The sequence below is a fragment of the Nicotiana tabacum genome, chromosome 9, assembly GCF_000715075.1.
Source record: "Nicotiana tabacum cultivar K326 chromosome 9, ASM71507v2, whole genome shotgun sequence".
Lineage (NCBI taxonomy): Eukaryota > Viridiplantae > Streptophyta > Magnoliopsida > Solanales > Solanaceae > Nicotiana > Nicotiana tabacum.
The window spans coordinates 81,301,079-81,373,167 of record NC_134088.1 but is presented as its reverse complement, the minus strand read 5'-3'; the positions used below and the strand labels follow the sequence as shown (position 1 = coordinate 81,373,167).

The following is a 72,089-nucleotide window of genomic DNA, read 5'->3' as shown; positions in this document are numbered from 1 at the left end:
GAACCACCGACAACCATTGAAGATGCAGTGCCCCCGGCAAAAGGGACGTTAGTACATAGGAATAGTACTAGTATGAATGACAAAACACCCTCTCAATAGAATCATAAATAATACAAGGAATAACAATCATAATATCACTGGAAGCCACAAACAACATCAAACCTCAAATTAGGATCAAGATAGTGTTCAAATTAATTTCCATATCTTAAGTTGGAAGTCTTTAATAACAATATGTCATCGTTCTCTATACTAATATTCACAATATCAATACCACCGTACTTTTATCACGGATTCCGATCACGACCCGATCGGATAGGCCATCTCATTAGAGACATCAATCACAACCACAATTTCAACTTATAATTTCCAGAACAATCACCACCATGTGTGCGGCATGGCGTCCGATCATGACCCGATCAGCTAGGCTGTCTCATTCGAGACATCATCCTTTTTATACCAAACATCTCATTTCATACTTCTTTCACATCTTTTCATTTCATTGGCACTAGTGGCCACAATTATAAAATCATTCTTGGCACGTCGGTCGTATTTAGTATTTCATGATGACCTTTTTCACTTTCAAACATCATCACCATCATCCACAACAATTAATTTCAAATCAACATTTTTAGTACACATGTGAGAACTTAAGAGTCTTAGGCACATAGAGATTTTTCACAAGATTTGTCATAATAGCCTTCGTTTGGACTTGGCTTGAAGTCGAAACATTTTTAATGCACAACTCATACTTTGAACACATTCTCAAATGATTACATAACATGATAAAAGCATTTGGTATACATATTGAACATATATATTTCAACACAAATCATTCGGATGAGGCTGGAAGTGCTTAAAAATGAGGCTGGGGCACTCTCACCTCTGCTTCTCGGATGGCCTCTAGTTGGCTGGCCTCCACCTCTAACAGCTTGACCTCCACCTCTAATGGCCTGATCTCCACCTCTAGCAGCCTGAGCGGGCGGTGAAGCAACCGGTGCCGTAACCATGGCACAAAAACTATGATGTGGCATGCCTCCCTGTGACCTAGGGCAAAATCTAGCAACGTGCCTCAGATCTCCACAAGTATAACTGTAAGGACCCGTAAAAATTTTAACCAAAAACTCGAGGTTTCGTGGTGCCAAGATAGATTCCTGCGTTACTATAGTAGAAATTCTTGGTTTGGACGTTTTTGATTGAACAGTACCCTACGAACTTAGAAGAAAATGTTTCGCAGAAGAACGCATTTCTACGGCCCATTATGCGGCCGCATAATCACTCTGCGGACCGCATAATGGCCATAGAGTGAATCAGAAAGTTTGGCCAATTTAAGGTTAGTTTTGCGGTCGATTATGCGACCGTATAATCACTATGCGGACCGTATATTGGTCGTATAATTCCTCTTGAGTTTCTGCGGAGGGAGTTCTGCAGTGCATTATGCGACCGCAGAACAAGTATATGGACCGCATACTGGTCGCATATCTGGGCCGAAAGTTTAGGCCCCTGAGGGCCATTTTTGCGGTCACTTTGAGGACCGCATAACGATTATGCGGTCACATATGCGACCGCAGACCTGTGTCGGGGCACCCTTTTTCTTACTTTAAAACCCGACTCCCATTCCGTTAAAACACCCCTTTAGTCTTTTTTAAAGCTCATTTTTTATATTTCTAGAGTGAGAGAGAGGGTTCTAGAGGGAGGGCCTAATTTTTCATCAAATTGATCTTCAACCATCACTCAAAGCTTTGGAAATATTCAAGTAGAGCGTCAAATTCTTCATCCTAAAAGGTAAGGCTTCATCACCCCAGCTCTTAATTTCAAACATAGCTATAATGGGGTACTAGGGTGATACTTAATAGGTATGATGGTGGTTTATCTTGCATGCATGTGTGATAAAGAGTGTGGGAAAAAGTGAGCTAGAACCATGAACGCTTTCCTAATTCTGGGTTCAATTTATATATTGCTAAAATAGATTGAGGTTGCTAAGGGTTTCAGATAATTGTAGAGTCTAAAGAAGCGCAATTGAGGTATGTATGGCTAACTCTCTTCTTCTTAGAATCGAACTCCTGGTGTCCGAATAATTGGTGTAAGTTCCAACTTGATCATACTAGAATTGTTTGCCTTAGTGTGTTGGATTGAATGATTTATGTTCCCTAATTATTTTAGATGGTTACCATGTCATCATGTTATTTGTGAACATAATTATAATTTTTCAAGCTCCTTCCCTTATGTGTGCAATGTCTTATGTGATGGTACTTATCGATATGAATTATGATGTTATTTGAACGAATAAAAAGGGAAAGACTTTAATTGTAAAATGTTCCCAAGTGCCAAGGACTACTTAATAAATGAGGCTGTTTGTGCTATGTAATGAAAGATGGGAAAGAAATGTGAATTGAGTGAACAATTGGAAGAGGTTATGTCTCAAGTGAGATGGCTTAGCCGATCGGGCCGAGATCGGACGCCATGATGTACACATGGTGACATTCGTGTTGGAATTATTGATTTACATTGTGGATATGGATATGTCTCACTTGAGATGGCTTAGCCGGTCGGGCCGAGACCAGACTCCATGTAAGAACACGGTGGCATTGTGAGTTGTGGCTTTGGAACTAAAGATTATTAATCTAAAAAGATGGAAAGATTGAATTGGAAACTATGTGATCCTTACTTGGTGTTTATTTGTATTTCTATGAAGTACTTATTAATTATTATGACTGTCTTCTCTTTGTTTCACTGTTCATTCAACTAAGATTGGTGTTTGCCTTACATACTAGTACTATTTGACAGTACTAACGTTCCTTTTGCCGAGGGCGCTACATCTTTGAATGGATGTAGGTGGTTTCATCGCAGATAGTGCCGATCGCAGATAGTGGTGCTCTCTTTCTCTCCTCACTTCAGTCTTGGTGAGCTCCATTTCTCCCAGGGGTCATGTAGTCCTTCTTTTGTATAAGTTTTCATATTTTTAGGTATAGCCGGGGCCTTGTTGCCCGCATTGTCATGTTGCTCGTTTGTACCCTTAGAGGCTCCGTAGACGTTTATGTGGGTCATGTATGAATGTTGGGGTGGTCGTTGGATCGAATTGTATTTTGGAAACTCAACTATGGCATAATGTATATAAGGAAAAATAAACTAGCAACATTTATATATTTATATAACTGATCTCTCCCCTGTTTTACAAATGGTGATGCGATCCCTTTTTGGATTATGAATGAGTCAGGTAGGAAAGTTTTAATAGGCTTGCTCGACCGGGTTAACTCGGTTGAGCGTCGGTCGCGCTCCCCGAGGTTGGGGTGTGACAATAACAAACCCGCAGCGGCTGTGACTGTTGACCCTGGAACTGGCCATGTCGACCTAGATAACCACCCTAATAACTCTAGATAGGAGGTTCACCAATAGAAGTTTATGGTGCGCTATACGCTAGCTACCCAGGATGAGACCCATGAGAACCATGACTACCCAAAGCACTATGGGATGCCTGAAACACTGACTGAAATGGCCTGGGAGGATAGCCTCTACAAAATGAACCCCTGCCTCCAGATGAGCCACCACTGAAACTACCAAAATGACGAGGCCTCTTCTCAGATACTGCCTCCCTACTCTGACCACAAATCATCTCAATCTGCCTAACAATCTCTACGGCCCTTTGAAAAAGAAATATCATCTCAGATCTCCTTGGCCATCTGTATCCTAATACCGAAAGTAAGACCATCAATAAACCTCCTCACCCTCTCCCTCTCAGTAGAGAGTAAAATAACTGCATGGTGAGCTAGGTCCACAAATCGGGTCTCATACTGGGTAAAACTCATGCTACCCTGCTGAAGGCGCTCAAACTGCCTACGGTACTCCTCTCTCTAAGTGAAAGGAATGAACTTCTCCAGAAAAAGCTACGAGAGTTGATCCCAAGTGTGTGGCGGTGAACCAGCTGGTCTGCTCCGCACATGATCCTGCCACCATCTCTTGGCCAAACCGGTCATCTGAAATACTTCAAAGGCTACTCCATTCGACTCAACAATACCCATGTTGCGCGACACCTCGTGGAAATGGTCTAAGTAATCCTTTGGGTCCTTAGAGGGTGCACCGCTATAATGAGCAGGAAAGAGCTTGGAGACATCGCAGGCCTCTTCCCGGGCTGTGTAGCAACAACTAGCTGAACTACCCCAACTGTTGGAGATGCCGGAGTCTGGTATAGGGGATCCATCTGCTCCAGAGTGTGAGTGGTGCGAGTTTGTGCTCCTCCCCCAGCCTGAGATACGGCGGTGCCATAGGAAATACTCCAGTCTGAGCCACATTCTCCATGAATCCAACTAAGTGAACTAGAGTGTCCTGAAGTACTGGAGTGGCAATTAATCCCTCCGGGACCTGAGCGAGTCCGACTGGTGCAGTCTGAGCTGGGACCTCCTCTTCATGATCAATATGAGGCTCCACCATGGGTGATGCTGCTCATGATATAGGATGTGATCTACCTCTGCCTCAGCCCCTACCCCTGGTAGTGGCTGCAACAGGGGGCTTTGGCTCCTGCCCGACAGTAGACGTTGTGCGAGTTCTCACCATCTGCGAGAGAACAAGAGTAAAATGGTTCAAACTTCAATAGTGGAAATAAATCACACAATAGAAAAGGAAAGAAGTGAAATTTTCCTAAAGTCTTATAGCCTTTGAAAGATAAGTACTAACGTCTCCGTACCGATCCTCCAGATTCTACCAAGCTTGCCCATGACTCGTGATACCTAGGCAACCTAGTGCTTTGATACAAACTTAGCACCACCCGGAATTCCCAACCTCGAGACCGTGATGGCGCCTAATATCCACTTGCTAGGCAAGCCGACGTTAATAAAGAAATTAACCAATTTTTAACAAATATTTCTAAGTAATGACATTAAACAAGAGATAAACTCCAAACTTAACATAGTGCGAACATAAGCAATGTGATACTAACTACTCCTAGAAATTCGAAGTCACAAGTACATGAGCAACTAGAAGTCTACAAGCATAGTCTAAAATAATACAACTATTCGAAAGAGATAAACAGTAAAGATAGGGAATGGAAGGGGACTTCAAAGCCTGCAAAGTTCTACCTCAAGTTTTCGAAGCTAAGTGATCCGAGCTGAAGTACCTCTAAGCACCACTGGAACTAATACGAATATCTACACAAGAAGTGCACAAGTATAGTATGAGTATAACGGACCCAATATACTCCGTAAGTGCGGAACCTAACCTTGACGAGGTAGTGACGAGGCTATGACAAGACACCTACATAAAAACTTTATACAAATATATATATATATATATATATATATATATATATATATATATATACGAAGCAGCAAAATAACAAGTAGAACAATAAAATATTAACTGGGAGGGAACATGAGAAGGGGGAGATATCATAGAAACTACACGTATGAAATCACAAAATATCATCTTCCGAAATAAGCAACCACGTAACCAAGGAAAATCACTAAAATCGGAAATCAAACAAGGAAATGAAATGATAAATGGCACGGCATCACCCTTCGTGCTTTTACTCTTAAATCTCTCAATATATGATAATGAATGCAAATAGGGAACAGCAACACCCTTCGTGCTTTTCTCTCATCCTCACCAAACAACAATACATTTTCGAATAATAAATCATGGTGAGAAACAATTTCACTTCAATTGTGGTGTCATGATATCAAACTCAACTTTCAAAATATTTGACATCTTTGAAATAAACAATAAATAGAAAATGAATAATTAAAATATGTAACATTCTAACCTAAATATGGAAAACATATTAAATGAAACAATATAATACAAAGAAACAACTTCCACCTGCATGCTTTAACCCAGTGACAACACATAGATACTCGTCACCTTATAAATACATTGCCCCCACACATAAAACACATAGCAAATAGGCCAACAAGTCCCAATCCCTCAAGTCAAGGTGAACCACGATACTTACCTCGCTCTGCAATCAAAGAAATCAATCAACCACGGCTTTGCCTTTTGAACAAGCCTCCAAACCAACCAAATATAACAAATTATCGATCAAACAGTTCAAAATAAGCTTTAGAAACTACCCATCAAAGAAAAAGGTTCAATTTTTATCATTTTTGAAAAAGTCAACAAAAGTCAACCCTAGGCTCGCTTGGTCAAAACCCGAGGTTAGGACCAAAACTCGATTACCCGTTCATGCCTGAGCCCGGTTATGTGATTTGTTTTGAAATATGACCACAATTTGAGGTCTAAATCTCAATTTTACAAAATTCCCAATTCTACCTGAATCACTAATTTCTACCATGGAAATCCTAGATTTGATGTTGAAAACACATAAAGAAAGTAATGGGGAATTGAAAAGAAATGAAATAAAGTTACTTACCAATGAATTTGGGAAGAAAACACTCTTGGAAAATCGCCTATAGAGTGTTTAGGGTTGAGAAATGATGTAAATTAAGCTAAGTCCTGATTTTCCCCTCTTTTACCCAGCTGCGGATGTCGAAATTGCAAAGTCATGTTCGCAATTGCGAATATCGCAAATGCTAGACAAGGGTCACAAATGTGAACCCTGCCTCAGAAGTTCAGAAGTTGCAATTGCGATAAAATATTTGCAATTGCGAACAGACCTACCTTCGCAATTGCGGACATTTCCTTCGCAATTGCGAAGACCACCAGAAAGCACACTGAGTCACAAATGCGACTCTAAGATCGCAATTGCGACCCCTGATAGTTCGCAAATGCGAACAAGCTCCTCGCAATTGTGAGATTAACCCAGCCCATCCCAGCCCAGCCCATGCTTGCAAATGCAATCTATTGTTCGCAAAAGAGAGGCTTGCAATTGCGATCCATACATTACAAATGCTAGATCTACAATAGAGCTGGAAAGATACTAGCTGACTTCAAACTATCCAAACTCATCTGAAATGCGTCAGAAACTCACCCTAACCCCTCGGGCTCTAAACTAAACATGCACACAAGTGTAATAACATCATACGAATTCGCTTGTGCAATCAAAACACCAAAATAATACCTAGAACTACGAATCGGACATCAAAATGCATGAAATTTTCAAAGAAGCTCAAGAATTTCTAAAATCACATTTAAGCGTCCAAATCATATCAAATCAATTCCGAATTGCACCAAAGTTTGCAGACACAAATTGTAAAACGGACCTGTACCAAGTCCCAAAATTGAAATCTGAACCCATTAACCACAATGTCAACCAATGGTCAAACCTAGCAAATTTTCAAACCTTTAAATTACTAGCTTTCGGCAAAATGAGTCAAATCAAGTTAGGGACTTATGAATTCAATTTCGGGAATACTCCCAAGTCCAAAATCACGATACAGACCTTCCAGGATCGTTAAAATACCAATCTGGGGTCGTTTATCCAAAATATTGACCATAGTCAACTCAAGTTGGTGTTAAAACCAAAAATCTTATTTTCTTCAAATTTTTGCATAAAAGCTTTTCAAAAAGCGACATGGACCACGCACGCAAACTAAGAAACATCAAACGAATCTAACATAGATATCAAAACACGAAAATAAGGGTTAGTGCTCAAAATGACCTATCGGGTCATCATAAATCGACGTGTACATGAGGTGACGAGTGTGTGCACAGTCATATGTATGAATTATGACCGGATTTGCCTCGATGTTGTTATTATTACCTTGATTTGCTTGATAATTCCTTGCTCTTCATGTATTCACTTTGGATAATTACTTTAGTTTATGTTCCATGCTAGAGATCATGTTTCAAGATTTGTATTTCCTAAATTGGCCAAGTTGGGTGTTTGTGAGATTGTTGCTAAAATGTGTTAGTTGAATTCATGTTATTATGTTAAACACTCATCCGCATTCCCTTATTTGGTTTGTCCTTGTGCATTGTGTTGGCAAATTATGAGTTTATATCTTGATGACAATTGTTGGCATGATGTGTAGTTATGATTATGGAACGTGTGGACTTGTTGGGCAGATTATTCGGGTGTTTGCACGAGGTTCCTACGGTGCCATTGTTACTATTGATATTACACATGTGACGAGATAAGGCGGGTTATATATATCGGATTTGCACATGTGGCGAGGTGAAATATTATTAATAAGCATGTGGCGAGACAAGGCAGGCATTTACTTTATTATTGTGCACGCGCTAAGATAAGGGTGGCTATGTGGGGATGATATATGATGGCTTGGGGGCATATTGTTGATGAAAAAAGGGTATTCTTGCTTGTGCTTATGACTTCCTTGTCTGTGTCATGCATATTACGTGATTTATTATTGTTCCCAATGTGCTACTTTGTGTCTCAGTTATGACTTGATGATTTTGGATGTCAAGATAGATTTACCAACGTGGAATTATTAACTCATATTCGCTTGAGTTATTGGTAACCTAACGGATTGAAATAAAAAGAAGTTGCTATTATGCATTACTTTATTTTTGATTCTTGATAAATTTCTCTTGAGCATATTATTGGTACCCGACACAGGTATGATTTATATGGTAGCACGAGGTCTTTGCCGTACGGTTATGGTATATGTTGTGGCACGAGGTATTTGTCGTGCGAGTGTGACTTATATTGTGGCACGCGGTCTTTGTCGCATGAGTGAGACTTATATTTTGACATGAGGTCTTTGCCGTGCGGGGTATGGCCTATGATTTGGAATGAGGTCTTTGCCATATGATGATGATTAATAATGTGAGCACGAGGTGCCGTGTGTGTGTGATTCTATTTAATGACTTATTGCCAGAACGGGACCTTCATTTGTTCTAAATGGTTATCGCTTAATTTGATGAGATTACAGTTATTGATCCTTTTTTTATTCCTTTATGCCGGTTTTTGATATTTTGCACATGTTATTTGAGTTTAGTGAGTGTCTCGACTTGAGTCTCGTCACTACTTCACCATGGTTAGTCTTGATACTTACTAGGTACTAATAAGCGTGGATTTGGACCACTTATTAGCACCTTTTTTTCTTTTGTTTTAGTCCGAAAGTACTGATTTATGTTCCCAACACTAATAAAAGTGTGTAAATTGCAGGAATGTTGGAATTTGGGCTCTCGTGAAGAAATCCGACTCAAAAAGGAGTGTTCCAACTCACAAGGTAAGAAGGGACGCAGTACACAAGAAGTGCGGTCCGCAGAGGTATTTATGCGGCCGCAGAAGAAAGTGCGGACCGCAGAATTCCCTCTGCAGCTGCAGAATTGGTGAAGAAGCCCATCAGACTTTAAGCTGAAGTGTGGGCCGCACATGAATTGAGCGTCCCCAGAACAAGGTCCGCACTAACAAGAATTCAAATGTTCAGAGAGTGTGCAAATGATCAAGACTTGAAGCCTTGCCCGAAGTGTGGGCCACACAAAAATTGTGAGGCCGTAGAAGCTGACTTGCTGCCACAGACCAAATCGTGTGGCTGTATATTCCAAATCCCTACAAGACAAAGCAATGTGCGGACTGCACATGAAATCGTGCGGTCGCAGAACCTCCCGAGGGGCATATTTGGCAGCGAATTTTGGGCCCCTATAAATAGACATGAATTATAGTTTTAGGTCAAGTTTTGAAGTTCAAGCAACTATAGCCATTTTGATTTTTCATTTTAGGAATTTATGATCATTTTTGGATTTAAACATCATAGTTTATCATTTTAATCTTATATTATGAGTTTAATTAGTATTTCTTCTTTGTTTTTTTCATTTTCTACTATGCGTAGCTAGACTTTTACTAGGGTTGTGACCCAACCCTAGTGTATAAACCTTATGTGTATTTAATTTAATGCTTTCTTATGATTGGGTGTTGATTATTTAGCCTTGTTTATGCTTTAATTTTAGAATTAATGGTTGCAAACATTGATTCATATCTTTTTAACTTGGTCTTTACTTGAGAAAGAAGGACCTAGTTTAGGAAAGCTTGTCTAACAAGAAATTGGGCTAATTAAGGATTTAATTAGCCTAATTAAAGGGTTGTAACTAGAGATAGGAAAACCCCGACTTAAGCTCTTATCAACCATTTAGCTTGATACCCATTTGGGCTTGAGAAAGCCAAATTTGGTAAAATCACTCTATGACCGAGAGGTATTGAGTGGGTAACGTAGAGTTGAGAGAAATAATTGATGGTAGGTTATAATCTCGTATTTTAGTCTCTTATTGCACTATAATTTACTGCATTTTACTTATTTTGAGCTTTAATTGCTAGTGTTTTGCACTTATTGTGTGTTTTATGCCTTGTAGGAGTGATTCTGAGTTATGTAGATGTTATGAAATTAATTCGATCTATTGGAGATTTGAAGTCTGAGTAAAAGACAAAGGGATTAAGTCGGGATCGTGTTCGGGGGTTGAGGATCACTTCTGGACGTCAAAAATCAAGAAAGAAGCAACAGCTGAAGAAATGCACTAGAGCGACGCACTAGCGATGCATTGGGTGACGCATCAGTGTAATTTTATGTCAGGAATTGACAAAGTTCAAAGTATGGGTTTCTGAGGTCTGGCAATAAAAAGCACTAATGCTACGCACTGGGCGACGCACTGGGCGACGCATGAAAAGCAATAAGTTTGCAAGTTTTCCTATTTCGACTAAGAAAGGGTGATTTCATTTGGGCCCGACCCTACTTAGTATAAATACATGGAAAAATGTTATTTTCTGGACTTTTGACATACTTTAGACCTAAGGAAGCTAAGGAGGAGTTGGAGGAGCAAAAGCACAAGGATTTCATCATTCCATCCTCACTCAAGACCCGAGTTTGGATCGAATTTATATTTTTCTATACTTTAATTATATTTGTGATGAATTGCTCCATGTCTATGGAGTAGTTCACTTTAGGGTTTGATGGATTTGGTGTATTGATGATTTCTTGTGGATTATAACTCTAGTTTTATGTATTGAAGTATTTTTTGGATGATTTAATTGTTGCATCTATATTCACTCGTTCATATAATCGAGAGAGGCATAACTTGTGATATCTTTGCAATATTTTGTTGGTTGAGTTCATATATTCATCTTAGTAATCGAAAGAGGCTAGTTGAATCATTAATTAAACCTAGTTAGGAGAATAATCGGAAGAGGTTTTGCTAAAGACCAATCCACTACGCATTCTTGCATATCATCACGTGCTAAAATTATTAGCTCATCTTGTGAGGTTGAAATTTAATCGAGAGAGGAGTTTTTGCTGAACGATTGAACTGATAATTGAGTGAATTCGAGAGACTCACTTAAATATTAGAAGTGAATTATCTAGAGTTAGATCCCAAATAATTATCTTACACCTATCCTATCAACCCATATTTCCTCCCATTGATAACTTCCTTGTTTTGATTTTCATTAGTCAATAGTTTTAGATCTTCGTTAATTTTAGTTAGAAATCATATAAATCTCCATTGTTGATCATATTTCATAGTGATTAAGCTAGAAACTATGAGAATACTATTTAAATCAAATCCTTGTGGATACGATATTATACTATACTATATTTGATTAGCGAGCATAATTTAAGTGTGTGTTTCAAGCTCGTCAATAATACACCCCAAAATAAAACAAGTGTTAACATACTTAAACCATTAGGCGAACGCCTAGGTGAAGGTCGCATCCCTAGGCTTTTTAACCATTTGGTAAAAACAACAAAAACAATCATTCGCTTTCTATTTTCTTCTCATTAGTTTATAATTGTTAGTGATAATTTAGAAGTAGAAAACAAAATCCTTTGTTTGGAAGCGCAATTTAGTTATTTCATTTGCTCTCATCAAGTGTATACCCTAACACCCATATTAAAGTTCCTGTAAAAATCGACCCCGACTCTTGTTGGGTACTACTCTTCCAGTAACTGTTTCCACTCACTATTGAGTGCGGATTGGACATGGATCAGGTACCGACCGTGGTATACTCACACTATACTTCTGCATATTTTTGTGCAGATCCAGGTATTGGAGATAGTAGATCCAGGCCGTGAGAGTTTTCTTTGATCGTGAGGATTTAAGGTAGAGCTGCTTTGATCGTCACAGTCCCTTAGAGTCCTTTCCTTACCCTTGTACTGTCAATTCTCTATCCGGACAGTTTGTATTTGAGTTATTTCTATATAGTTAGTTAGAGTTCGTGACTCTATACTCTCTAGTCTTAGGGATTTATTGTGATTTTGTCGTGTTGGTTTGTATCGCCTTTATTTCCGTATTTATATTAAACTATGCTTCATAATATCGTGTTTTTATTAGTTTTACTGTTGTAAGTGATCAGCTTACCTAGTTTTAGAGACTAGGTGCTATCACGATCCTTAAGGTGGGATTTTAGGTCGTGACAAAACCAATCATTCCCCCAAGTCACATAACCACCAGTACACACACGAAAATCCTTCAAACGGAAAATGGGGGCTCAACTACAGAAAATGACCGGTCGGGTTGTTACAAAAATGATTTGTTTTCCTTCGAATGTCGTCATTGATGATTTGTTTTCCTTTTTTCTTGCTTATATGTATTGGTAAAAGGTTATTCACATTTTCAAGAGGCACAATTAAAAATATTTTTCTTTCATTCAATTTATCAGTAAAAATTTTATGAGGTGCCATATTTGGTCAACCACATTTTAACTTATAATCACGTTTTAGAAAAGGTTTAACTGATACTCAATTTTTGAGAAATTTTAGTTCTACTTCTTCGTTGTTGTTTTTTTCTTCTTTGTATTCGTGTCACATGTATTCAGGAGCTTTTCTGTATTCATGTCCCATGTATTCGACTTCTTTTTTTCTTCCGTTTTTCCTTGTCGTCTTTCGTCTTCCGCTTCTTTCTTTCTTCTTCCTCTTTCTTCTTCTTCTTTTTCTTCTTCTTCTTCTTCTTCTTCTTCTTCTTCTTCTTCTTTTTCTTCTTCCCTTTTCACCATTTTTCACTTAGACTATTAGACACTTCAACTTCATCTAATGTGTGCCAACTAAACACTAATTTGACAGTCCCAATTAAAGTAAAGAGCTCGAAGTTCTGACATGCCTAATGTGGCAAATAAGCGCTTAAGTAAATGACACGTAGCAAACAACAGGAAACAAAAAGAAGGAAAGACTCATTCTGGACAAAATCCCCACCCCTTTTCATTTTTCTCTTTCCTTTTCTCTTTTCATCTGAATGTGTTATTCTTCTCTATCCATTAGAAAAAACTTGGACATGTATTGTGCATAAATATAGATAAATATAACTTTCACTAGCGGACTTCAACTTTGGCAGTGGTTATACTCCTCCTTAAATGAGTGCTCCTTCAAGCCATTCAGAAGCTGACACAGTTGAAGATGACGATTGAATTGGAGAAACATTCCAATAAGAGAAAAATCAATAATTACCCAATTGAAAAAAAATCTTTAAATAGAAAGATATCAATATTGACCCAGTTAAAAATGACAAATTTAGTTCTAATTTTAGAGGACAATTAGAGAGTTTATTTATGAGAAGCTGATTTGCTCTTTGATGGAAAGATTAAGCCCTTTAAACTCCACAGTTTCATTGTAAAGCAAAACACATTGATTCTCCAAAATTACCAAAGTCCCCAAAGAAATTGTTCAAGCAAGCATTCTCTCCCTGACCCAAGAAGAAAGATTTTGACCCTTTTGCCATTGCTACTTTTGAAAATTGATCAGAGAACCTACAATTGAAAATTTCTTCAAGTTTAAAAAATTAAAAAAAAGATATATTCGTAGGTGATAAGCTTTTCAATGATATTCCTGAATATTGTTTGATCTATCAGTTCTTAGTTACCTTTTGTTTACTAGTAATGTTTATTACTAGTTTCGTATCTGAATGGAAAATGAGAAGGATCACAATTAAAAGAAATGAAAAATGGGAAGAGTTGTATGATATTGTGTGGAAGAACTAAAGAAGGAATCTGGAATCACCTAGCCTTTCACGCTCTTAAAAGATGTGTAAAACACACATTTTATGCCATGTCATCAACCTGTGTTTAATTGGCACACATTAGATGAGGTTAAAGTTTCTAATAGGTAAATATCTTAGTTAAAGTGTCCTAGTGGAAATAGGTGACAACTTTAAGGGGTTGTCTATGTATTTGGCCTAGTTGCAAAATGGATTTGTTAGATTTTCGTTGTTTTGACAATTTGATGATTGAGGTGTGTTCTTTATGATATTTGAAAGTTATATTTTAAATTTGAATGCATTTGGAGTAGATTTGAGCATTGATCGTGTGTTGGATTATTGCAATTCAAAGAACAAGTTTATATTTAACAATTTATGATCTGATTCCTGAAATTGCATTGAAAAGATAAAACTACTTAATATCTGATTTTTATGAAGTTGCATAAAAATGATAGAACTTAAGATTCGATTCCTGAAGTTGCATTAAAAAAATAGAAGAATTTAAGATCTGATTTCTGAAATTGCACTGAAGAGATAAAACTACCTAAGATTCGATTTTCTGAAGTTGCATTGAAAAGATAGGAGAACTTTAGATCCGATTTTGAAGTTGTATTGTAGAGATAGAACTACTTACGATCCGATTTTCTGAAGTTGTATTGGAAAGATAGAACAACTTCAAATCAAACTCTGAAATTGCATTGAAGAGATATAAGTACTTCATATTTCAGTGGATAAATTGTATAATTTTTTATATAATATAGTATGACTTCAATAACTGCCCCAAAAGTGGGTATCTTTAAACTTCCCCTCATTTATCGTAATACTAAAGTGCAAGAAATAAGATAGATTCAACTTCGGATAAGGGTCTGATTTGCCCCTCTACTATCATAAATAAGCTTTATTTACCCTCCGTTTATGTTTTTTTATCAAAAATATCCCTACAGTTATACAATAGGTTCATATTTACCCTTACGCGTTAAAATGGATTACATTTGTCCTTCGTTATACTTTAAGATCATATTTACCCTTTTACTCTTCAAAAAGGGTTACATTTGCCCTTCGTTATACTTTCTTGACATATTTATCCTTACAATTATACCCTACATTTATCCTCATCCGGTAGATCGACATGTCCCACCTTTGTTTCCCTACATGGGGCCTATGTGGATTTCTTATTCTTCCAATTTAAATATGGTCACCTATTTAAGATAATTTAACCCGCCCACCCAATTTAAATAAGATTTCATTAACTTCCTTGTTGTGCAACTTCTTGTAATTTACTTTGGTTACTGCAATAATTATGAGTTGTATTAGATTAGTGATTTTGAGTTCAAAGTTATTGTTTGTCAATATGTTGCCGCTGCTATAACTATTGTATTTCGCACAATATTCATAAATGTCGTATCAGAAAATTGCTTTTCGTGAATCAATCATGGTCAATTGACCTAGTTTAGACTTTACAGAGTTGTATCTCTACAAACACTTCAAAATATCACTGAGTGATTCATGTCTCCTAACTCCTAAGTATTAAAGGGAAACAAATTAACATAGACAAAGGTGAAATAATTAAATAAATCAATTAGAGATAACATTATAGTTTCGTTCACTCACTGGCCAAATTTTTCTTACTCTCCGAAAAACATGGAGCTGACACGGATAAGAGAGATGGACGAGTAGGAGTGTGGGGTGGGTGGGTGGGTGGGTGGGTGACAAGCTGACACGGATAATTGTAAGGATAAATATGTCAAGAAAGTATAACGAAGGGCAAATGTAACCATTTTCGAAGAGTAGAGGGGTAAATATGATCCTAAAGTATAATGAAGGGCAAATGTAACTCTTTTAAACGTTTAAGGGGTAAATATGAACCTAATGTATAACGGTAAGGATATTTTTGATAGAAAAATTAAATTAAGGGTAAATAAGGCATATTTATAATAGCAGTGAGGCAAATTAGACCCTTATCCGATTCAAACTTTAACACGTGCTCATATCTCATCTAAATATAAGTACCATTGTAAATCTGAACCATCTGCTTTCGCTTCAACCTATATCCACTATACTTAAATTATCCGAATCAACGCCATATTTTTATAGATTGCGCAAAATAAAAAAGGCACTAATATAGAATTTAAAAGTGCGGTATAGATGTGGAAGCTCAATATAACCACAGATGTTGTGAGACCTTATCATTAATTTTACTGTATTTCCTTTCATATTAGGGTAACGAAAAGAACCTCATCAAAACAGGTACAAGTACGTTTACAAAACAGAAAAAGACAAAACTGAAAGTACAAAAATCTAAGTAGTTAGCACACTAGTCACGATTTAAACTATACGATATTAGCAGACTAACGGACAAGATAAAAAATTAAAAAAAATCATGAATTAAAGTTTCAATCAATAAAAAAGGTCTTGACTTTTGAATTTAATACATCTCAATTTCTTTTTAAAACTTTTGAGAATTTGGGTATTATATGATGGACTTATTCAACAAATGTTATTTTAATTTGAAAAAGTCTCTAGGGCTTACGCCTCACTAAAAAAATATATCCCGAACACCCGAGCGTATGCCCCGAATTGCTGGGCGTACGCCTCTTGAGACGTTCGCCCCACACAATCGCCTCGGGGAGTTTTTTGTGCGCCTTACCCCAGGGCTTGCCCCGAAAACGCCTTTAAAACACTGATCTTGTTAACTATATAAAATTACTTTTGAAATGAAACAATAAAAGAAGAATAACAATATTGCAGAGAAACGTAGAGAGAGAGAGAATTCTTATTGATTTGGGATGAATTACAATGGAATAGAACCCCTCTATTTATAGAGGAAAAGTAACTTAGCCACAAAGTAACAAACCCTAAAATCTCTCTAAAATATAGACATTCACCTTAAATACAATTATATTTATAACACTGCCCCTTGAATGTCTATTCAACAGATAATGTGTCTCGTTAAAACCTTAACTAAAATAAAAACTCAGTGGGAAAAAAATTCTAGAGAAGGAAAAAGACTACTCATATCTAACAATACGCCTTTTGGTTGCCTCGTTAAAAACCTTGCAAGAAAAACCCGGTGGAAGAAAAACTTGTAAGGAAAAAAGAGTAGAACGAGTATTTACTCCCCTTGATGAGAACATCAATTCAGATATTTGAGTCCTTGCATTCTAATCTTGCGCACCATCTTCAAAAAATGTGGGGTGTTGATGATAGGCTATAATCTTGTGTTTTAGTCGCTTATTACATTCTAATTTACTGCACTTTAATTGAGTTTGAGCGTTAATTTCTAGTGTTTTGCACTAATTATGTATTTTATGCCTTGTAGGAGTGATTCCGAGTTATGTAGATGTTATGGAATGAATTCAAGCTATTCTGGAGCTTTGAAGTCGGAGTAAATGCCCCAGGATTAAGTTGGGATCGTGTTCGGGGATCAACGGACAATAGTGCACTTAACGAGAGAAACGAAGAATTGAGCAGGAGGTCACCCAAGTGTGCGATCATGCACTGGGCGTGCAAATAGAGCAGTACACTGGCCAAGGTGCGTGGCCATATACGCGAGGACACCTCGAGGTGTGCGGTCGAGCACGTCCTATTCCGGAAATTGTCCTATTTCGCGTAGGAAAGGGTGTTTTCATTTAGGCCCGACCTTACTTGGTATATATATATGAACAAATATTATTTCCAGGACTTTTGGCACATATAAGACCTAAGGAAGAGTGGGAGAAGAGGAAGCACAAGTAATTTATCATTCAATCCTCACTCAAGACACAAGTTTGGACCGTTTTATGTTTTTCTTTACTATAAGCATATTTGTGATGAATTGCTTCATATATATGGAGTAGTTCTTTTTAGGTTTGAATGGATTTGGTGTATTGATACTGGTTTGTGGATATTAACTCTAGGCTTATGTATTGAATCGTTGTGGATTATTTAATTGTTGCATCTATATTCAACTGCTCATGTAATGGAGAGAGTCTTGTGATATCCTTGCATTATATTTTATTGGGTGAATGCAGTAATTCTTTTAGTAATCGGAAGAAGCTAGTTGAATTGTTGATTAAACCTAGTTAGGAGGATAATCGAAAGAGATTCTCCTAAAGACCATTCCACTACGAATTCTTGCATATCTTCGCTGAACTTAATTTAGTTCATCTCGTGAGGTTGAGACTTAATCGAGAGAGGAGTTTCTACTAAACGTTTGAACTAATAATTGAGTAAATTCGAGAGACTCACTTGAACATTAGAAGTGAATTATCTACAGGTAAATCCCAAACAATTATCTTACACCTATCCTATCAAAACTCTATTTTCTCCCACTGATAACCGTCTTTGCTTGATTTTTGTTCGTTTGTCATAAGTCAATAACCGTAGATTCTTAGTTAATTGTAGTTTTTAATCACATAATTCTCAATTGTTGATCATCTTGGATAGAAACCAAGCTATTAACTACGAAAATTTTATTTAACTCCAATCCATGTGGATACGATATTCTATTATACTATATTCGACTAGCGAGCATATTTAAGTGTGTGCTTCGAGCTCGTCATATAGATTTGTTAAACAAACCAATCATATCAACTTGAACGAATTTGTTTCACCTTAAAATCATCATTCCTGATAGAGATGTATTGTCTTCATATGATCTTGTTGGAATCGTCATTCAATATCTTCACATAGGGATAAAGACTCTTGCTATCGTATTATCATGCTTATAGTTATAACAAGATACACATGTGCACAAATTGCACTTAGAATATGGTACTTCAGGATCAAGAATTATATATGCTTTAAGCGAAACTACATGTCTTTCATATGAAACCAGGTTGCGGGCTAATAATAATCGTACATGTAACCATCTCATAGATGCATCTTATGTGGTATACTTTCTAGTTCTTTAATATTTACCCATGTCAATTCTCTTTTATATTTGCACAACATGCTTAAATTAACATGGCTAAACCAATTATGCCAACTAGATAAATTGTCAATATTGATAAACTTTAGGTTTACACCATGACGTGTGCAATTATCAATAAACTCCAAGTTTATTATGATATGGGTTTTTATATCAATAAACTTCTACTTTATTGTGGCATTTTTTTATTTGTGTAGTACAAACTAGAGAATAAAGCGGGTAGCTTTTCACATACATATTACACCGCTACAAGTTGTAGTAATAAAAGATATTAAATCTTTCCTTTATTTATAGTCTCAATATAACCAATCGCTTTCGCGAATACTTTAGAAACTCAATACGTTTTTTTGAGACTTACTACGGCACCATACATTATTGATAATCAATTTTATTACTCCAAAGTGGTATAATCGGCTCTTCTAGAGCTTTCAATTAATTTTGTACTATCACATATTCATCAACATCCATATGGTGCATATCTCTTTCTAGGAGAAAGTTATACCATTATGGTCATGGTCAAAATTATTGTAGGCAAGATATGTTGCTTCTATTACTTTTGCCCTGTAATAATCACATTTCCATAATATTTTGGCATAATCACAATAGGTACGTGATCAATGACCATTCATGCCATAATAATAAAATTATTTTCTTATTTTATCTCAAATCTCTTTCTAGAGGTGAGTGTGGCATATTCACTACCACTAACACGTTCATATTCTTCCAAGAATGAATATATAGTCATAAGTCACATGTTGTCACATTCACATCATGAATGGACCATAATCATCTATATGTGATTTATAAAATCTTGTGTCAAATCGATGACAAATATTACTTTCACGGAGTGAAAGATTATTTTGAGAATATTTATTATTCTCATTACCACAATGATGATGATTATAATTTGGTCTATTGCCACGTCCATATCCATTGATACCTTCACGGTAGTAAGTTTATCTTCTTTCAGACTTATCACATACTACTATCATATTCTCTTAAGGGAAAGGGGAATGAAGCAAATTCAATGGGACGGGTTTTCACTTCTTGTGCCCATAATCACACATGAATTTGATTATGGCAAGATGTAAAAATTTTACCACTTCGGGTGGTTATAGTTTCTCACAAACTCTATTAGAGTTATAATCAAAATTTATTGTCTTTACTTCTATTTAAAATCAAATTTCAAGAATTTAAAGAGAAAAATAAGATAAAACACTTACCTTAAATCCGGAATAAAGAATTGATTCATGAAGAAAGTTTATGGAATAATTGACAATCATCAGGCTCAATATTATGTACAAGTTGAGCACCATTTGTATATCCCAAATTAAAATAATTGGTCTCTACTCGATTAAAATAACTGCCCTTTTACTCGATTGTTATTACTACTACTTCAATTAAGAAAACTAAAACTTGAAAAAGAAAACAATATTCTTTCGTAAATCTCGAGTAATAAGGAAACAATAATATTTTACTTTGAGCTATATACCGAAAATAATATTACTATATTTAAATTAAACGAACTAACACTATTTCATAAAATAAATACTACTACTTGATACTAATGGCTACTACTCATGTAATGAACTATGATTACATTATGTTTATTCACTAGCTATTACGAATAGGCAAAAATAAAAAAATCAAACTACTCAATCATCTTTAACCACGGATTTATCACCGATCAAGTGGTCTATTTTTCCATCAGGGTGCTCAAAGAAGTCTGTCATATCCAAGTGGGTGATGTCAAATTCATTGTTAGAGACAAAATTAGCTTCAGGACCTTTATTCTTTAAGGATGCTTGATAAAGCTCAACCAAATGTCTTGGTGTACGATAAATATTTGCCCAATGCCCTTTTCCACCGCAACGATAGTATTCAGCTTCTGAGCCCTTTGCCTTTGGCTTCTCATCTTTCCCTTTCCACTTTTGGTGGTTATTTTTCTTTGGTGGATGATTAAAACCAAGAAAATTTCTTCTTTGGCCACGACAACGGCCACGAACAGGGTCACGGCCTTTTCTACGCTTAGCATACCGAGAATACACTTCATCCACTTCAGGCAATGGTGTAGACCTAGTGGGTCGATTTTTATGATTTCTCATGAGCAAATCGTTATTTCGTTCAGCCATAAGGAGAAGAAAAATCAACTCAGAGTAATTCTTGAAACCTTTCTCTCGGTACTGCTGTTGTAAGACCATATTGGAGGCATGAAACGCTGTAAACGTTTTTTCAAGCATACCATAGTCAGTGATACTATCTCCACAGAGTTTCAATTTAGAAGTAATTCTGAACATCGCAAAATTATATTTAGAAACAGACTTAAAGTCTTGGAGCCTCAGATGAACCCAATCATATCGTCCTTGTGGAAGAGTGACCAACTTTAAGTTGTCAGATCTTTCAGCCATTCCACAAAATAAGTGGATCTTTGACTGTGAGATATTCTATTTTCAACCCTTCATCAAGGTGATGCCGCAAGAAAATCAAGGCCTTAGCACAGTCTTGGGTAGATGCTTTATTTTTATCTTTAATAGCGTCTCCAAGACCCATTGCATCTAAATGGATTTCAGCATCTAACACTCATGTTATATAGTTCTTGCCCGAAATTTCAAGGGCAACGAACTTTTTTTTCATAATTAAAAGAGGAGAAAAGGTATATCTTAATCTTCTCAAAGAGCTTATTGAGACGGTAGAGTCTCATACTGATAACGTGAAATGAAACAATAAAAGAAGAAAAATATTGTAGAAAAAAAATATTGTAGAAAAAAGTGGAGAAAGAGAATTCTTATTGATTTGGGATGAATTACCATGGAATAGAACTCCTCTATTTATAAGGGAACAGTAACTTAGCCACAAAGTAACAACCCTAAAATCTTACTACAGACACTCAGCTTAAATATAATTCTATTTATAACAATTTTCTTTTTCTCATAATTTAGGCCTGTATGGCTGTACCATATCTTCTAATATTATCCCTATGTTCTTTTAGTTGATTTTGAGATCACGGTATATAATTATTGATGATCAGAAGCAGCAAAAACAGTGGAAGAATAATGTTTGGAACGACGTCGTATACAGAAACAAGAGAAGATAGTTCTTATTACATTTCCAAGAACCTCTCCCCTTTCCGGTATCCAGCGTGGTGCCGTTGCTGTTGCTGCTGCGGCGGCATTTCCTATTTGCCGCCGTGAAAATTCGACGCTAATTGCCATTAATGGCCGTGTAATTAAATGATGACTGTTTAATTAACTTAATCAGGCTTTGTTTAAAAGATATAGAAAGAGGGAAAAAATGGGGATAATTTAACAAAGCACCGACGTCAGTATATAAATGAAGCTCAAGCAACGCGTAACTCGTAAACCGCGTAAAAGTCAGCGCCAAAATGACTTCTCTCTGTACTTTTATTTTGTTTGATCTCTGAATAAGTCCTCTCTGCCTTTGTGATTGTTTTTGGTGCGAATGAGTCTTTGATTAAACCAAAAACTCAAAATCGCCTACCTGCTTTATTTCCGAACTAACGGTGAAGCTTTAGATAGTCGAACAAATTTTTTTTTAAAAAAAAAATTTCTTATTTATATATGTGCTTTTTTTATAATAATTCTGTATAGATTCTGAATGTATAAATTTTATATAGAAAACAAAAATAAGAATCAATATAAATCCAAATTCATACAAAAATTTAACAGTTTCACTTTCGTATTCTGAACATCATTAGTCTTTTGAAATGGAGGAAGACTTCTTTGTCTCAAAAAGAATGAAAGGGTTCAACATAGGGAGAGTTTAATTATCCAACTTTAGAAGTAAAAGTAAATATCAATTTCTTAATTTATTTGGAAATAAAAATTTACATATACAAAAACTATACAAAAGTACTACTACTATCTAACTTTAGAACTAAAACTAATACGCCATGCAGCTACCCTCATTCTAAAAATGAAAAAGAAAAAACTTCCTCTAGCTAAACTGTTATATTGTCTTCTAGATAACAAGCCACTTAACGCAAAAATTGAGACCTCAATATAACGGTAAGTTTACAACTTTCTCAACACAAGTCGCACTTTTTTTGTGCACATATTAAGAAAAATTATTCATATGAACTGTTGAAGAACACAATGGTACTGTACCACGCTATTCAAACATAATATGAATACACGACACAAAGGACACATAAAACCTCAGGAAGTCTGTTCAAGAGCGGCATATAACTGTCAGTAACACAAAGCTCTCAGCAGTTTCAATACTCACATTGTGGAAAGGCTCAAATTACATTGTGTACACAAAATTAGAGAATGCCTAAGATGTTTTTTCTTCATCCGTGATCCATTGAGGAAAGCTCGGTCTTGATGAATCAATTCTGATAAGATGCTCATCCTCTGCGCCAGAATCATCACTCGAGTCCACTCTTGCGTGACTTTCTTCAATTGGTTCGCTTGGAAGTTGTATACGGATATTTTTATTCTCTCCTTGTGCTTGACCATTCTTTCGCAATGTGGTAGATCCTTCAGATCTCACAGAGACAAGTCTTTGTGCGCGATTCGATGGAAATTCTGGATAAGACTGACTGTGAGAGGTTTTAGCTTCACCAATTCTAGGAAAACTTCTGGCACGCCTTCTTGTGTCGCTTATCTAATAACCAAAAAGAGCAAGTTATCTTAGAGGCCAATATTGTAAAACCGGTGATTTCAACTGAATGCAACTCGAAGATGAACAAAACAAGAAGCGTCTCTGAGCCCATATTGGTGGTTACAACCCCAGGGAACAGGGGGGGGGGGGAAGAGATAGAGATGAGAAAGTAGGAGAAATCATAATCTTAACAAACAATATCCGCAGGTGTACTTCACTCCACAGTTGAATATAGTAATAGCGCAAAATGGCCAGTCCCATGTACATCCATTAGTAGATGTTTAAGGGCTTTAGACTTAACAGAGTTAGAAACCATGATTGGATTGATCAGCACCAGAGCAGATGATGTAGCATGCCAGGCAAGGGTAACTTGGGCACGATATCTTTCCAACTTAGACACCTTGCGGACAGGGAAGACATATCGTGTCCATCTAACTAATGTACAGTTCAAATAGAACTGTTCTAAAAAGACTCAAGTCCCCCATAGTGTGAAAATCACTTGCTCTCAGGTGAACAATGTGCCTCCAGGACCTCCAGTATACATCAAATATATTGACTACTGGGAAAGAGCGTAAGCATATCCAAAGAGGTAAAGTTTATTTTAAAAAATCTCATGAACACTTTGTGCAAAGAAGTTTGCTTTAATTGAGCCAGTATATATCCTACGTATGTTAAGAAACTTAAAAGTAGACAAACATCATTTTTGCATCTGTGAACTTCATATTCTATGTGCAGTCACATCCTCGGGCTCAAACCCAGATATATAGGAGTGTACATTAAGTTGATCAACAGAGAGAACATATCAACTTGTGATAAATACCTACAACATTAAGAACTTTAGGGTATGCTCTCCTAGGAAAACACCATATAGGTACTGGAATGTGGTTAAAATAGGTAGGCGCGGTTTTTCATCACATAGCCAGCTGGGAATGAGAAACAAGGTTTATTTCATCATGGATTAGTGTGGGTGAAAGTTATTGCACCACATCGACACCCAATATGGTGCTGAAGTTTAGGAATTAGTTCTGTTTTCCTGTATATATTTATTACTATAAATGCTGTAACATATTATACAACATAATACGAGTGAAAATATTCTCTTCCATTCAAATCTTCACTTTCCTTTCTATACTAGTTTCTTTATTCAAATTATTTATCAATCTCAGGCTTATTAGTATAAGGACATGGCATGCTCCATCAAACAGTACACAGTAATCTGGCGTAATTGATACGCTGTTTTGAGTAGTTGCTCCATTACCCAAAGCCTAACATTTAAGTAAACTCTGTTACGGGACCTTTGCTTCGACGCAGAGGTTTGGTGACGGACTAAGTTGCAAAATGGTCTTTAAAATCATACTCAAAGAATATCTAAAAGAATTCAGTTACTACTAACCATGCTACCATAGATGCTTAGCTGCATTGCCCGAGTAGACATATTGGTTTCATGCTGACCAGTCTGCTCCACATCCTGTCTATGTTGCATAGCCTTGTAACTATTTTCTGGCCAGCTCATTAAACCACTGTGCTCTCTACTAAAAGACCTTGAGGGATGATCAATTGAGTTTGATAATAGCGAAGACGATCTTCTCTGGAGACCCCTGCCTGTTAGAAATCCCGCAATATCAAACATAATCACCCTTGCCCTTGTCTCAACTTGATACCAAGAAGGTTGATGAGAAAAACTAGCTGTATGGACACCTAATAATGAGCCAAAAAATAGAAATTAATTAGAATTCTCTGAGATGAGGCTATGAATCAGAGGATTTGTGCAAGTAACCAAAGCTCTACGTACTATCAATTTCTGAAGCAAAATTGTTTAGTGCATATATGCAAACCATGCCAACCTTAGAGAATAAAATTGCCAAGCACCAAAAAAACCAAAGGAGAAAAAATTATTTTTAACAAACATGTATGTTTCTAATCAAAGGCCATATGGCTACATATAACCAAAATATCAGCATTCCCCTCAATACAAAGAGAGGGGTACAGCAGAAGTGCAGTTAAAGGGGTAACAAGCAACCTGATGCCTCTGTGTTGTGGAAGCTTTGTTGTTCCCAAGAGGAAGGCAGTAATGGTGCAGGGGCTGAAAGAAGCTCTTCATGTGAACCATGAGCTTTAACAAACCCCTCCAACAGAAAACCAATGGAATGGTGAGGCAATTCGAAACTTTCCCCTCTTATGTATACGCTCATAGTTGACCTTTCTGCAACCAGAGCTCTCATATCTTGCATTGTCGTCTTTTCAAACATTTGAGGAAGCAAGATTTTTGCAAGAACAAGTGCACTTTCCTGCAGACACCGAGATAACCTGTGTGATCCACTACTTCAGAAAGACCTTAATTCTAGTTACTCCCTATGTTCCATTTTATGTAGCACACTCTTTCCAGTCTGTTGCGAAAAGGATGACATCTTTCTACATTGGAAAATAATTTAACTTTAAATTTCTCATTTTATCCTTAATGACATGGTTTTATAGCCACATAAATATCATGGAAGGCTTAACACCACAAGTTTCAAAAGTCAAACACCATGCCGAGTCAAACACCGCCATAATGGAGGGAGTAATACAAACCAGTAAAGAGAGATTTCACTTGGTTGTCAAGAGCTTTCTCTTTGAAATTTCAGAATGTATCTTTTAGCCTCACTATCATATCCCATTGGTTACCTATTTTATTTTTACTTGGTGAAGCCATTAGCTTATGGTAAAGCCTTAATACAATATTCTGTAGGTTTTACGTATTTCTGGTTCTAGAAAGTGAGAACACAGTTTGTCCAAATTTTTTTCTTAAACCAATATATTATAGAGCTCATAATGTACGCGCAAATTCTCCAGATCCATGGTACATTGAACGCGAAAACTTGACAATCTTTACCTCCTGACATGGCACTATGTTCTGCAAGAAAGAAACTATAGTTCTGTATATATGGTAAGTCTTTCCGCATTGGTCTGTAGCATTAGAGATACCTATGGCTTGTCAAATACTACTTGTCTTTGTAAGACATCAAATGACCCTATCTTTATTGAGCTTTAAGGATTTATTCACAGAGAAAAGGTGACCTCTTTGGAAGTGTTTGAAAAATTAGGGTGCATATCCTCAGGCAGAATGCAACATCAGAAAGAAAGAGCCTTTGAGTATCATTGAAAATTATTCAAGGTGATATCAGTTCCTTTTCTTTGGATAGATAAGCAAAAAAAAAAAAAATGTAGGAAAAGGGCAACACAGAAAAGAGCAGTTTTTTTAAAATTTTATTTTTTTCATTTCTATCTGGTCTAAAGATGAAAAGCCTTATCTAAAATCACTATCACTCAATTGGAGCAATGCTAGACCTTAATATAATTAATCTGTGCTTGTTGAGATGTGCTTGAGTTCTTTGTTTTCTTCAGTGTAAGAAGAATAGTAGAAGAACCATGCAGTATGTGAAAAATGTTAATGTTAGGAACCAAAAATCTCTTCTTTCTCTTTTCTTTACTCAATATATTCTTTCACTAGTTGGAGAGCCCAAGTGCTATTTTCAACCATACCAATAATGGCAAGAGAAAGATGAGTTGAGCATTACACATATTAATGGAAGCTAAAATGGTTATAAATGATGATCATTCAAAATACCTGCCAAAAGAAATCTTCTATAGCGGGATCAAATCTGAGAGCAGTAAGTATCTTCTCACTATCAACAGAAAAGCAGAGAACCACCGAGTCCGTGACAATGTCACAAATGTAAGGCTTTCCCACAAGCACTTCATATAAACCTAGTGTACTCCCATGTGAGAAAGTTGGATGCAATAGATGCTTATTCCTTGCACTCTTACTTGACCACTATCAAACAGGACATCATATTTTCAGAAATGTTTCTAGCGAAAAAGTATTAGTGTAACAACGGTTACACTACTAATTACCTTCACTACTCCATTTGATATAAGCCAAATTCCAGTTGGCTTTGATCCCTCTCCATAGAGGGTCGCACCACGTAACTTCATTATCTCTTTGGTTGAACCAATTAGTCTCTCACACACTGTGGGAGGAAGGGCTCCCAACAGAGGATTAGTACTAATCAAATCGCGAATTTTTGGAATTTTGACCAGAGGTGGATTTCTTACAAGCCTTTTCAAATCAGTCTGCAACAAATTACATGTACAATCAAGTATGAAATCAGATGTAACACGAAAGCAATGAAACAGAACTAGAGGATGAGAAGATGCTCACCTGAACAGCATCGTGAAGATGTGCCATCTCTTTTTCCTCCAATATACCGATCTTCTCAAGATTATGGACATAATCAATCAAGTGATTTAACACCGCATACGTGACTTGTCTGGTTTTCACAACTCGGAGAACCTGAATACATACTCTCTTTTAGAACAGGTAAATTACTCGAGAAGTAGACTGGACATTGTCAACAGGCTAAATTTCACTTCTTCTTTTTTTTTTGATGAAGTAATTTGTTCATTGATGGCATCAAGAAGATGCAGTAGTACAAAAGATAATATAGCAAAAAGAACCAAGTCAGATCAATACAAGAAATGCTAATCTAAGACCAAGGTGCTGACAAAGTTCAGAAAGCTAACAGGCTAAATTTCACTTATATCTCGCAGAAACCAGACAACTGTATTCTTGGGTTTCAAAATTAAGTGTATGAATGACTCAAGCATGGAGTAATCTGGCAAAAGAATGCAGGTAGCATAAAATTCCTTGAACTATCAGATATGCACCGTTTAGTATTTTTATTCAACATGTTTGAATCTAACAAGAATTATTGAGCTCATCGAGAGAGATATGTCTTTGTATACCTGAGGAAATGTGACACGGACTTCTTCTAGAAACTTCTGTGCATCCTCTCCTTCTTCCTCGCTTTCCTTGATCACAAGGGAAGCAATTTCACTCTCACCTGAAGTGATAATTGCTTGCATAAGAAACTGTAACTCCAATACATATCATTCCTTTTCTTTTTCTTTTTTCCTCTTTTGGGAGGATTCCACTGCTCAGAAAGCTTCCCCATAAAAAGATATAAAAAGAATAAAGCCACGAAACTGATGCTAAAGTTAACACTTTCGTTAAGTACGCGCCAAGAAAGATTAAGCAGCTAGGTCGACCCAGCTGCTGTACTTGTGTTTGGTGTTCCATGTTCCTTCATCTACCAAATGAATTAAATTCACTGATTGCTAGTGAAAGATAATGATCAGGCACTTGGCCAAATACTTCTAATCGTAAAAAAACAAAGATCCTTCAGAAATTCACACTTACAGCTTTTTGTGAGGTACTGTTGCTCAGAAAGAGCTAGAGAATCTTTAAGAAAGACTTATGGTTTACAACTTATGCTTGTGGTTTTATGAGATCTTGTTTAAAATGACATTATGCTTCGTGGGGAATCAGTCTTCAATAACCTACCTCATTAATTGTGACTTTTAAAACTGAGAACATTCCCTTTTTCTTTTTTGTAGTTTCTTTCTCTTGGTAAAATCTTTTTCCTTTGTTCCCTTTCTTCAGGAAGAGGATACGAGGAGAAAATAATGTAACAATAGATATTTCTCCATATGTGAAAGCTTTTTGACCTAATATGTAACCATAATCACTAATTAGTATCGGCGGCATAAAAAGACAAACTTAAGGATGCCACCTGACTTTGGAACCCTTTTGATTCCACTCTTGCCAAATATCTATAGTTTTCAACATTTCTTAATATTATCTTCATCAAAATAATGCCTAATAGACCATAACTCACCTTAAAACTATAGAAGCATATGTTAATTGAATGCAATAGTTCAACTTCAACATAATTGTGGGTACTCACAGTTAGGGGCGGCAAACGGGCGTGTCGGATCGGATATGGACAGGTCAAAAACGGGTAATGTAAAAATGGATAAATTATCCGACCGGCACATATTTAATACGGATAAAAAATGGGTTAACCGGCGGATAATATGGATATCCATATTATCCATGGCTTTTTTAATATGATCACTTTTGGGAGAATTCTTAGTCTCCCAAACTTGAGGAACCCCTAATTAATTTGAGGCTTTACAAATATAAAAGTTAAACCCAATAGTTATCCATTAGCTATCCATTTTCTAAGTGGATAATATGGTTCTTATCCATATTTGACCCATTTTTAAAAAGTTCATTATCCAACCCATTTCTTATATGGGTGGATAACTGCTTTCTTTTATCCATATTGCCACCACTAGTCACAATCTACAGAAGTCAATTCTCGAGAGCAAAGTGAAAAATTGAGATATCTCATATAAAAGACCTAACCAGTAGTTTTCATCGATTAAACATAAAAGCAGAAAAGCCACCGTAAAACTCAAGGCAAACCCCGAAAGTTACGGTTCTTTTCCACAAAATCAAGGGGAAGCGAGCCTTTAAGCGAAATTATTTTAAGGGTTAATTCTTAGTAATGTAGCTTTACAAACTGAATTGATGACGTTAGACTACTCAAGATGATGGCACTCTAATCTATAAATGCAAATGGATTTTTTGGTCAACGGAAAAGGCAAAAATGCTTAGTTATGCAAAGCTAGAATGTCTCGGCATCAATCAGGCAAACCTTCGTCGTTGATGATTTGTGGGCTGAGCCGTCAATATGGGTTTGGCCCACTTGGTTGGGCCGGCTCAACCCGTGATTTAGTGGGTTGTGCTAAAATTTTCTAAGCCCATTTTGAGAATGAGGATTTCTAGCCCAGCCCAAGTAAGCCTTTGGCCCGTGAGGCTTGACCAAGGCTGGGTCGGGCCAGCCTATGAGCCTATTAAAAAATACTTAATTGGACATATAAAATGTAAAAGGGAATAGTGAACTAAAAATAACAAGAAGAGTAGCTTAAACTCAGTCTACTAAATCCATCATATTAAAAGATCAAGGTCTTAACTTTTAAATTTTAAACATAAATATAAGTTAAATAAAAGTATGAAATAAGCAAATAATAAAATCCTAAATTTCCTAAACCCTAAAGAGAAGTAGCGCTCTCTCCTCTCTTTAAATGAGCTTGATGAAGATGATGTGTTGGTGTTGGATATGCCACAAGTTCCATGAAAGTTTTTTTGAGTAGTTTGTTTTGAGTTTTGAGTTTTGACTTTTAGAGTCTGTTTGGAAAGCCATGTGTAATTACTTGGTTATATAATTACTAGGGTAGTAATTACTCAGTCTGGTAATTACACAGTATAGTAATTACAATGGCTTGTTTGTTTGTAGCGATGTAATTACAGTATAATTACCAGGGTCATGTTTGGTTGTACTAGTGTAATTACATAGTTAAATAATTTTTTTCAGATTAACATTATTGTGAAAAATACTTATGTAATAACAAATATTAAATATTATTTATTATTATGTCTTAAATACATATTTTTTGTAAGAAAATATATTAAATAATTATAAAATAGTAAATAATATCATAATAAAATAATTGGTATTCTCCATATAAATAATTTTACAATTTGAAAGAGAACAATGAAAATATAGAATAATTTAATAATAACAACGTATGTCAAATTTCAACAACAAATAAGATAAGCTCATTTGGTGGTTATTTGGTCTATTAATGAAGGTTATTGTAGCAATTATAATGAAAGGAACAAAACTTGGAGAAGCTGTATAAAGCATAGCTGGTCCATTGAAGGATTACGATCCATGGGAAGAAGCTAGAACGCGCTCACTTCTTTATAACTGACTAACAACATGGATTTAATGAATTAATATTCCAAATGAAATTAATGAATTAGCGAGCAATAAACTAATTATATGCAACAGGACAACGTCGGATTACATGATAAAAAAAAACTGTCCTATTTGTTTCCTCATATGAAAAATATATTTGAAAGGAAAAAAAGAATTTGAAAGACTGCCTTGTAATTACATCCAATTCTTTACTCCCCTTGAGAATTGGAGAGTGTAATTACTCCCTCCCAATTACACCCAATTCCCCACTAACCAAGAAATTACTTGGTCAAACAAATTGGGCAACCTATTCGAAGATGAACTAATTGCCTTTGGTTTCTTCTAATAGCAGGCATGTGCCTCCTATATTCCTGCTTTTCGGGGTACCTATTCATCTAGTATCAGACGATTCGTTAGACGATTCTATTGATTTCTTCTCGGTCACCCAATTACAGACAAATTCAATTCCCTTGTGGCTTTCCAAACATGCTCTTAATGAATGAAATATTGTCCTCCCTGCTTATTAAGTTATTAAGTTATGAAATATTGTATTTTATTGTAATCACTAATCAATTGGAAAAATGTCAAAAGTTATTAAGTTTGCAGAAGCTTTCTATCCAGCAAGATGTTTGACTTGTAAATATATTTTTTTTTGCATTTCTAGGTTAGAATTTAAATTTTAAAAAAGCGGTGTGCCGGCCCATGGGGGCACGTGGCCCACGTAGAACTGGGCTGGGCTGGCCATTCTTTAGCCCATTGAAATGGTGGGCTGGCCCAGCCCAGCCCATCAAATGCCAAGGCCCGCGTAGGTTGGGGTAGACTGGGCTGGCCAGCCCATATTAACAACTCTGGCAGAAAGAAATTGTCCAACTAAAGATGAGTAGAGAAAGCTAAACATAATAAAAAAGCATTATAACACTGAAAAGAAATGTGCCAATAAGATGCTGTATATAGAAATCTTTACTAGTTACTTACCGATGAATTCATTTAGTTGCAATCTTGCAGTTCTATGGGCCCGGAGAAATCCAGCACAGATGTAGCATGCAGACTCTAATCTCTCAACACTAAAATATGTCACAAGCTTTCGGGGGATAACATTTGTCTGAAGAAACTTGTAATAATTTGGGATATTAACATAAGATCTTAAACCCTTCCAATCACACAGGGGCTCATGAGATACTCGGTCAATTGCTTCTTCCACAGATTGCATTAGAAGATTTGCTATAGTTTGTGGGATCCTGCCCTCATTGAGCATTTCCCAGTATGCTGCTTGAACGCCTGGAAACATAACTTCTCTTTAGAAATCAAATTTGAATATGCATGATTGAGATCAGAAAACATAAATTGCCTTTGTGTATTCTTTACTATTAGTTAGATAATTTGAGTTAGACATATATGGTATATAGTAGCATACAAAAGAAGTCAGACACAAACGTTAATCTCCAAGCATTCTCTCAATCTCTTCTTCCTTTCACTTACTTCCCACTTGTTATTAAAGCAGAGCTCTCGGATTCTCTCAACCTCTTCTTCCTTTCTCTTACTTCCCTCAATGATACTCTTCAAACAAATATTTTCACGTGCTTTGTCCAAGCAAAAAATGCAATAAACCTACATAAACGAATAAATGTGTTCTCTGTGTACAATCATTGCTCAGGAGTAGAAAATACTGTTTCCCTACAAGAAAACAAAGGTGGTAAAGGTTGGAACTATCTTCTCGACCTGATATTTGCTTTTTTGGTGAGTATTTTAGGTCATTCTCTGACTTATCTGTGTGATAGTCTTTCGAATCCAAAATCTAAATTTTAATGTCTAATCATATGAAAGGACAACTCTACGAGGATAAAGTACAAGTAGATTTTCTACTACAGATGCACATTGCATAGAGTCACTTTCTGGTAGACGCTCTACTTCATATACATTGTACTGATGGGAGGTGATTTGACGTGTTAGTGGTCAAAGACTGCAAAGTGCACAAATTATCGGGGGAAATGATCCAAAAAATTTGTCCATATATTTTGTAGCTGGCAACAAAAAGTTATAGATCACAAACAAAATATACTATTCCCCAGAACTGAGAATGTAATGTTCTCACCATTTAGCAGGCGGATCCGAATATCTTTTAAATTCATATGGTCTAGATTATCATCATTTTCAGTTGAAGTATGAGGATGGACTGGTTCACCCGCCACATCATTTAGGCTAGTAATATATCTTTTAACTGTTGGCCAGTCAGCAGGTCCTAGTTCCTCATCATCTCCAAGATCACCAAATGCTTCCAGAGCTTTATTCCACATCTCATATTTTGTGTAGTTCAATATGCGCTTCTGCAACGAGATAAAACTAAGTGATGAAAAAATCTATAGATGAAGAATTAAAAAATATAAAGCTGCAAACAACATGACTTTGCTTGCTAACCTCAGCATCCATCATTTCAACATGAAAGGTAAGAGTTTTAGTTTAAAAAGTCATGACTAGTTAAATTACCTTCTTTAATTATCTGTGTAATACCATCTCTCTTTTATTCATAATACCTCCGCTGCTTTTACAAACATATAAATTTCCTTATCATGACACTTCTTTTTCGGGGAACACAAGTGACAGAGGAAGAGGTCTTCCATCTCTTTTGGATTCTATCACTCAACCATCTTTACTCATCTCGCCATCATTGAATTTGGTCTTTGAACAGTGTTGAATGTCAAGGTAATATCCGTTTTTTTTTTTTTTTGTGATAAGGATGTAAGGTAATATCCTTTTTCTCAGATTTTGCTTAATTTCAATATCCTATAGTGTTTCTGTTGGTCAGTTAGAGAAAAGCAGTTGTTCCATAAAAGAAATATTATGCTATGAAGGGCCAATTTGAATTTCTGAGAGGCTGACAAATCTGAGAGCAACCAATGACAAACCACATAAAGAAAGAATATAGGCAGCAACATGTAAACTGATTATAAATGAGCAAGCATAAATGGGGTTAGGTGAATAGTTACTCATCCCATTTGTCACCCATTTTATGTGGTTGGCAAATGGGTTGAATCTAAGAGGGTCTACCTAAACCACGCATTTACTCCATTAACACCCATTACAGAAATCAAAACCTTCTTACAATTTCACCTATAATATAAGCAAGCCATGTCAAATATTCTAACATCATTTGCTTAGAGCTATATCTTTTGCCAAATTTTCTTTCTTTTCTGCTTCTGTCTCCTATTTTGTCTACCAACCTCATGAGTCCTGTTTCATTTGATTTCTAAATATTTCCAGACCAGAAATGTTAATTGACTCGAATGAAGGAAGGAAAATCCATCTAGTAACCAAAATGAAGAACGAAACTAGAAAAAGATGTTACTATCCAACATGAAAATGTTTTCATTTTTCTCGTACACCACCCAATCTAATTACGAGCTGCATAAACAATTAAGCGCCAAACGCCATAAATTTTAATTTGGTTTCTTTTAGCCCTTAGCTCATTGTCTTTATTCTGATTATGGACTTTTTTTTGTTTCCCGTATCTAAGCTGTGGCAACTGAAATAATAAAACAGCTGGTATTAGAATAAATATGTAATCGAATTTGTCCCAAAAACGAAACTAATGAAACCCTTCTTTCCTATGAGTAGTAGCTTTTAATCACTCTCCAAAAGAGGAAATAGATACCCATTCAAATTATTAGCAGAGATGAAAACAGAAAGAGAAAACGAAAAAGGAACTTATGGCACTAATGTTACAAGGGTAAAAGTTTGCTTTGCATCTTAGAAAATGAGTTGCAGATGGAAAATTGGTTCACACAATCAAACCCATCTGGATATAGGGTGTTATTGGATCACTAATTGAGACCCATCAAAAGTTTTTTCCACCAGTCATTTTATTAAAAACATTTTGGCTAACCCACTGGTTAAAAACCCATTTCCACCTCTTAGGCTCCAACAAGAACAAAATACTACCGAGTCAAAAACAACTCTACCTTTGCTGTCGATAGCTTATCCATTCCCAGAAAATGTAAGACGAACTGTGTGGTTGAGCCGTTGATGATGAGCGTCAAAAATACAACCCCACCAGTGAAGAAAACGAACTGCAAGAGAGTGAGGCCTCCATGACTAGAATAATATAGCTGAATTATAATGAAATATAGCATATTTCCATTTTGATGGATTTCTTATTAATTCAATTCCTTTCTTCACTTACCAGAGTTCCAGTATCAGAACTGATGTATTGAGAGCCATCACTGACACGCTGAAAACAGCCAAGAAGGCATAATTATAAAACAAAGGGATTAGGTAAGAGATTTTGCAGAAATTAAAGAATGAGAAGGCACGGAGAGAAGAATCTGACATAGCTTACCTTGACCGACAATGAAAGAGACAACGCTACGGCACCTCGAAGGCCACCCCAGACAAGAATGCAAGCTTCTTTCAAGTCCAAACCATAGCCAAAGTATCGTAAAAATGGATACAGCACACCAACTACAACGGCCCGCGAGACAAGGATAAGCACATAAAGAAGGATGAGGTAACCCCACGAATAATCTGAAACACATTAAAGGCAAAGCAAAACAAAAAAAGATGTAGTTTAACTTGAATAGAACTTTAAATTTAGTGTAAAGACTGCATCAAACGAAATAGAACAGAAACTTGGCCCACATACATACATACATAGAGAGAGAGGGAGGGAGAGAGAACAATCATAACACTTGCGTAAACAGAGAAGCCAAAAGAGAAAATGCACAAACTAAGAAAATAAGGGAAAGTAAGAAAATATTCCCAATCAAGGCACTTTTTGTTTTCTGGCAAGTCCACGTCATCCTCAACATTAAGCACGGGTCACATTGAAGAGTTGCTTATGCACAGAGAAAACCACCAACTGAAGAGCACCAACAACCTCCAAGGAATTCATAGCAAGAGCGTAAAAAGTTGTGTTTCTCCAAAATATAGAATAAGCATGACATTAATGATGGACGGTGTTAACCTCTTAAACAATTGCATGCTTTTTGTATTCTTTACATTCAGATAGACTAGAAGGTTGTTTTAACTTTAAAGTGAATCTTGCACTATTCTACTTGGCTTATCTGGAAGATCATTTTTAGCATTCAGATATTGAGAGGAATAAAACACCAAATACTGATTAGTCATCTTCAATAAAAGAGATGAAGAAGGAAGTTATTTATATTCCTCTCAGTTAACTTTTAAAGCCATTGCGTCAGTTATACAATGTCCACTTTTTAAGGTGACAACTTTGAGAGAACGCAGAAAAGAATCTCCTCTGCTTAACATCTTGCCGCTAACACACCTTTTACTTCATGGTTTTGGTATCATTGGGACAATGCACTAACTATTAAAGTCAACATGTTGTCATTTAAATTACAGACCTCAAACAGTTCTCACTTTTAAATATAAAATGCAGGTCATTAAATTAAAGACCTCAATGACTCTTACTCCCAAAAGCTTATTATCTTGTATATGTTATATGCATATATTGTAACAAATACCATGGCCGGCTCTTTCACTGATTTAATGTCAGTTGACTCTTAGTTGGAAGATATCTCAAGTATCTGAGATCTGTTGAAGCCCATTAGTACCAAATTCATTTTGTAAATAACAATTGCAGGCAAAATGTACAGAAAATAAATAGAGAAGAAACATAACACAAGAAAATATGTAAATCGGATTGGTTACAGTAAGATAAATGATACTTTTGTCCTCATAAGTCAAATGTCATTTTAGCAGTAGTACCATGGGTTTTGAAAATATTGTCACCATGGAGAATTCCTTCAGCTATGACGACTCCACTGCAGAAAAAGATAACCAAAATCAGCAACTAGGTTTTCGTTTTCATGGGATAAGTTGATAAGAACAAGAATCAATTCCACTCAGATAAATAATATGAGTCCGGAACCAAAATGTGGTTCTTTTGGACTCAAAGAACTAAAATGTGTGGAAAACAAAACTGGTGACCATAATATATATAAAGCCCTTTTAAAAGGCACTATACCTTAACGGCCGTTTGCCCAGTTAAGTATAGCGCCCTTTTAAAAGGCGCTATATTTGAACCTGAAATGAGCGGGAAGGTATAGCGCCTTATATTAAGACGATATAGTATAGCGTCTTAATATAAGGCGCTATACCCACATAAAAACCCGTACACTCCCCTTCCCCACCAAACCAGAAACGCTCCCCCTTCCCCACCAAACCAGAAACGCTTCCTCCCCCTTAAACAAAACAAAACAGCGGTCCCCCCATTGTTAAGGAAAAAAAGCTCGAGTGGAGCCCACTGGTCCCACAAAAAGTATAGATTCTCGGTCCCACATCCTAGCTAAGGCGTTATCTCGTAGTGGGTTGCTCGCTTCGGCTCCAAATCACCAAATCTTCAACTGTCCAAAAATTTTAAATCGAGGTATTCCGACTTAGTTTTTGTTAAAACTCATGTATAAAAAATGCCTATTAGTTGTTTTTAATGTGCTCTATGTTATTTTGTGATTGTTTTGCGATTTAATTAATTTGTTGTTTTTTAGCCGGACTATAGTATTAATGTGCTAAAAACAATTAGTAAAATAGAGAAATTGTTGTTAGTTGTTAAAAACAAATGTTAATTAGTTACTTTTTACTGTGGTATATGTATTTTCGTGATTGTTTTGTGATTAAATTAATTTGTTATTTTTATCCGGTTTAGATTATTTATTTGCTAAAAGACTAGTAAAATAAATAAATTGTTACTTTAGTTCCTTGTAGTGGTATCTTGTGGCCTAATGTAATGCCCTTTTAGCGTAGTAAAATGTAGTGCCCTTTAGCGTAGTATCTTTGTAGTTATTGAAATTAATCATTTAAGTATCTGTTAAACCCAAAAATATGTCCAAAAAGCTGATAGTTCAAAAACAAACTCTCTCCAATTCTAGTCAACAAACGTAAGAAAATAACATGAAAAACCAACAATATTTGTCAAACTAAGTATTGATATATGAATATTTAATAATTAAATCATGTATAGTTATGAAAATTAATTATTTAATTTTATTATAGTCAAAAATAAGTGAGTAACAAACAAACATATAAAATAATAAAACTAACATATAAAATAATAAACTAACATATAAAATAACAGACCTGTTGAGTGATAAATCGGGAAAATTTTGTCATCATGAACACAAGAACATTGGATACATTGGTGCTACTAGGCCTCAAATATCGAGTCCGGAACCAAAATGTGATTCATTTGGACTCAAACTAAGTATTGTTATATGAATATTTAATAATTAAATCCTGTATAGATATGAAAATTAATTATTTAATTTTATTATAGTCAAAAATAGGTGAGTAACAAACAAACATATAAAATAATAAAACTAACATATAAAATAATAAACTAACATATAAAATAAGAAACAAACATATTAAATAATATACAAACATATAAAATAGTAAACTAACATATAAAATATAAAATTATAATATTGAAAATGTATCAACCTAATTAACAATATAGTAAAAATATCGAATAAATTTTAATATTAAAGGTATTGCAATATATTTAAAGATGTTAAGCAATGAAAAAGAAAAATACTTTAATTAATATTGTTCGATTTACAGTAGTCGTCATAGAGGTTCCGCCTATGCATCCCGGACCTGCCTCGCTAGAGCTACTGTTGCTACAGGCCGAGCATAGGTCTTTGTACATATGGGAGGGGCACTTATTGGCCCAGACGTTCCGTGCTAGAAGAGTAGACGATATGTGGGACTTTCTTAGGGCCCACCATCTCCATCCCCGTCCCGTATAGTCAGACTCCTTCAGGATACGGGTTTCTATAGGATTATTAAGATCGGCCGGTTGGAGCTGGATTGGTCGTTGATCACGGCTTTGATAGAGCGGTGGCGACCGGAGACGCACACATTCCATTTACCAATTGGCGAGGCTACTATCACGCATCAGGACGTGGAGGTTCTGTATGGGCTGCCGGTTGATGGACATCCTGTTGCTTTACCGCATGCCATCAGAGATTATACGGGATTGCAGTACCTGGAGATGTTGCAGCGGCTCACCAATTTCCAGCCAGCGGATAAGGCTGCATTGGTTGGGGCTAGTCGTCTACAGTTGACGCCCGTCCGGCTGCATCTGGAGGCGATGCATGCGGACATTACGGATGATACATCGGATCTTCATATTAACCGGTACACGAGGTTGTTGTTGCTGCTTATGTTTGGAGGGGTATTGTTCTCGAACACTTCGGGAAACCTAGTCAGCTTGAGATTTCTTCATCATCTTGAGCGACTAGATGATTTACATGATTACAGCTGGGGTGTTGCTGTTCTTGGTTACTTGTACAGGCAGATGTGCCGGGGGAGCATGGGCACCCAGCGAGACGTTGCCGGATTTTTGCCGCTGCTTCAGGTGAAAACATAGTCAATTATTTTCATGATTATAACATACATAGTAAAAATATACCTTAAATTTTACGTCCACATTGTATATTAGGTTTGGGCATGGAGCGGTTCCTGCAGTTGCAGCCACCTCTACCACCCTTCGTTGCGGATGCACTACCTCCACCGTTTCTCCCTTTAGCTAGGAGGTGGATTGATAGACGGGGATCGGACGCGAGTACGAGGCTCGACATAATCTCCCCTATTGCAGGGATTTGTTGGATTTGCTGGAGGGCGCGCAGGTAAATGTATACTTAAGTTTACTTGGCCTGGCTTTATATGTGTTGCGTATACTCACGGTTCCTATTTTTACTTAATAGTTCATTTGGAGGCCATACAACGACGAGCTAATAGTTGGTTTGCCCGATTATTGCTCGACCAGCCGAATTATGAGGAGCTCTTCCGTCCCGTTGATGTGTCTCAATATTGTCGAGCATCATGCCACCGAGCGAGTCCTTCGCCAGTTTGGTCGACCGCAGCTTGTACCTTCACCGCCCGCTTGGCATAGGACACATTACCAGCGGGATGATCGTTCCAGGGTTGACCAGACATATGTGGCATGGCAAGAGGCGCAGATCGATATTTGGGACCAGCGGCATGACCTGATTCCGCCTCCCCCCCTCCCCATCCACCTGACCGGACGGATGGTGAGCATGAGTATATGGGCTGGTACCGCAGCATTACCCGACTTTTCGTCGGGAATCCCGTTCATCGCGTTGGTGGTCGGTACGTTCCATACGCCGGGAGGCACGAGGCACCGGTATATTATTTGGTATACTTACTTATAACGTTAACCTAGCGTTCCGTAATTAATATTTTACATGTTGTGCAGGCTATTGGCCAACATCTGTTCTACCAGTTGGGACTGCAGATGCAGCAGCATATCGGCGAGTGAGCGGCCGCTTTGCACCAGTATGGCCGGCAGGTTACAGATCTGGCTTCCCGGACATTGAGGCGAGCCCGAGATTATGAGCGCTTAGGATACGAGGTTGATTATGTGGCACCAGAGTTGTACCATCGTGGGCCAGCAGTGGAACCTGAACATGGTCGACATGGTAGGCGTGCCCAGAGAGGTAGGGGTGTCCCACGAGGTCGTGGGGGTCGGCGAGGACGTGGTCCCCAGCAAGGGGGCGTTGAGGCACCTGTTGAGGATGTTGGAGTTGATCAGCCGGGTGACCACCATGAGCCAGACCATGCTCCTAGAGATATGCCGTCATTCAGCCTTCAGCTTACTCCAGGGACTTCGCAGGTGACCCCGTCAGCTCCATTGTTGATCGCGGGCACAACCATTACGCGACAGGAGTGGGATCACATTTTCCTGGTCCTCCAGAGCCATCGACAGTTGTTGATGATCGTCCGACACGAGATGTGGATAGTGGGCGCCGACTGAGTTATGGCTCATCATCGAGGGATGTTGCGGATCTTTCACATGATTTGGTTAGTTTGTATTACTATTATTTATATTTGTTTTTATCTTATTGATTAGTTATAAATATCTAAAGCGTTTTTTTTTTTGAAGGCATCATCCTCGCCCGTCAAGGAGGCCACTTTGTGCGATACTGACATGCCTGAGACGGATGATTATATTCAGGAGCCCGCCGAGACCATGGTAAGACAATTTAAATTTTTTTTAGCTAAGACGTACATTACTAATATATATTTCATATACTAAAATATCTTATTATTTTGTAGGTTACTGCTGGACCGACGGCCCCTTCTACAGAGCCTGCCAGTCTTACTGACGATCATGCTGCAGCGCATCCTTCGATAAAAAGGCGACGTGATGAGGATGATCCTGATAGTATAGTCGGGAGGGATGGGATGCGCCCCAGGCCAACCATTGCTTTAAAGCATAAAGGCTGTGGGACACATTGACTTTTTTTTTTTTGAAAAGTTAACATATTTGTATTAATTAGAAGGTGGACTACACCAAACCAGTGTAACCATCCATAATTACAAGAGGGAGTACCAGAAGAGATTCTAGTTCTCTGTAAAATCTCATAAATAATCTAAAACATCAAAAATACATTCATTCTTCTAGATACTCCTGTTTACACCAAAACTAATAGAGCACTAGATAGCTCATCTTCAATTTTTGTATAGGACTGTGGTTGTCTTCAAAACACCTTTGATTCCTTTCTTTCCAAATTGTTCCAAATTGTCCACCATATACAAGCAAAGACAATCTTCCATCTCTCTTTCTGACGGGATTGTTCACCATCTCTTTTCTAGCTTGCTAGAACTTCCCGAATTCTCCCCTCAGGTTGATTGAATATCTTCCATAATTGGTCAGTAACTCTGCAGTGCAAAAAAAGATGGTTGACTGTTTCCGCATGATCTTCACATAGATAACATCTGGAGCCCAACTGATATCCTCTCTTGATGAGATTATCTTGTGTCAAAATTGCCTCTCTAGCTAAAAGCCAAGTAAAACATGCAAATTTGTAAGGGATTTTGACTTTCCATATCGGCTTCCAAGGCCAACAACCAATCTGGTTGTTAGAGTGATTGTACTCCTTGTAAGCTGATCTAACAGAGAACTTGCCTTCTCTACCCCCTTGCCAGATCACACGATCCTCAGTGTTTGATATCCCTGTGAATTGTTCTAGAGTGTTATAGAAAGCTGTCAACCTCTGAATTTCCCAATCATTTAGTAGTCTTCTATAAGTGAGGTTCCACCCTAGGCATGTCCACACCTCTACAACAGATGATCCTTGTTGTTGGTTCAGATTGTAAATGTCCGGAAAAAGTTGCTTCAGTGTTCTTTGCCCAAGCCATTTATCTTCCCAAAAAGATGTTTTCATTCCATTTCCAACTTTGAGACTGGATTTGTTACTGAACTTTGGCCATAGCTTTCTAATAGACCTCCACAAACTTACCCCATAAGGACTATTTACAGAGTTAGTTGTCCAACTTCCTCCCATCCCATACCTTGCCCTGATTACATTCTTCCACAAAGATTGCTCTGTTGTAGCAAACCTCCATAACCACTTCATCATCAAGCCTTGGTTCTGAATTTTCAAATTCCTGATCCTCATTCCCCCTTCCTTCTTGCTGGCTGTAAGGATATCCCACCTGACCAGATGGATTTTGTTTTTTTTACTGCTGCCTTGCCACAGAAAATTTCTTCTCAGAACATCAAGTCTTTTCACTACACTTGCAGGCATTGGAAATAAGGACATCATGTAAGTAGGCATGGCATCAAGAACACTGTTAATAAGAATTAGTCTTCCTCCCAAGGATAAATATTGGCTCTTCCAGCTAACTAACTTCTTTTCACATTTCTCTACTACTCCATTCCAAATCCCTTTTGATCTGCTTTTTACCCCAAGTGGCGTTCCCAGATAAACTATCTCCATTACTTCATTAACTGGATAAATGAAACTTTTATTCCAGTTAATGTGTAATCTAGATATAGCTTCAAAAAGAATGAAGACCACCCTCAATAATAGCAGTTGATCTCTACTAGCATCACAAAACACTAATGTATCATCTGCATATTACAAATGTGTGATTTCCAGGTGATCTGATTCCCTAAAATTCACCCTGAAACCCCTGATCCTGTTGTTAGCTTTAGCAGTTCTAAACAAATTGTTTAAGCCTTCCATTGCAAGAATAAATAAGAAAGGTGAAATAGGGTCCTCCTGTCTCAATCCTCTTTGAGATTAGAAGAACCAAACAGGTGAACCATTAATCAAAATGGAGAATTTTACAATGCTAATGCAGAATTTGATCCAGCTGATCCACCTTTCAGCAAAGCCCATCTTTAATAAAATTCCCAGCAAAACTCCCAATTTAGATGATCATATGCCTTTTCTATGTCCAGCTTACACAAAATGCCAGGATTTTTGCTCTTCATTCTAGCATCTACACACTCATTAGCAATGAGAATAGCATCCATAATTTGCCTGCCTTTGATAAAAGCCATCTGCTGAGTGTCCACCAGTTTGCACATCACTTTTTTGAGTCTCTCTGCAAAATCTTTGAAATTATTTTATAGATACTACCTATCAGACTGATAGGTCTAAAGTTTTTCAATTCCTTGGCTCCCACTTTCTTAGGAATCAAAGCCACGAAGGTGGCATTGAAACTTTTTTCGAAAACTCCATTTTCTTGAAAATTCTGGACAGCAGCAACCACATCCGGACTAATCACTTCCCAGCATTGCATGTAGAAAGCCATAGTATAACCATCGGGGCCAGGAGCCTTGTCCCCTGCACATGCTTTAACACTCTCCTAGATTTCTTGTGGTTCAAAGGTGCTCAGTAACATCTGGTTATCCTCTAGACTAATGGTTGGGCATTCCCTTAGATCACATTGTGGTCTCCACTCCTCAGCCTCTGTGTATAAGTTTTGGTAAAAAGTGACTATCTCCTTCTTGATGTCTTCAAGATTCTCCACAGTTTCCCCATTAACTAGTAACTTATCAATGTTATTGTACCTTTGATGAGCATTAGCAGTTTCTATGGAAAAACTTAGTATTTCTATCTCCTCCTTTCAACCAAATAGCTCTGGACCTTTGCCTCCATGCTATCTCCTCCTTTCTAGCAGTTTCCTCAAACTCCAACAGTAGGGTAGCTTTTTTATGTATTTCTTCATCATTCAGGATCCTCAGCTCTTGAATCTCCTCAAGTTCAGCAAGTTGGCCAAGGATGTTCAATTTCTGCATATCCGAGCTACCTTGTATTGATTTACTCCACTCTTTGAGTTTCTCCTTCAAAGCTTTCAGTTTGAAAGCAAGAACATAATCAGGTCTACCAGCAGAAGAGAAAGAATCCCACCAGTTTTTAATTCTGTCCTTGAAGCCTTGAGTCAGCAGCCACCAATTCTCGAATTTGAAATAAGATTTCAATGGCTCCCAATTCCCACATTGTAGCATCAGAGGTGAGTGATCTGAAGTGACTCTGTGCATGATTGACTGCTTAATATTTCTAAAGCCTCCATCCCATTCTTCAGAAACCAAGAACCTATCCAACCTAGCAGCAATATTGTGATTAACCCCTTTCTTCCGAGTAAACTTCCCTCCTAGCAGTTGCAAGTCTACTAACCCCATATCCTCAATGAATTCTGTAAATTCAGTCATTGATCTGGTGAAACTATTACAATTCTTCTTCTCGGATGGAAACCTAACAGTGTTGAAGTACCCACACACTACCCAAGGCCCAGTGAATAAACCCCTAGCAGCACCTAACTCCCACCATACTTCTTCTCTTTAAACTGTGTCATTAGGAGCATATACACTAGATAAGTGCCAATCAAACTCTTGTGACTTGCCACTGAACTTACATGTGATGGAATACATACCCAAGCTACTAATCTCCCCTTCCCATACCCTACTGTCCCACATGATAAGGATACCCCCCTAGTTCCACTTGCTTCTAACTGAGCAAAATTCACCCACATGTATGCCCATAGTTCTCTAACTAATTCCTTGATTTTCCCTTCTATCTTGGTCTCTTGGAAGCAATAAACATCTGCCTTCCAACTATGAACCATATTTTTAATCGACTCCCTCTTTCTATATCTATTTAATCCCCTAACTTTTGATCATCATTTACTATCAATGGCAAGATATCCCCCCTGCTTCCAGTACCGTTGCTTTTGAACTTGCTCCCAATATCTAAGTTTCTCACTTCTTTGCTTTCTTTCTTTTTGGGGGTGACTGCCTCCATTGTCGTCATTGATAACTCTATTAAAGCTCGCTTCTTACCATCAATCTTTATAAATAACTGAAGTGCTTCTTTCTCACACCCTTGAAATTCCACCCCAAACTCTTTGCTCAATCTGATGATATTTTGATGCACCCAAATTGATGTATCAAAATCTGGATCCTTCTCTTCTTCATTGGCTAGTGAATTTAGAGGTAGAGCTTCTTCTATGGCCCAATCCCCAATTGTACTCCCCTCCCCAATCTGCATGTTGTTAATTTCCTGGTTCTATGTCGATGGGTGTTCCTTTTCTGTGACTATCACCATGGCCTTTTCTTTGTCAGCTTGGATCGGATGGTTCTCCTCGTCAGTTCCCTCAAGACGGCCGACCTTTGTTGCCAGCGTTAGTTCATTAACGTGATTTTCCATTGAAGAGTCCGCTACAATAGCCTGTATCTCAATTAGTAGAGGATCTTTTAAAAGAGGGTCCTCATATTGGGTTATTTGAGGTGGGCCTTTGCAACAAATATCAACTGAGGGATCTGGCAATTTCGGGCCCAAACTAATTAATTGTTTGTGGCCCAAAACTTCATTAAAAGAAACAGTGACGACCTCACGTGACTCTGGCACACGTGCCAATTTTTTAAACTTCTCCCCTTCTTTCGATGTACTCACGTGGCTAGAGGACTGATGCGCCGAATAAGTCCCATTTACCAGAAGATTTCCCCTATTAACCATCTGACCTTGCCTTCCTTCATCATCATCCTGCAAGACCGCCATCACCGTCGCCGGAACTTCGCACCAGATGGGAATTTTGTACATAAACCCATCGCTTTCCACCTGTATATCTCTTGGTACCTTGCTTCCATCTCCCTTCACTTTAATTCTTGCCCATCGTAGATGATTTTTGAGTGTTGTCTCCTCCTCCGTTTCGATCCATCCCCCACATTGGTCACCTATTGCTTTGAACACTTTCTCTGACCATAGATTAACAGGAAGTCACAAAAGCCTAATCCAAACCCAATCACGCTCCATCTCTTCTGACCAGCAGCCAGTAGTAGGTTTCCACCAATCAAGAATAACTTTGGACTTCTTCCAATGCCATTCTCCCATAAGAACTTGTTCTGCATCCTTCCTTGACGGAAGTTCAAACAAAAATTGAGAATCATTGATCTAATGCACGTTAACACTTGGATTTCCATGTGTTGCAAGCCCATCTCCTGATATCGTTCAGAGTTGGAGTCTCCTTCATAGAAGTCATAACTTTGCCTACTATGCACCTACGCAGCACATCTTTGTCCGATGATAATTCTGAGCCTCCAGGGATTATAACTTTGGACCTGTTGAATTTGATTGGGGAAGATTTCGTTCCTTCTGATGACCATCTGTTAGTTCTGACTGCTTCAGTATATGATGACTCCAGCTGGGGGTTTCTCACAATCTGAATATTCCTTTCTTTTTCTGGGACATTTATGAGCCTTTGTATTTTTTGAGCTATGTCTCCCCACCCTGCATTTTGTGAGATTTCCGGTGTAATTATGACAGACCTGTTCTCCCCTTGTACGGTAATGAAACTGATGTACCTACCATATTCATTGTATTTAAGATTGCAATAAAATTCTGCATAGTGGTCTTTCATATTCCATCTCCTTATTGCCTTGTTGTGTTCCTTTGACGCCACATTAAATACTTCTGTCACCCATTTCATAACTTTGAGACTAACAGTTGTTGTCCTCATCAGTTTCCTGCTACGTTCAACCCATTCGAACCATACTTCAGACCTAGAACATTTTTTTGTGATGTCAAAGGATTTAAAACCTGCATTATAATAAATCCTGTCGCTACCCATAATAACGGATGTGTTAAAGGAGATCACATAAGATGAAATAAAGGAAACAATCGCTGGCATCTGGTGTTTAATGGCCGGAAAAAGAAAAAGTCGTCGAATTTTGGTGAAACTGAAACGGGAAGGCTCGGAAAAGCCTCGAGAAGAGGCTGTCTAACGAAAAAAGTTAAAAAAGTCGCCGGAAAAAGCCACACGCGCCGGCGCGTGGCTGAGATCTCGCCGGAAAAGCACGCGAGTTGGCCGCGCGTGAGGGCTCGGTTGCCGGAGAATTTCACTGGGGTTTGGATGCGGGAAGCTTGGCTCTTGATGGGGGTGGTGTAGTCTTAGGAAGAAGAGAGAGAAGAGTCTCGGGGAGCGTGCCTGGGAGCATCACTTGGTCCTAAGAATTAATTCCCTTTACATTGACATTTTTTATTATTTGTACATATGACATTCAGTATGTAATAGCAACATTATTTATGGTTTATATTATATGCGCATGTGTTCTTATTTCTAGGGTTATTTATTAGTTTAATACTATAACACAAAAACAAACATAGCAACTTAACATAATTTAAATTCGGTACAACTAATGAAAATACATGAATGTTTAGTCAACACATCCATGTGTTTGTTTAGTCACTATCGCCCATTATTCTCTGTTTCAACCACTTAAATTTCTCTTCCAACCTATTGTTTTCTTCTTCCGCCTCTTTTAGTTTCTCCTGCACTGCCGTAAGTTGTCGTTGTAGTTTAAAGATCTGGAGTTCGTATTCACCGGTCATATTCCAAACATACTGCAAACACGATTTGTAGTATTCTTGGTTAATGGGTTCATCATACCATTTTTCAAATCTACATTGATTTCCGTCCTACCAATGGCTATTATAACACAACACTATTAGTCAACATTTTATATAAAAAATATTAACAAACATTTTTTCCAAAACAATAACTTACAAGTTGTTGACATATCCAGCGTCTGCACCCCACATTACTATTTGACCAACATGACTTCATAATCGCACGTTTGCCACAATAACACCTTGGTACGTCATTGCATCCAGACATTTCTTAATGCAAGATAACTTAACGAAGAAATATTTCAGAAGACTTGAAAATACTTATGAATGGATTTTTACAAAATCCTTAACCTCTTTAAATAAGGCAAAAACCAGTCTGGGGGTACAATTATTTCAGGTATAGCGCCTTAAATATGGGCGCTATACCCAGTTGAATTATTGTTATATTCCCAGAAGAATTATTGATGGGCCCACATAATATATATAGCGCGGTATGTTAGGGCTTTATATATATAGCGCTTTTTAAAAGGGTGCTATACTTAACTAGGCAAACGGCCGTTAAAATATAGCGCCTTTTAAAAGGGCGTTATATATATTATGGTCACCAGTTTTTTTTTTCACACATTTTGGTTCTTTGAGTCTAAAAGAACCACATTTTAGTTCCGGACTCTAAATAATATAGCCAACTGCATTGTTGATGTACACAAGCACCTAAAGAAACCATCAAAATAACTTCCACCAAAAACATAATTCTCAACAGTACTTTTAATTTGCTGATGGTTAAGGATGGAAAATCCCCAAACAATGGCACCAAAGGAGCGCCTCCCCATGCACTAGCAAAAAGAGTGCCACCACAAACTGACTAACAAAAAGAATAGCCATAAACCTAGAAACCACTCATCTGACAAGCTCAGCTCAGCTCATCCATGGTCACATAGTGTTCCCTATCCTAAGGCATATTAATAGTCTGTTTGGCCAAGCTTCTCCAATCCGAGAAGCACTTTTTTCTCAAAAAATGTGCTTTTTTTTCAAAGTTGAAGTGTTTGGCCAAACTTTTGGAAGAAAAAAAAGTGTTTTTGAAGAGAAGCAGAACCAGTTTTGAAGAAGCAGAAAAAAGTAGCTTCTCTCCAAAAGACCTTATTTGAAAAACACTTTTGAGAAAAATACACTTAAAAGCAGTTTTTAAAAGCTTGGCCAAATATTAATTGTTGCTCAGAAGTGCTTTTAAAATTAATTAGCCATACACAAACTGCTTCTCACCAAAAGTACTTTTGAGAAAAGCACTTTTGAAAAAACACTTCTCAAAATAAGCTGATTTTTGCAGCTTGGCCAAACAGGCTATAAGTGTACAAAAGAAAGGACTTAAGCACTGACACCTGCTCATACTGAAAGGCCATTCTATTTCTTTCTATCAAATTGCAGCGAAAAGATATTTAAGGATGATATCCGTAGCTTATTGGCTCATCCAACATATAAAGAGATTAGTGCAACGATGATTTTGATTTCCAGTTCTTCAGATTTTGGTTTCTGTTATAAAGTGAAAATTAACCGAAGTTTTCTAAAATGGGTCCTAGCCTAAGTTGCTCTGACACGGCAGTTTAGGTGTCGTACCCGTGTCGACACGACACTAGTATGGGTGTGGGTATGGAATCTGTACCGGATTTGGTCAAACAATTTTGGGTACTTTGACTGCGACGGAAGGAAAAATTCGAGACGGGATACAATTTGATTCCCGAGATCAGAACCAAAACTAGGGCGAATTTGAAGAAAATAGCATACTTTATCCAGGAAATCAATTCTTTACTTATCTACAACTTGAGAATAAAAAAGAAATCCACACTTTATAAGCTATACATAAGTATTCCACCAAATTCCTCATAATTTCGATATATTTTTATTTTTTTTGAATTATTTTTAGCCGGATCCTTACACCGGTATCCGTACTAGGATCCGTATCCCCGAATCTTAGAATTTACATCTCGAAGGATCCGACCTCTAGATCCGCACCCGTGTCCGAGGAACTTAGATTGAGGCCCTCCTTACACTCATCATATCCAAAACCTGCATCACCAGTTCCCCACTTTAGAGGAAATAAATATGGCGAAAGCATCACACATCCCATTTGGACTCCATTCTTCATTTGTCTTGCTAACTTGTTTAGAACTCCAGCTACCCTCATCCACTCTGTAATTCCATGCAATCAACCCATCGCTGAGTTTTATCCTCTGCTTAATCTCCACATCTTTTTTCCTAATAAGGCTTGATGAGGTATCTGCAGTTCCCTTATGCGCAGACCACTATTTCTTATCAGGGAAAACACAATCTACCGCATCGTCAAGTGGTCCTTACGAACTTTGCTGCAACCTTCCCAAAAGAAAATGTGTTGAAGGGGCACTAAAACATGTATCAGAAAAGAATGACATTAAGTAAGTTATGTGAGTTCCTAATAAGGACTTAGAAAGAGTTAACATGCAGGCTTTAGGGAAGTATTGTTTCTTCAAAATAGGCAACTTGCACTCAAAGCCACCGCATGAATCCCACTTCCCACACTCTTGAAGGCAGTCTGAAAGGGAGCCTTATAAACACTCATAAATCATATTTGTTTGGTTGCTAAAAAATGTTGTATCTGATTCTATTGTCAACAAATTTTTCCAACTACTTAAACTTGCTTGTTCCCCAATCTATTTCCAGTAGGAGGGTATTATTGAGAGGCTACTTTGTTGTTGGGCTTGTAATGAATTATCAAAGTACAACCAACACTCCAGCCATGCACATCTGAATAGATGATTAACATATCAACCTTTCCTCCAAAAATAATCATTCTAAAAGTATTATTAAGTAACTCTGAAGTAGGTAAGGCTCTTGGAAAAACAGAATTGTCCACTTCAGAATTGAGCATGGTAGACAAAGAAGCCCACCTCCATGCCTTTCAAGTTCTCTTTAGCCCGTGTTACAGGTTCCTATCCAAAGTTAGCAGCAGCAAGTCCATTTCTGCCGCTTTGGTTTCAATGACCCAAAAAATACAAAAATCCCTTATAACCAGTTTGTCAGGGACTTGCCTGTTGGTGCACATTGATGCTAGATAAGAATTAATAATGCTAAAGTTTCTCATTATCTCAAATAAGGGGTTTTCTTAATATTACTCTTTCAACAAGTTTACTAGATTAGCTAATAGTAAATTGACCTACTGCTTTTATAAGATTTAGAATCAAGAAGCATTTAAGGCTGGCAATCTAAATTCTTTTTAAGCAACATAGCCGTCTAAAGACCTCTTCAAACTAATACTGTTAAAAATTACTAAAGCAACAGAGTTGATAAGAAAGCTGAAATACATACTTACCTTAAGATAAAAATTAATGTATTTGCAATATAGGCAACCATTTCCCTGAAACAAAGGTAAGATTTATATTAAAAAACAAAATCTAAAGTTGTTCTAAGCAGCATATTATACACTTGAGACCTGTTGCATACACATATAAATGAAAAACATGACATGCTATCATCTTACAGATGTTCAATCGTGTGGGTAGTGATATCAGAAGGTAAGACATAAATCTTATACTCAAATATATAATGCAACGCTTGTAGATGATGTTACCCGATTTCAAATTAGATATTAGTAGATTTTGCACAAATTTTTCTGGAGCAGTAAACTGTGCAACTCAAAACAAGATGACAAGAAATAGAATTAGTAGATACTACAGTTGTTATATCAGTGTCTCTAGGTTTTTATAAAATTATTGCTTTTTGTCTTTGGAAGGGAAGTAGTATACAAGGTCTAGTGGCAGAAGCAAGTCTTCTTGTCAGTTGTTCAATTTCAATGTCTGTAAGAGGGTCAGTAAAATTTACCAAAAGTGATGCAAACTTTGTTGACTCTCACCCTTGAAAGCAGTTTTAGCTACAGCTGAGTAGAACCTGTCAATGCATGTCATATCAAAATAAGGTGTTTTCCAGCCGTAGAAAGAATATCTAAAGCTCAATTTTAACACTTACATCCCCAGAGTCATCACAGTCAATACACCAGAGATATCAGCCCCTTGTTGTGCCTGTTTCATGGAAGCTGTGATTGGCCTTTGTCACATGGAAAAATATGTGAACTTGATGTAGCCACATATGGGCTAAGGGAAAAGGAAAAGAGTGACAGCAGACTTGTAAATCCACATGAAGGACAAAGTCAACAACAAATGCATAGGTAGGGGTAATAGAGATGATTATAAAAATGGCATGGATTAAAAGATCAAAAATCACAATTATTAATTCACATCAAAGAGATTCAGGCTATGAAGTACTCTATCCCTTCCAACTTAAGTGACACGCTTTCCATTTTGAAATATCCTAAAAATGTTTAGCACCATTCTAATTATAATAGTACTATTTTATGCAACTTGCACAAGTTTCAAACTCAAATTTGTTTGACCTTTCATTTTTAAATTTCAATATGAAATCTCTGTAAACTAAATGTGCAACCGCTATTTTAATACTCTGCTATTAATATAATATAGGCATTTTAAATTGCATGTTCAGTTAAACTATGCTACATAAATTGCAATGACAATATTTATCCTTCAATGCCAAGTTAGTTGGTACCTGCTATATGAATCATCACTATGCATTTCGCTCCATTTGGACCCATATTCTTCTAATATTCAATAACTTCAGAAAAAGGATAGAATAATTTCCTTGTGCCAAGAATTATCACGCTGGAAACATTTTCAGGTTACACCATTGCTTGGAAAATAACTTCGGTTATTTTTTTAAAAAAATTTCCCAATACTTTTGATTTATATATTTTTTCTTCTCTATTTCCTTCAGAATTCTGAACTTCACAAATCTGGCGGCAGATGCTACGAAGTTAATAGACATTTCTAGGATATTGTTTCCAAGATATATCTCATGTTTCTAACTTCTCTTCCCTAGAACATAAGAGAATATATCAAGAAATATTAGCCAATAGCCATGCACCTAAGAGACCTTGTCTAATTTATATAGCTATACTTAGGACTATAGGATATTAAAGGGTTAGTGTGAGAATATTAGAATTAGAGTGTTGAAGAGTTAAGTCCAAAGTTGGATATTTTCCAAAATTGGACAATCACTAAATGTGTATTATGTCTAACACTATTAACAAGGTGTGCCTTGTAAGCAAGTTCTATTCAAGTAATCAATTTCTCTTTTCTCTCTTTTATTTTCTTTAAATTGTATCCATATCTTTATGATTTTGGTAGAGACTCAAATAGCTTCCTATATCGATGGGAGGATTTACCCTGACTGCCCGATCAATGTTCCTTTGCTTTCTCTCTTTTTGAGCGACCAATGTCACTCTTCTCCAGTGACTAGTGAACCTCCTCTTTTCTAGCAATCAAAGCCACTCTCTTTTTCCAGCGATCAATGCCACTCCGCTTTTTTGGTGACTAGGAACGCTCCTTTCTCCTCTGATCAGCGCCCTTCCTCTCTCTAGAGACCAAGGCCCTTCTCTCTCTGGCAACCTGCATCCTACTCTCTTCGACAACCGGCACAACTTCTTTCTCCAACTACCAGCAGGCAACACAGCTTTTCTTGCAGCACCCCTTCTCTTTCAAGTAGCTGTTCATATGGCACTTCTCCTCTGTCGGTAATTGTTTTGGCAACATTATTATCTCTGGACATTGCTCTAGAATCTACTCTCCAGCAAGATCCAACTCAAAACTTTCCCAACAAGATTCTAGTGATCAAAGTTGTTGCGATAACTTTTGGAGGAACAATTTATTTTTTGTTGCTTTCAATGTTTTCAAAATAAAAGAAACTCAAGTTGGTTTCACCAGGTATTGAGAGGGCGCTTTAGAATATTAAACGGTTAGTTTTAAAATATCAGAGCAGATTACTGGAAGAGTTAAGTCATACATGTGGGTATTATCCTACACGGGACAACTACTTAGTGTTTGTCATGTTTTACTACCTATAATTTGTTGTAATCAAGTTATTTTGAAGTATTCGCGTTCTCTTCTCTTTTATTTCTTTACAAATACACAGTTAATTTTGTTAGTCGTATTATTTACAATAGTGGACCCAAACAGAGCACTTTTTATATTGAAGAATTCATACAACCTAGCCCAACTAGCTTGGGATTGAGGCGTAGTTGTTGTATTGCTTCTACTAGTGTGCCTTATAAGTTAAGACTTGGATTATAAAACAAATATATATGAATGTGTTCTGTACTTTATTATCATCAAGTCACCGATATATCTTCCTTATTATATCCTCACATGGTATCAGAACCTCTAAGAACTTCATTAACTATTGTTCTAACGGCACCATACTAATTTCAGGTGACCTTATAGACGGTATAGCGTCTACTTTGAGTGAACATTTTGGTGGCACCATGCCTATTTCAGAAGACAGTTTTAGCAGCGTCCCACAGCTTTTCAATGACCTTTCCTGGAAACACGGCATCCCTTTTTGCTGACCTTTCCTGCAAGACGTCTCTTTGTGGCGATCGTTGCCACAGCATACCTCTTTCCTAGCTAGTATTCAGGCAATTCATCCAGTAAATTCTCTAGAGATCATTTTCTAGTAGCTGGAAATCTATTTATTTCAGAAATGATTCCCAACAGCTATTTTTCAAGTGCAAATCTTTTGGCAACTTTCGCAACACCCTTTTTAGGGTAAGTTCCCAACAAGTTTGATTCAGTTTCTTGTTTTATTTTCATCAATTTTGGCCTTTTATCTAAGATCCGGTGCTAAAATAATAGGAGCTGGTGATTTGAATGGTCAGATGGTTTCTTCTTTGTGTAATTTCCCAGTAAGTTCGATCCGCTCTGACGCACCCTTTGAGGCCTCACGGTTTTTTGTCCCCTTAGGCTTTAATCCAAAAAGCGCCTCGACAATTAAATCCTAAACTCGTCATTTTATGGCCCCTAACTTTTCCCTCCCATTCCAACGTGGGATTTCCCTAAGGCAAGCTTAACAACAAACCCCATTCGAGTTCAATTGTCAGAGATCCACGGGTTGTTACACTCCACCCCCCCCCCACAACCCCCCAAGGAACTCAGCATCCTCGTTGAGGTTTGCCCATAATTGTACTACGTGCGGTACTGCTTCTGATACCACTTGTAATGCCTCAAGCCCAACTACCAAGGTACTGTCCACTATGGCCCAACCATTGGGGCCTCTCTTGGGCTTTAACCCAAAAGGAACCTCATGTTGCATAAGGCAAGCTTCGCAGTGAACCCCTTTCTAGTTCAACGCTAGCAGTAAGTAGGTTGTTACAATCACTAAGTTTGTAAGGTCAAATGATCAGTTTGCAAGACATTCACCAAGTCTCTTGTTGGTCCACGAACTAGTTACCTATGTAAGGAAAACTAGGTATATATGGCATGTATGTAACACCTTGAGAGGACCTTTTGGTAGCACTCCACCTTATTGCTAGATTCAATGCAGAAGCCAAATATCCAAGCATAATATGAAACCTTATTGCTAGATTCAATGCAGAAGCCAAATATCCAAGCATAATGGTGGCAACCTCCAACTTATATTGCTCTAACTAGAACTTCAAGAACTGAAATTACTGGACATTTGATTGAAGGAGTTAGAGTGTAGTTGCACCACATATTGAATTAAATTTAGTGTTTCACGAGAGGACCAAACTCTTGAAAGATACTTTCAAGTTTGTAAAGTCAAATGATCAGCATGCAAGACATATTCATCAAATCCCTCCCTGGTCTGCGAACTAGTTATATACAACAACAACAACAACCCAGTATAATCCCACTTGTGGGGTCTGGGGAGGGTAGTGTATACGCAGACCTTACCCCTACCATGGGGTAGAGAGGCTGTTTCCGATAGACCCTCCGCTCCCTCCCTCCAAGAACTCCCCACCTTGCTCTTGGGGTGACTCGAACTCACAAACTCTTGGTTGGAAGTGGGGGGTGCTCACCACTAGAGCAACCCACTCTGCGAACTAGTTATATATGTAAACAAAAGCTAGGTATATACGACATCTATGCACTACCTTAAGGGGTAAGCTTAGATACTTAGTAAAAAATTTAGTGTATCTTAGTATAAGTTAAGAGTCCATCGCGGGTTAAATATAAAAATAGAATGTATCTTACACCTATTGTATTAAATTATCGTTAAACCAGTGAGATATCTCCTATCTTCTCTTATTTTCTCACAATTTGGAACTTGAAAGCTAATGATAAAAGAATCTAGACAAGTTGACAAACTTTACAGGCCAAGGTAGTAGATAAGAGATAAGGTTTCCCATCCTAATACAAATAAATGACGGAAAGATGTGAGAAAAAGCTAGCTAGATGGAAACCATAGTACATTTCTCTGGGAGGTAGACTAGTTCATATCAACTCTGTGCTGGATGCTCTCCCTACCTACATGATGTCCTTATTCCCTTTACCTGCAAGTGTAGTATAGAGGCTGGAAACCTTGAGAAGGAATTTTCTATGGCATGGAAACAAAGAGAGAAAAGGATTGCACTTAGTTAAATGGAAAAAGCTAACTATTAGTAAACAAGAAGAGGGACTGGGAATCAGAAATCTGGAAAGGAAGAACAAATGTCTATTGATGAAGTGGTTGTGGAGGTTTACAAGGGAAGAACAAACACTACGGGGCAGGGTGATAAAGGCCAAGTATGGAAAAGAAGGCTTCTGGATGACTAGCAAGGTGAAGAATACTTATGGAACCAGTCTGTGGAGACTGGAGATCAATCAGGAACCTGCAGCCAAGTCTTTCGTTCAAACTGAATTTCAATGTGAGGGATGGAAGGAAAATATTATACTGGGAGGACAACTGGCTGGGAATAGGATGTCTGAAGAGTTTATTCCCTGATATTATTGCTCTGAATAAGCAACAGGGGGCTACAGAGAAAGGAATTATGGGGAATTCAGGGATGGAACTTAACCATCAAAAGACTACTTTAGGATAGGGATTTGCCTAAAATAACAGAATTTTATAACACCTTGGAACAATGCAGAGGACTACAAGAGCAGGAAGACACTCTTTCATGGCAGAAGCACAGAAGTGGAAGTTATACAGTAAGTTCAGCTTACAGAGATTTGAATCAGGTGTCTCAAATCAGCTTATGGCCTTGTGAAACACATTTCCAAAGTTAAAAATCATATAAAGAGGCATCATTTACTTGGTTGGTAGCTAAAGAAGCAGTACTTACTCATGAAAATCTTAGGAAAAGAAGATTACCAATTGATTGTAGATGCTATTTATGTGGACAAGAGAGACAATTAGCCATCTGTTTCTACACTGTAGAATGACCAGACAGTTGTGGGAATTGTTCATCAACCTCAGGGGTATTAGGTGGACAATGCCAGGAAGAACCTCTGAATTTTTCTAGGTAGAATACAGGGAGGAACTCTACCTGTAACAAAGACATGGAAAATTTTCGCAGCTGCTATTTGTTGGACAGTATAAAAGGAGAGGAATGCTAGGTGCTTTGAAGATACAAGTAGCCCTACACAGAAGATCAAAATGAATTGTATTCTCCTTTTTAGCTTTTAGTGTAAATTAGAATTTTTTTTTTTGAGATTGATGACCAGGATTCAATCATAGAAGTCTTAGACTCCTTGTAAGAAGAACAAGGATTGTTTAGCTTTAGGTTTTTGTCTTCACCCTTCATGATGTACATTCTGACTCCCAGCACAAACTTTGTGCCGATATATTAACTAATATATTGGAATTGTTACCTTTTCAAAACAAAAAAAGAAAGCGTTTCAAGTATGCAAGATCGGAAGGGTACATACTGTGAAGTAAGCAACATAGCTCACGGTAAGAGTCAGGGTGATCTCAATCACCGTGTCATTGAAAATGAAACCCAGCCATAAAACAGAAGCTATTCCAAAAGCAAGACCAACGCCTACTCTGGACCACAAAAACAAAACTTATCAGACGACTTCCACTAGCAGATAACCAATATTAAATGCAAATATACATACGCCCCAAGGGAAACTTGTACTAAAAATTTGATGACGGCTCCCCAGTTAAATGCCCAACCAGTTACCATCCTTAAAAGTAGCTGATACACAACAATTGCCGTCCTGAAGGAAAAGGAGGAGTTACCACAATGAAGAATAAGCAAAATATTATTGGAAAAACTCTCCAAGGAAAGGGGAAGGAAAGAGGATACAATTATCATGAAATTCCACTTATCCCCTCTAATATGGATGAAGCAAATTTACATCTCTTAACATAAGCAACATACAACATATTTCTATAAATTACCCATCATTCATCAAGGACTCTCCTTCAATTATGGTACCCAATTTCTTGCTGGCACCGAGCTCCTTGAGAAGGGCTACAACAGCCACAGGATCAGTAGCACTTAGAAGTCCACCAAGCAACAACGATGTTTGCCAGCTCCAGTTATAAGGAAAAGCAAGCTACATTTGTCACTAATTTCAGATGCTTCTGCCGAAAAAACTATTAAACTCTGGAAAATCAGAATTCAGCTGACCTTGAGGGCAGATCCAAGACAAAAGGTGGAAATAAGCACGCCAGGCCCAGCAAGTAGAATCATCTGTACTGCACACCTCTGCATTTGGAGAAATGACTGGTTTAGTTCACTAATACAGGTTAAAGCCAAATTGACAAATTCAATGATCAGAGGTGGAAACCAGAAAAATAATGTTACAGAAGGCAAATAGTGTTAAGCCAAATGCCATAATATGATTAGTGATAGAGGGAAAAAAGGGATCATTTCTGAGTGGGAAACATACTAGAACAAAGAGATTAACATGGAAGTGTACCGAGAAAAGCTTCTCCAATTACAGTAAAAATTTGAGGAATTAAGGTCATTATGCACTGCAATATGTTTGAGATATCTAAGGAAAGCGAAAAGATTTTAAGCTAATTTGTCAGTTAGAGTTATTCAGATTATCTTTTCAGATGGCACCAAGTAGATGCAAAGACTACAAGAGTGCAACATTGAGATTTAGCTCCAGTATAAGTGATTAAGCTAATCTAGGGAGCTAAGAAAATCAAAAATTTAGTCTAAGTTATTTACAGGGGTAGTTAGACCAACTAAATAGGTTTACAAGACATTTAACCTTCAAGGAGTGATTTGGAGTTGAGATGCCATCAAAACATCTCTTGTTCCTCTCTGTCCATAAACACCAAAAGATATATGCTGGGATCATGTTATTTAAATTATTAAATCCTTTTGCAATGATCATATTTTGATGGGAGAGTTAACATAGGCTGTTTGTGCTAAGTTTCTGGTTTCTGGGCTCTCGAGGTTTTCATTTATTTCCACTATAGAATATCTTTGATCCTCTCCACACGGCCAATCACCTAACTTCTTTCATCAACTTCCTTCATCTGAAACCCTCCAACCCCTCATTTTCCTTTTGCGGCGTCTTCAGACACCTCAAAGCCTCACAGCCTCGCATCGGAGTCCCAAATCTCTACAGTTTCTTTTATACACAAACTTCACAGACACAAACTATTATCTTTCAGCTCCCAGCAATACTCCTTTCCTCAGGATTAATAGATTAAGCATAAGTTTTGCATTAGTCACATGGTAACTTAACCCAAGTAGACAGCAAGATGAAACATGATCGATTTAAAACTAGTGGTGAACTCTCAGAAGCTGAAAAAGCCTAAAGGGGACTTTATATGGGATGGTAATGCAGAAGGCAAAGTATTCCACATGGTTAACTGAGCAAGAGTGCAAACCTAAGATGGTCATTTAGTTACAAGGGTTAAATCTACACAACAGAAGTCTTCTGTACAAATGGAATTGGGAATTAACTCTGAACAGAATGCCATGGGTAAGTCAGTAGTCACAGTAAAGTTTGAGCTCCTCCCCAGGTGGTCTAACTCAGTCACCTCTTCATATGGAATTTTCTTAGGGAAGTACATTAGGGAGCTTTTGGAAGAACTCTTTTCTGGTTACAGCATCCAACTTAGGCTACGGAAGGAAAATAAAGTTTTGGCAGGATGCATGGTTAGGCACATCCTCCTACAAGATGAATTTCAAGATTTGTTCCATATGATGCAGAATACTGTGAGACATGGAAGCCCAATGCACGACGGAAAAGTGATGGGAAGAAAAGCTTAGAAGAATTCTAAAAGATTGACAGACAGGCAGCATCACAGGATTAATAGAGAAGCTGGACAAGTACGGCTATTTATCTGATAAACCAGATTGTTTGTGCTGGAAACCATACCAAAAAGTGGCTCTCACAATCAAATCTTGTTATCCATCCTTAGTTTCATCAGGGAGAGCCAGAATGGTTTCTCATGGAAGCACCTGTGTAAGATCAACACCCCATTAGAAGCATCCTTCATGTGGGCAGCTTTACACAGTGGGTGGCTTACACAAGCAAACCTCCAGAAAGGAGAAATTGTCCTATGCAATAGATGATACACCTGTGAGCAGTGAATCTGAAGACATAGACCATCTCTTCCTACATTGGCACCTAGTACTCCAACTACCGTACATGTTCCTCGCCGTTAGGTGATATTGGTGTTGCCTAGGTGCTTAAAGAATTACTGGCCTATTGGTTTGGAAAGAGAGTGAAAACGCTACACAAGGACATTTGAAATCACCACCCCAGCATGTATGTTATGGGTATTAGGAGAGAAAGAAACTGCAGATGTTCTGAAAGCAAGGAGGATGCATTTCATATACTTAAAATTAGGTGTTTGTATCTACTAGCATTTTGGACCAAATTGAAAGATTATACAATCTATATACTTTTTTGAGTTCCTGTCTTCTTTCCAGGAACATAGGGGAAAATACAAACCATTTTTGTAAATTGCAGCCTGTGCATGACAGCATTCCCTCAATGCTACATTTTATTCAATAAAATTATTAATCATCAGAAAATATATTGCCTCTGTAGTCTTTACAATAAGTTCAATGCCAGCAGATCAATACTGGGTCAGCATTTAAAGATAAAAGCAGCAAGATATAAGGTTGTAAAACATGAAGAAGACATAATGCATGACATTTTATTTTATAGCTGAAGAATAGCATAAATTATGCCATAAACAATCATATGAACAAAACAATAATGCAAGCAAGGAGGTAGAAGTCAAAAGAATGCACAAGCATAATAACATACAGATGTACATACATACAGGAGAAAAATCATCACTGGAGCACCCATAGTTTCCACATTCTACGAGCAGTAGAAGAAAGGAATGCTAGTGTTAATGTACCTTTATCTGGTGAACTTCCATTGAGAAAGCACTCTCAAAAAGAAGAGCAGGAAGGAAAATCGCCAACAGAAGATCAGGATCAATGTTTGCCCCTGTGCAGATGCCAAAAGGTTCATGGTTTACCAGGAACAGACATTTGAGAGCAGAATAATTAACCAATGGTATACTGGGGAATGGGGGGTTCTAGTTGCTATTGGACAGAGAGAAATTTGAACTTAATGGATACTTGTGCGAAGAATATAAAGAATTGAACTTACAGATACGAATACCATCTCCAATCCTTCCCAACCCATGATGTGTTCCATATTCTGCAGGGTAACTTGTTATGCATATATCAGCACTCAAAATATAAAGATTGTTTACTTCAAAATTTTGTTGGCACCTGAAGCAGAGGTGCATAATATTATATTATCAATAACATCAGTGTCATTTACATCTCGAGCTGGCAGCAGATGCTCCAAAACATGTCCAAAAAACAAATTCCAAAACATGTCTTGAATTTGGTCTCACTACCACCATCAACATAAATGTTTTCACTTGCTTGGCCCAAGAAGAAAAATCAAGTCGGTATGTTACTGAATTAAAAATGAATAAGTCGCCTCTTTAACAATTTAAGTTTTTAGATGAGGCTGCTAGTTCATTTATATTTAAAAGAAGGCAATTACAATAAAGCCCCATTATGATATACTAGTCTGGACCAGCTGAAGCTAATTAGGTGGGTGCAGCTTAGAAGACACAGATACAAGCAAATCAGAGATACAAAGGTGTCTTGAGATTTGTACAGACATCCAAAATGAATGTCAAATGCGGGAAATTCTGCAATTTAGCTCAAATTCGATCACATGGTGATCATTCAGGTACTGATGATCATTCAGGAAGTGAAAAATATAAAATAAATAAATAGATAAATAAACAGGAAAAACGAACCTAAAGAGCCAACGCCAATGCCAAGAACAAGCAAAGCGACAGAGTAAGGAACTCTGGTACCCCGCAACACGTGTCTGCAAGCGATTCCCAATAGCAAACTGATCCCTACAAATATCACTGCATTTGTAGGATCCGAACCTGAACTTTCTGAACTACTTGTTGACTCCTCCAGCCCTCTAAACGGCGTCGTTAATACTATCGACTCCATTGCAAATTCTTTAACAATAGCAGTTCATATAATCGAATATCAAATATCAATAGCAATTGACGGAAAATTACAAAGGTTTAACTTCAAATGAGCTCAACTTCAGTTTTAGGTTTCTATCTAATAGTGGTGATGATGATAAATTGGAGTATTAAACTATACTATGTTGTGACACAAGAGAAGATTTAAGACGCAATCGTCCAAGTTGATTTCTGTTGTCGTGTACGATGATTCGATTCTTTTTATTTTAGTAGTAGTAATTTTTAATAGAATAATCACTGCTGTCTTGGATTATCAACTGCCTGTTGTTGAATTATTCTGCCTAATTTAAAAGAATCTAAAAAAGAATAACATGTTCGGCGCAAGAGACTCGAATCTCTGTAGCTTATTATACCCTGTGGCTTTTTTGGTTTTTAAAGTAGAATTTAGCTATGTTTGGGATTCCAAAGTCCAAACTAGACTAGAATAGAAGAACTATGTGGTTTTCTTCTTAAATCTTTTGTTAAGGAATAGGTGTCGTTTTAATTATGCCTTTGTGATCATTTATAACATTACTTTACTATAATGGTCAAATATTTTTAGAATTAATTTTTTATGTTATATTATAATACATATTCTCTATAGTATTACTTCATTATAGCAATTAAAAAAAATCGAAACAAACGTTGTTGTTATAGAGAAATTTAACTGTAATTTTGCCAATAATAGTTTTGTTACAATTTTATCAAGGATAACTGTTGAAGACTTAAATAAATTAAAATCTCCTCTTTAATAACTTAAGTTTTTGGATTAAATAGTTCCGCGTAGTTCATTTGTAAGAAATATTTTGTATTGACTGACTTAATGAACGTAGAAATTTTAATGTAGCTTTGTAACTGTTAAAATTTTATTTCAGCGTTGGAATTAACCGATAATATTTTAAGTTAAGAAATAGATAAATTTCACTTCCACTAGTGCAACTATATCAAATAAAGTTGAAAGGAAATGTAACAATATATTATTTTTATTTTTTAATCAAACAGAACTTGACTTAAAAACTTTAATATAATGTAAAACTTGGAGTTTTTTTAGCACCTTGTCGTTTCTTTCTCCTGTTGGTCGCTTTTTGAAAATTCTGTACTGAAAAAATTCTTAATAAAATGTAAAACTTGAAGTTCTTTGAAAATTGATGTCTGAAAAACCCAGGCATTCTTATTTTACTGAAACATTGCATTAAAGTGATTATTTTCTTTTGTTTATATTATCGTCTATCGTTTTCACTGTTAAGGCTTAAGGTTATATATTGAAATTTATTTCCTTATATAGCAAATTAACGATTAAATGAAGTCAAATTACCTTAAATGACCAATCTCTATTCCCATTCCCGAAATATGGATAGCTTTTGTATTTGTCACTTAGACAATTGCTTTTTACAATTTCGACTTTGCAATCGTAGACCTTAACGTGTACTAGCTATTGCCTAAAAAGACTGGTCTTTAATTAAAATGATCTAAAATTAATTTTAATATAATATGATATTGTTTGACTTGGACCAAATTCGCACGGTTTTTATTAAAGATCTCACGTCATTAAAAATATTCAACTTATAAGTAAATTATTTTTTTTCCAATAATAACAAGCACTCAATGCAATTAATATTTTTGGATGGGTTTAATATATCAATTGACGGTGTAATAAAAAAAAAATTACACAATTAGTGAAATCTTAACTGATTTTAATATCATTTTGAGTTCCGTCTTCTTCTGTTTTTTTGTGAGCGTTACGAAGATTCCTTTTCCGTAAGTTTGATTGGCATATTAGTAGGCTCCTCGATTAACCTGTTTCCTAGCCAACCAAGTTGTATAATAATACTCTCTCCGTTTCAATTTATGTGAACTCATATTGGGCACGGAGTTTAAGAAAAAATAGAAGACTTTTAAATTTGTGGTGTAAAATAAGGCACATATATTTTGTGTAGGTATAAATCATTGCATAAAGATAAATTATTTCCAAATAAGGAAAGAGGTCATTCTTTTTGGCACGGACTAAAAAGGAAATATGTTAACATAAATTGAAACGGAGGGAGTAGTTGTTATGAAATAAAAATAAATTAGTAAAACATGAACAAGAAATAGAGATAGAGAGAACGAAGAGATTTTCTTCTTCAATTGTGTGTATTTTCCTATCTATTACAAAGTTTTTATATAGGCATAAAAAGTGAAGAAACATATGTCATTGAATATGTCATTAACATTTTAGATGAAGATCATGGAGGAAGATAATGGAGGAAGAGTAAACATCTACCATAATTTGATTTTTCTTATAACACTCTCCCTTGGATGTCCATAAATAATGTGTCTCGTTAAAACCTTATTAGGAAAAAACCCTATGAAAAAAAATCCTAGTGAAGGAAAAAGAGTACACATATTTAGAAATACGCCTTTTGGTTGCCTCGCTAAAAACCTAAGGAAAACTCAGTGGGACAAAACCTTGTAAGGGAAAAAGAGTACAACGCGTATTAACTCCCCCTGATGAGAGCAGCAATCCGCATCCTTGAGCCTTCGCATCCCAATCTTGTATACTAGTTTCTTGAAGGTTGACGTCGGTAGAGATTTGGTGAACAAATCAGCCATATTATCACTTGAACGAATATGTTGCGCATTGATATCACCATTCGTTTTAAGATCATGTGTGAAAAATGACTTTGGTAAAATGTGTTTTGTTCTATCTCCTTTTATGAATTCTCTCTTCAATTGGGCTATGCATGTTGCATAGTCTTCATACAAATTTGTGGGTAGTTTGTCACACTTCAAACCACATTTATCTCAAATAAGATGTATTATAAACTTCAACCATACACATTCTCGACTTGCTTCATGAATAGCAATTATCTCAGCATGATTAGATGAAGTAGCCACGATTGATTGCTTAGTCGATTGCCAAGATATGGCTGTGCCTCCACATGTAAACACATAGCCATAAAATAATCCCATATCGGTAATCCCTTTTAGATACCGCAATATGTGTTTGATTCCATTCCAATGTCTACTTGTAGGAGCAGAGCTATATCTTGCTAAGACATTAACTGAAAAAGTTGTGTCAGACCTTGTAGTGTTAGCAAGATACATTAGTTCACTAATTGCACTAAGATATGGTACTTCAGGACCAAAAAACTCTTCATTATTTTCATGAGATTGGAATGGATCTTTATTTATATCAAGTGATCTCACAACCATCGGGTTACTCAATGGATGTGCTTTATCCATATAGAATCGCTTTAAAATCTTTTCAGAGTATGCTGATTGATGGACAAAAATTCCATCTTTCATATACTCAATTTGTAGACCAAGACAAAATTTTGTCTTTCCAAGATCTTTCATTTCAAATTCTTTCTTTAAACAGTCTACTTCTTTAGGAAGCTCCCTAGGAGTTCCAATGATATTAAATCATCAACATGCACGGCGATTCTAACAAATTCAGATCCAGATTTTTTTATAAAGACACAAGGACAAATTGAATCATTCTTGTACCCTTCTTTCAACATGTACTCACTCAGGCGATTATACCACATACGTCCTGATTGTTTCAATTTGTATAAGAATTTTTAAAGCTTTATTTAATAAATTTTTTGGAAACCTTACTATGCTTCAGAACAATTTAAATCCTTCAATGATTTCCATTATACGCATATCAAAATTTTCATGTATTGCTAGATTAAAACCTGAAATGACTACATCCACCACAAGAGAACATGTCTCTATATAATCAATGCAGGATATTTAAAATCTTCATGTGACACAAGTCGTGTTTATGTTTATCGACTTGACTTTTTTTGAACAAGTACACATTTATATCTCCACTAGCTTTATACTTTCGGGTGTTGGGATTATCCGTCCAACTTCATATTTTTAGGTGAAGTTAATTTTCACTGCGTATTTTTCATTTGACCAATCATTTATCTGTCCAAATTTCATGACAGATTTGAGCTCAAGATCCTCGTCAATAATATTGAGCGCTATATTATATTAACAATATCGTCGACGATCATTTTATGTCGGTTTCATTATTACCCAATAAAGACATAACTTATTGAGATCTCTTTATCTCATTATTTTTAGGTACTTGAGCCTCTCCCATGAGGTCTTATGAAGTGTTATGTCGTGGTGCTCTTCTAGAGCAATTGCCTCCTTATTATGACCATTTTGAACATTTGCTCCTCTCCTTCTTCAAGAAGTTTTATCTTTGGAACCGATTAGTCTATTACGTTTTATGTGTGCCATAAAATCTATCCATCAGGGACGTTATTCTATTTGAAGCATGAGCAGCTGAAATATAATATTTAGCTTTGGGTCGGCAAATGCGTCTGGCAATAATTTGCAAATGAATTATCACTTGAACTTCAAGTTTATATTTTCTTGTACGGGGATCTATTTGTATTCATAATAATTCATTCCTTGTATCAATTTCTCAGCTACCCAATTTCTCCCCCTAATGTTGGGATCACCAATACATTTCTCAACCTTCTTTGGGAACCCATCTTTGTGCATTGTAGTGGCATAATTAAATCATATAGCACATCCATATTTCTAAATGGAAATTATTTTGTTCCTGACCCTGAACCGATTGTGATAGAGAGAACTTTTCATAACTTGGCTAGATGCGTACAAGTGTTGTTGTATATTAAATAACACATCACATACCAAATTTTGTTTTGGGAGTTTTGTTCTCATGACCAATGGTTTTAGCTATAATTGGAGGCATACAATTTCCGCTGAACCAACTTGGATTTAATTCGGCATTATCAAAATAGATTATCATAATTTATATTCTGGGACTTTGCTCTAATAAGTTTAGCAAGTAACCTTGCAAAAGTCAAACTTCAAGTTGAACAAATGCACATGTGACCATAGAATAGATGCATCTATTAAAATCATATAATAATAAAAGGTCTACATGGCAGGTGATTGAACCCATAAATTTATCACTTTTTATTCGTTCCAGAAATCAAGGGATTCAATCCCAATCTTAATTGGTATATCATGAGAATAAGCAGTACAAAAGAATTCTTGAAGAATCTTATATTTCTTCAATATATGCCAGTGTGAATTCTCAATTAATTTTCGCATCATAATTGAACCGGGATGGTCAACCGGTCATGCCAACTAATATTTATTTCAGTAAACCTCTAGTTTACTTGTGGCATATGATTCTATCATCATGCTTATACTTGTGCAGTACAGATAGAAGAAAAATCGAGTGACCTTTTATTATTACCCGGTATGATTAAAGTAATATGAAGATAATCAATCTTCCCTTCATTTATAGTTTCAATATGCCAACCACTTTGACTAATATATTTGAAACCCAAAAGTTTCTTTTGAGACTTATTACAATATCAATATCATGAGCAAATTCACTTATACAGGTAGTAACAAATTAGCTCTTTCAAAACTTTTAATTAATTTTGTACTGTAAGATCTTTTGCCACACCATCCATATGTTGAATGTCTCCTTCACGGATAAAATTATATCATAATGATTGTCATGGTCAAAATCATCATAAGCAAAATTATTTCTTGCTTTAATTTTGCCTTTAATAACCTTTTATAAGAGATGGCAAAATATATTCGGCGTACCACATGCACGCGACCAATAACATATTCATGTAACCACACAGTTGTGTTCATTATCTTTCTTCCTCTCAAACCTCCCAGTAGAGGTGAGTTTTTATATTTATTCAACCATACATAATCACATTCTTATGCTTAATTTATATTACATGTATATTTCGACATTCACTTTCAGGAATGAGTCTGCATTTACAATACTTTTCACAAGTCGCATTCTTTCAAAAAATAGACTATAATCGTCTGAACGTACCTCATATTTACATACCATATTGATACATATTTCCTTCAACTTTGAAGGATTATTTTGAGAACCCTTATTGTTCTCCTTTTTACAATTACCATAATGATGACTATTATTATTTTGGTCTTTGGCACGCCCACGTTCATTGGTCAACCACTTGACTTCATTTAGATTTATTATGCACTGCTATCACATTCATTTCAACAATGGAGCAAATCAAGTGGGACAAGCTTCATGCCTTTTCATGAAAAATATATTATTTATTTTTAGTCATCATTATATTATCAATATGGTGCATTGAGACTCAAACTCAATGCCTTACCCATATAAAGGTATGTTAGGCCATAATGTGCTGGGACTCGAACCCAACGTCTTATTATCATAGTGTATTAGGACTTAAACCCGATGTCTTACCCTCAAGGTGCGATAGGACTTGAACCCACCGTCTTACCCTCAACCAATAGCATAATAGGCCAAAGTGCAACTAAGAATCACCCTTAGCCTTTAAAATATTATCACTTCGAATTTTTAATTAGAACTAGCATAGATCTTTTTCATGAACAATAATACATGACATGGTCAAATATAAAGAAAACAAACAAAATCTCTTATATGTATTCTTCATTAACTAAAAAGGTAAACAATGCCTTTTGCCATAAGAAAACAACGAAATCTACTCACAATTTTTTGAAAAATTATTTATTTTAGCATTACTTTTCCTTATTTATGTGAAATGCAAGTACTAATTTATTAACGGGACAAGAAGATATAGTGTTTGACCAGATTGAGATTGTATGATCACATATTTAAGTGATGAGGTGATAAAAAATGTTAAACTAATACATATAAGAAGAAATAAATTAAACAGTATACAACATATGGCATCATCACAAACATAATAGTGTCACCAATACATCTATTGTTTTATTTATATGCCATAGACACTAGCATTTTGTAGTATATTTCTTTTTTGTGTATAATTGCATGTGCATATATCTTTTGTAATGGTAAAATCAGTCTTACCACAAATATCTCTGACGAGATGAAATGAAAAAATTACCTTTATCACTTGGCAAAGCTCACTGAAAATCTCATGGAAGGCTTGGACATTAGTGAAACAAAATGAAAATCATAAATTAAGTGTGGCATCTTACTTGGAGAAAACAACCAATGTTAACAACTTTATCTCCAAAATCAATTCCTTGCCTCTTTCGTCTTTTTTACTAAGTATCAAATAAAATAGCGATTCGTGCTGATAACATGTTATGAAATAAAAGTAATTTAGTAAAACATGAACAAGAAATAGAGATAGAGAGAAGGAAGAGATTTTCTTCTTCAATTGCGTGTATTTTCCTATCTATTACAAGAACTTTATATAGACATGAAAAGCGAAGAAAAATATGTCATTGAATATGTCATTAAACATTTGAGATGAAGATCATGGAAGAAGATAATGGAGGAAGAGTAGACATCCACCATAATTTGATTTTTCTTATAACAATAGTAGTAAGTTTTCTCTAATATTTAGTTCTCAGTTTGATAAGGACAACAAAAGAGTGATTTTGGATTTTGGCTTTTAAAAATGTTTTTCTAATTATTTTTTATTTTAGAAGTTACAGCATAATATTAATTACTCAAGGACTTCATGATGATTCGGGAGTTTCTTGATTTATATTAATTTATATTATTATGAGACAAAGCACTAGTGCATCGTGCATAACTTTAGCCCTAACTTTCCGATGACATTATTCAAATATTACTAGTTTCTATTCAAGTGCGTTGCACGTGTATTTCAAATCACGTAATACACAATTTTGTAAAATAAATAATAGTATTATTAAAATAAAATTTTAAGTAAAATACTTCTCACAAAAATCTTCATCAAAATATTTTTCTCCTTACGAATAAATTAGCAAGATTGAACATTTCAAAATTGAGAATATTCTAATTTTGTCAAAAATTAGTCAAGAACTAATATCTAATAAATCAACAGTACTAAGTAGCATCTCATACGTTGAGAATATTTAACTTATCAAAGTGTAAGAGTACACAATCATCTTTAAGGTGCATAGATCAAGAGAGTTAGATCATTCCTTCTAAGTTATGGTAAAAATATATACAATTGGCTCTACAGGTCAGTATCTTATTTCTATATATTTGTCCAATAGGTAATCTTTTCAAAACAATTGGATGATAATTAGCATGGACTTTATTCAGGAACTTGAGGCTTTAAACAAAGATTCATTGTTAATGCATAATTAGCTTAGAAACTACCATATATGCTTCATGAATACAATGATTATAACAGTAGTTTTTAAAAAACCTAAAAAACAATCTAAGAGATACAAAGAAATAACATAATCATCAATTGAATTAGAAAAAGATACACATAGATTGAAGAATCATATTAGAACTCATGATTGGTACATATCACTTGTGGGGGTCACACCTTATTTATCAACCGTTCAGAAGGCATTCACCAAACGCATTTGCCTTTCTTTTTCCTTTCTCACAAAATCCCCCACATAATTGTATCTCATTATCAAAATGCTTGCCAATTATATTGAGTGGAAAATTTGATTTTTTTCAAGCAGTTTGTTAAAATTACTTTTCTAGTCTTCTCAATCTCTTGGGATATAGGAAAATGCTCCACAGTGGCCAACTTTGTAGGCATTTTCCTTTTTCCTATTCATAGCTCTAAAGTTGTTTTCTTTAGAGAAAACTATCTTTGTTTCCTGAAATATATATATTAGTGCAAGAGAAAACTTTATTGCCATAAAAAAATTCGTTTGTAATTTTCATTAGCCTTGCGTGCACTTCTAGTTCTTCAAAATAATATTAGACATTATGAACTTTTAATCGTAAGCCAAGTACATCCACACTTCAAATATTTCAAGTGCCATCTTCATGTGTAACATCTATCTTAACATCCGTAGAAATAAGATTTCAAGCATCACCTTGAAGTTGACATCTTCCTGAGAAATTTTTTGATGCCAAAACACATTATATTGTGCCGGCTGCACGGTAAGTTTTATGTCTACCTCACCAAATGGTTGCAAAAGACTTGCTGCTCACTCGGCATTTTTTTGAAAAATCTGCAAAAAGTCCTACAATAAACTGCCAGAGACGAACAGAAATCCATAGTGGTGGATCATTAATTCCAATTTTGGGGTATGGTTGGTGTCTCTGTTACGTTTCCATTCATGTACTGCCAGGTATAAATTGTTATCTCTTCGCAAATCTTCTCAATATTCCTACATATTAGTTTGTGTCACAATATAAAATCCACAGTAAAAGGGAGGATCAATGGTACTCTATTAAAGTCGAGATGCTGTATTAGAGTATGTTTTTTGATGCCAGAAAACTGTGCTTTATAATAATAGCTGAGTCTATTATTTATAGCTCAGTGAGCGTAATGGTCGGACCCACCACTGATGACAATTATTAAAGTATGATAATGGAAACCTAACGGTAAACATAAATCCCCAGATTTCTTTAATGAGTCGTTACTCTTTAATGGTGTGGAATATTTTTCATTAAATGCCATCGGGCGCGGCATGCTTAATGCCCTTACGAACTTGCCTTTCTCGGTGACACACGAGATAGTTGTGCCCGATTTTTTATCCTCCCAATTTTGATTCCACGTGTCCCCTTCTTAGGTGGCCGCGTACTGTGACATATTTTACCCAATACAGATAGTCCCCCTACTTTCTGGTGACATGACTTTGTGTTACCGGGAAGTTGGTGAGAATCTTCTTTTGGCGGAAATTACTATAATTTCTTTTCAAGGTTACAGACGGTTGATTAGACGTCGGTCTCTCCACATTTATTGCCTTGAACATGCGTCCTCCTATGATTTAGCACGCCTTTTGCCGGTTATCGAGGTAATTGGGGCCAAGAATTTTAGCCGCCCAAAATATTTACCTATACGTATCGACTCCTTTTTTCTTTAGGTTTTACCAGTTGTTTGAACTTCCAACCTGCATCCCTGTTCCACATCTCTTCTCTAATTTCTTCCAAACACAGAACTTTTTCTTTCTCTTCTTCAATGGCTTCTTCATCTAAACGCGCTGGTTCTTCGAAGAGCAAGATTAAGAACGAGGATTCCGTTCCTCCAACAGTAAGTTTCATAATCCCTAGGATGCTTAGTACTTTGAAAGATTTGGAGGAGAAATTTCCCACTGATAACTCCCGTACATGGGCGGTTTGCAGGTACCCATCTTCCATTCGTCCTTCCAGTATCCCTACTATGAAGGAAGACTGCTGCTACCAAGATTTGG

General features: G+C 36.6%; 2 protein-coding genes across 4 annotated transcripts; both read right to left on the bottom strand.

The window, feature by feature from the left end:
- Positions 1-20,370: 20,370 nt before the first annotated feature.
- LOC142163985 (uncharacterized) lies at positions 20,371-21,927 on the bottom strand. The gene is made up of 2 exons (XM_075221144.1): positions 21,820-21,927; positions 20,371-20,898 (listed from the first exon to the last, which is right to left on the bottom strand). Exons 1-2 carry the CDS (start codon positions 21,925-21,927, stop codon positions 20,371-20,373), a joined length of 636 nt encoding a protein of 211 aa, XP_075077245.1.
- Positions 21,928-22,709: 782 nt separating this feature from the next.
- Positions 22,710-62,426, bottom strand: LOC107799330 (sodium/hydrogen exchanger 8-like). 3 transcript variants are annotated; one of them, XM_075221773.1, is made up of 23 exons: positions 61,755-62,426; positions 61,085-61,135; positions 60,828-60,919; positions 58,117-58,194; positions 57,885-58,042; positions 57,599-57,700; positions 57,407-57,524; positions 51,657-51,709; positions 51,513-51,578; positions 51,004-51,048; positions 36,709-36,764; positions 35,321-35,505; positions 35,165-35,212; positions 34,944-35,051; positions 33,080-33,311; positions 31,963-32,265; positions 28,124-28,221; positions 27,540-27,671; positions 27,233-27,451; positions 26,946-27,152; positions 25,359-25,626; positions 24,732-25,036; positions 22,710-23,341 (listed from the first exon to the last, which is right to left on the bottom strand). In XM_075221773.1, exons 1-23 carry the CDS (start codon positions 61,960-61,962, stop codon positions 23,009-23,011), a joined length of 3,465 nt encoding a protein of 1,154 aa, XP_075077874.1. In that variant the 5' UTR covers positions 61,963-62,426; the 3' UTR covers positions 22,710-23,008. The 3 variants fall into 3 exon arrangements, 2 of the variants coding, with proteins under 2 accessions (XP_075077874.1, XP_075077875.1); XR_012694939.1 differs by lacking the exon at positions 25,359-25,626; XM_075221774.1 differs by lacking the exon at positions 51,004-51,048.
- Between the last annotated feature and the right edge of the window lie 9,663 nt (positions 62,427-72,089).

Coding starts and splice junctions, on each gene's coding strand:
- LOC142163985 (XM_075221144.1), bottom strand. CDS start 21,927: ATGGCAATTAGCGTCGAATTTTCACGGCGGCAAATAGGAAATGCCGCC. Junction 20,899..21,819: donor GGGGAGAGGTTCTTGGAAAT/GTAATAAGAACT, acceptor TTACAACAGCAG/TACCGAGAGAAAGGTTTCAA.
- LOC107799330 (XM_075221773.1), bottom strand. CDS start 61,962: ATGGAGTCGATAGTATTAACGACGCCGTTTAGAGGGCTGGAGGAGTCA. Junction 51,710..57,406: donor GCTATGTTGCTTACTTCACA/GTATGTACCCTT, acceptor TCCATGAAACAG/GCACAACAAGGGGCTGATAT. Junction 35,506..36,708: donor CAATATTTTCAAAACCCATG/GTACTACTGCTA, acceptor AATGTGTTTCAG/ATTATTCGTGGGGTTACCTC.